Source organism: Macaca fascicularis, chromosome 16, assembly GCF_037993035.2.
Source record: "Macaca fascicularis isolate 582-1 chromosome 16, T2T-MFA8v1.1".
Classification (NCBI taxonomy): Eukaryota; Metazoa; Chordata; class Mammalia; order Primates; family Cercopithecidae; genus Macaca; species Macaca fascicularis.
The window spans coordinates 62,541,042-62,610,320 of NC_088390.1; the positions used below are offsets into that span (position 1 = coordinate 62,541,042).

The 69,279-nt window shown below is 51.5% G+C and overlaps 4 protein-coding genes across 5 annotated transcripts in view; all 4 read right to left on the reverse strand.

Annotated features, from left to right (window-relative positions):
* Positions 1–1,038: 1,038 nt before the first annotated feature.
* Positions 1,039–5,621, reverse strand: KRT13 (keratin 13). Its single transcript, XM_005584180.4, has 8 exons — positions 5,089–5,621; positions 3,684–3,766; positions 3,328–3,484; positions 2,978–3,139; positions 2,728–2,853; positions 2,415–2,635; positions 1,775–1,800; positions 1,039–1,420 (listed from the first exon to the last, which is right to left on the reverse strand). Exons 1-8 carry the CDS (start codon positions 5,557–5,559, stop codon positions 1,314–1,316), a joined length of 1,353 nt encoding a protein of 450 aa, XP_005584237.3. The 5' UTR covers positions 5,560–5,621; the 3' UTR covers positions 1,039–1,313.
* Positions 5,622–13,864: 8,243 nt separating this feature from the next.
* KRT15 (keratin 15) lies at positions 13,865–19,054 on the reverse strand. The gene is made up of 8 exons (XM_005584182.4): positions 18,494–19,054; positions 17,259–17,341; positions 16,980–17,136; positions 16,274–16,435; positions 16,055–16,180; positions 15,642–15,862; positions 14,775–14,800; positions 13,865–14,246 (listed from the first exon to the last, which is right to left on the reverse strand). Exons 1-8 carry the CDS (start codon positions 18,989–18,991, stop codon positions 14,149–14,151), a joined length of 1,371 nt encoding a protein of 456 aa, XP_005584239.3. The 5' UTR covers positions 18,992–19,054; the 3' UTR covers positions 13,865–14,148.
* Positions 19,055–23,641: 4,587 nt separating this feature from the next.
* KRT19 (keratin 19) lies at positions 23,642–28,534 on the reverse strand. Of its 2 annotated transcripts, none has more exons than XM_005584184.4 (6): positions 28,054–28,534; positions 25,309–25,391; positions 24,962–25,118; positions 24,393–24,554; positions 24,157–24,282; positions 23,642–24,023 (listed from the first exon to the last, which is right to left on the reverse strand). In XM_005584184.4, exons 1-6 carry the CDS (start codon positions 28,471–28,473, stop codon positions 23,769–23,771), a joined length of 1,203 nt encoding a protein of 400 aa, XP_005584241.3. In that variant the 5' UTR covers positions 28,474–28,534; the 3' UTR covers positions 23,642–23,768. The 2 variants fall into 2 exon arrangements, with proteins under 2 accessions (XP_005584241.3, XP_073875667.1); XM_074019566.1 differs by having other exon boundaries at positions 24,393–24,659.
* A 37,839-nt stretch (positions 28,535–66,373) lies between these two features.
* KRT9 (keratin 9) overlaps positions 66,374–69,279 on the reverse strand; it is a 6,203-nt gene continuing 3,297 nt past the window's right edge. The window contains exons 5-8 of the mRNA XM_005584185.3: positions 69,012–69,137; positions 68,666–68,889; positions 67,805–68,253; positions 66,374–66,682 (exon numbers count right to left, since the gene is read on the reverse strand). Coding sequence (XP_005584242.2) covers positions 66,663–66,682; positions 67,805–68,253; positions 68,666–68,889; positions 69,012–69,137 — 819 coding nt within the window. The 3' untranslated portion in view covers positions 66,374–66,662. The remainder of the gene's footprint in view (positions 66,683–67,804; positions 68,254–68,665; positions 68,890–69,011; positions 69,138–69,279) is intronic.

Below are 69,279 nucleotides of genomic sequence, written 5' to 3' on the forward strand. Positions count from 1 at the left end.
CAGTGTCCATGGGAAGCCTTGTGAAGGGGGTGAGGGAGAGAGACAAGGCCAGGATCCGGGCTCCTGGCTCAGCTTTTCAGGTTCTCCAGGATAAAGGGCAAGGAAGGACCAGATCTAGGAGGATGATGGGCGCTCTTTTGCATGGGTGGATTGAAGGAGGTGATGTCTGGCTCGCAGTTGACAATGGGAGTCTGAGACTGGGAGGGACCTCAGCGGAGATTCAAGTTTGGGCGTTTTCAGAACATATGGGCAACTGTAACCATGGGCATGTCCTGGATGACCCGCAGGGACAGTGAAGAGGAAAAAGAGAAGAACACCCACACTAGAATCCAGGGGGCGAGTCAACGTGTAAGGAGTGAGCAGAGCAAGAGGAGGCTGCAAATCAGAACAGGGGCAGCCAGAGGGGCAGGGAGAGAGCGGGGAGTGCAGAGAGAAGGGGCCAGGTTAGTGCAGCGGCTGGCCAGGGAGCTGGTCCCAGGAGTGGCTGGGAGTGGCGGGACCTAGCGGTGGGCCAGGGAGGACATTAGGAGTGGATGCCTCAGGCCAACAGGGAGCCATTTGCCGGAGAAGAAACACGCTCTGCAGGAAGCAGGGAGGCAGCAGGTGGGGCCTGGGCCTCCTTCTCCCCAGATCACCCCTTCACCGGCCCCTTGCAGCCTGCCCCAGAGGCCTCTGTACTTGACACCCACATTTCCCCCACCCTTGACTCCACTATCAGCACATCGCTGCTGTTCTCACTGAACATCCTCATCTGCCAGGCTGTTGAACTGGCTCACGTGCCCCTGCGCTGCCTCTGGTGTGTTCCATCTGTCCATGTCTGCTGGACACCATCGTCTGTGAGGTGCCTGTGTCCTCTGTTTGCTGCTGTTGTGCCTGTGTGCTCAGGTGGCCCATGGGCCTGTGTCTGTCCTTCCTAGATAGAAAACTCCCTAGGCCTGTCCTTGTCTGGATTAGCTGCTCCGTCCAGCTGTGTCCCCCTCACCCCCTAAACCAGGGCCCTAGCAGGGGCCACCTCAGAAACCAGGCCAGAATCAAAAATACGTTTGCAGAAAGGCAGGAAACTTTATTGAATTATCGTTTCTTTGGGGTAGAGAAGTTGAGAAACCAAAGAGTATCCAGGTCACAGAGGAGAGAGATCCAATGGGAAGAGAAGAGCACAGAGGGCCCATCCTCAGGAGACAGTCGGGATGTGGGGTCCTGAAAGCAGAGGGATTGAGGCTTGGGTCCAGCAGCCCCTCCTCTCTCCTGCAGGGAACTGCCAGCTCTCTCCTCCTCTGGGTGCTGAAGACAGAGGGAGGGGACACCAGGCAGATTTAAGGCCTACGGACATCAGAAGTGCGGCGGCCAGAGGCATTAGAGGTGGTGGTAGCAGAGACACTGGAAGTTGTGGTAACAGAGGTGCTTCGGGGGCTGACGCTTCCTGGGAAACGGGAGACAAAACACGCTCAGGCTGGAGGAGACCCACCTCAGGCCAGGGCAGGACCCCCCAGGAGGGCTCGCAAACTCCTCATTAGTCAGGTGGTTCATGGATGGGGACTCTATCGTCCCCAAAGATGGCTCTTGCCAAGACAGCCCAATAGCTCTATGGGGCAGAGCCATCAATTTCAAAAGGAAAATCAATGAGCAAATGACCACTTCCACCCCAGCTCTCCACCCCCCTACACTGGAGAGCCTAGCACTGGCTCCCTCCCTCCCCGCCAGCTCCCACCCCCATTGGGGCAGTGAACAGGAGCCTAACTCCGCCTCCCCCGACTCCATGGGGCTGTTCCCTTACCTGCTGAGGAAGGGACACCAGTCATCCTGGGAGAAAGGAGAGAGGTGGCCATGAGCAGAGGGTAACTGAGGGCAGGTGCCTACCTGTTCCTCTGGGGGAGTGCCTCGGCTTGTCACTTGGAGCCCCTGGGCTAGACTCTAGTGCCTCCTAGCTGTGCCCCCAGCTCAAGAGACAGCAGCATCAGGTGCCTGTCTGTCTTGCCTGTCTGTCTGTCTGAGAGGTCTCTAGGGGAGATATTATTAGCCACAAGATTCAGGGCGTTCGTCCTCCCTCTGGATCACCCAAACCCACAACCCTCCACCTGAGCCCTGAGCCTACAAGGTGGCTTGATCTCTGCTAAGGGTCTAAAGGCTGTTAAAGCACCATAGTAATAGCTTTGTTCAGCTGAGCTGAATCCAAGCTCATATTTTTCCAATATCAGATGTTCCCTCCACGGTCTCTATTCCCTCCAGTCGAACTCAGAGGCCAGAATCCGAAAGTTTAAAGGTGTTAACCTTGCAGCCTACCAAGGAAATGTCCCGTAAACTCAGTGAGGGGTCTCCTCTCTGACATGAGGGGGTGGATCTCTAAGGCGCTGCCTGCTGTGACACCCAAGGGTCCTGCAGTCACTATCCTAAGAAAGAGGCTGGAGAGGACCTACTTGGCGTCCTGGCCCTCGAGCAGGCTGCGGTAGGTGGCGATCTCCTGCTCCAGCCGCGTCTTGATGTCCAGCAGCATCTTGTACTCCTGGTTCTGGCACTCCATCTCGCTGCGGAGCTCGCTCAGCTGGGCCTCGATGCTGCTGATGAGCCCCTGGATCTGCTGCAGCTGCAGGGCGTAGCGGCACTCCGTCTCCGCCACGGTGTTCTCCAGCCCGGCTTTCTGGTGGAGCCACAGAGAAGAAGTTACAGGGGGAGCCAGGCCAGAGAGAAACCTAGAGGTGGTGGCCACTGGGCAGGAGGCCGCAGGCATACCATGCTCAGCTGGGACTGCAACTCAATCTCCAGGCCCTGGAGCGTGCGCCTGAGCTCCGTGATCTCTGTCTTGCTGGTCTGAATCATGGCAGTGTTGGTAGACACCTCCTTGTTCAGCTCTGCACTCTGAAATGCAAGCAGGAAGAAGGTGATGGGGAAGCTCAGCTCAAGCTGCCTGACCAAGAGGCTGCGTCCGCCCAGCTCCCCGGCTATATGGGATAAGGCTATGTGGGGTGGGAGGGCCGGGTACCTTGGCGTGGAACCATTCCTCAGCATCCCGGCGGTTCCTCTCTGCCATGGCCTCGTACTGCTCCCGCATCTCCGCCAGCACGCGGGTCAGGTCAATGCCCGGGGTGGCGTCCATCTCCACGTTGACCTGGCCGACCACCTGGTTGCTGAATTCCTTCATCTCCTGTGGGGATGGGAAAGGAAGATGTGTGAGGCTCCACATCCTCCCTCTCCTTGGCTCTGAGTGCTGGCAGAGTGTTCTGGAAAGTGCTTCCAGGTCCTACAGTGGAGGACTGTGTCCAGCTGCAGGGGAGGGCTCCTCCTTCTCACTGGAGGTGGCTCAGCCCAGAGCAGCCAGCAATCCCCGCTCACCTCCTCGTGGTTCTTCTTCATGTAGGCCAGCTCCTCATTCAGGCTCTCGATCTGCATCTCCAGGTCAGTCTTAGACAGGGTGAGCTCATCCAGCACCCGGCGCAGGCCGTTGATGTCAGCCTCCACGCTCTGGCGCAGGGCCAGCTCGTTCTCATACCTAAAATAGTGAAAAAAAAAAAATGTTTTTTGAAAAAGCAAGACATAAATGATACGAAACACTCCCCCCACCCCTGCACTGGACTCCAATACTTCTAGACCTTCACTCCTGGGATGCTCCAATGTCATTGGTCAGATGGGCTTTTGTCTAAACTAAGAGACTCCTGGGAAAGGAGAAGGAGGGAAAAAAAAAAACTCACTTGAGCCTGAAGTCATCCGCAGCCAGCCTGGCATTGTCAATCTCCAGGATGACCCGGTTGTTTTCAATAGTGGCGGTCAGGATCTACAAAATGCAGAAGAAAGTTACCTCTAGGGCATGGGTGTCCAGTCTGTTGGCTTCCCTGGGCCACACTGGAAGAAGAAGAATTGTCTTGGGCCACACTTAAAATACGCTAACATTAACAATAGCTGATGGGCTAAAAAGAAATTGGCAGAAAAACCTCATAATGTTTTAAGAAAGCTTATAAATTTGTTTTAGGCCTCAGTCAAAGCCGTCCTGGGCCACATGCAGCCCACTGGCCGCAGGTTAGACAAGCTTACTCTGGGGGGGTCCATGTGCTTGAGGAGGTGGCCTGGGAAAACATGGGCAGGACCTGGTTCCCATGGGGCTCTGCCTCTAAACTGTCCTGTGAGCTGGGACAAAGCATCTCCTTCTGGGCCTCCATTGCTCTTCTGTAAAGTGAGGGCTGGGGCTGTATCCCCTTCAGTCGTTTCTATCACTTTAATATTCCATGTCTGAGCACCCTGGGGAAGATGCAGGGAGTACATTTCTGAAGAACGACCTGCTGAGAACATCTTTGGTTCGTCATGTCTCAGCAGCCTCAGACTAGCACCCTCCCTAGGCCACTGTCTTGAGATCCCTCCCCTGAAAGTCAGGAGGGACTCAGTTTGGTGCCACATATCTCACAATCACTTTGCTGGAGCTGACCTCCCCGCTGAGTGGTGGGGAAATCCAACAAATATTCCCATCCATTTGAATTTATTGTCTAAATGTTTATATTCCAAAGCACTGAAAGCCTACTCCATATGGCCGGGACTCAGCCCAGGCTGGTCGATTTCTGCTCCAATAGGCTGATATCACAGCACAACAGACAGGGCTTGACAAAGGGCACCCAGGCTCAGCACAGACTAAGCCTCTGCCTCTCTCTCCCCAACCTTGGCCATCGCCAATTGAGAATACCAGTTTGAATGGGACCCCTACAAAGTAAACAATTATTCCCAGGGCAATGAATGAACATGTCTCTCTTTCTCTATTGATTTCCCGCATTCTTAGTGGCTTTTAAACCTGTCATGTTTCCAGATAACTCAGTAGGTTAGGATTATAGAGATCGACTCATGAATAACATAACTGTCTGGAAAGCAGTAGAAAAACTGACATGAGTAATAACAATCATAAAAATGAATAATGAGAGAAAACGCATTTGGGGAGTTGTGGCATGAGAAAGTCCATCAGAGATAGAGACTCTCAGTAGTAAAAGAGTAGGCTTTTCCCCTGCAAGAAGGATGTGAATTCTATCCACACCTGGTCCCCCACAACACTGTGTTTCTTGGCCTTGGAGGCTCTGCCCTGCATGGAGGACCCCTCCCCAGCTTCCAAGGGCTCACCTTGTCCCGCAGCTCTTCAATGGTCTTGTGGTAGGGGCTGTAGTCCCGCTCAGGGCTAGCTGGGCTCTGCTTCAGGTGCCAGTCACGGATCTTCACCTCCAGGTCGGCGTTGGCCTCCTCCAGGGCGCGCACCTTCTCCAGGTAGGAAGCCAGGCGGTCGTTGAGGTTCTGCATGGTGATCTTCTCATTGCCAGTGAGGAGGCCACCATCACAAGCACCAAAATCAACAAAGCCACCAGCATAACCCCCACCAAAGCCACCTCCAAGGCCACCTCCGTAGCCACCTCCAAAGCCACTACCAGCCCCTCCACCAAAGCCACAGGTCACGCCGCCTCCGTAGCCTCCAGCTGATCCCCCAGAGACAAACCGAGTTGAACAGCTAGAGACACCGCGGCCTCCTCCCAGCTGGCAAGAGCCACCCCCAAAACCACCTCCATAGCTGGCGGAGGAGCTCTGCAGGCGGAGGCTCATGGTGAGAGCAGGATTGAGAGCAGGTGCAGACAGAAGCTTGCTTGGCCTGGGCTGAGGACTGTGGCTCTTCCCCGGAGTGGACACCTTTTATACACCTCCACGGGGGCTGGATATCGTCTCTCCTCCCTTCCCCACCCTCTGACTTGGTGCCAACTACACTTCTGTTTCCCACAAGCTTAGTTATCTCTGCTCTCTCCAGGGTGGGTTGTGCCTTTTGGGGATGGCTTTTTTTTAATCCTTAACAAAAGGAATGATTCAGAGGGGACAGCATTCTGCCTGAGACTGCCCTTTTGACAAGTGAATTCTGTTTCACCTCCACTTAAGGAGTTCACTCTGCAGGCTCTGAGCCCCACCCAGTATTGAACGGGACCTGAGATGCAGACGCCTGCCAGGAGCTTCTGCAAGGAAAGTGGTGGCTGCAGAGTGGCTCTGTGCTTTCCAAGATCACCGTAGCCCTCGACCTTCCTTTTTTCTATACCTAAAACTTCTGACTGGGATGTCCTGAGTTCTTCTTAGGACTTCATCTACTCCAGGGGCCCCAGCAACTCTGATGACAAACTTGGCTTGGTCCAATAGAATCAACTGCCTTGAAAGTATTTAGACTGATAAAGTATTTAGACTGCCTTGAAAGTATTTAGACTGATACCTCCCAGGCCATCAGAAAAAGTCACAGTGACAGAGGGATCTTAGGGGCCATCAGACACAGCTGTGGAAACTCAGGCGGGGAAAGAGGAAGTGGCCCTGTGCATTATCATAGCGAATATTCTCAGAGCCCTCACCATAGGCAGGAACCAGGTGAAGCTACTTTATACTCGTCGTCTCATTTAACCTTCACAGCAGCCCCAGGAGGAGGGTCCTACTATTGCCCCCATTTACACATGAGGAAAATGAACCTTAAGGGCAGAATCAGGACTGAAATCCAAGTCTGGTTCTGTCTGACACTAAGGCACATTTTTTTTAGGTACATTTTTCATACAGTAAAATGTATAGGTCACGTGTCCAGCTTGATGTCATGCATGGGTATGCACTACCTGTGTAAACACCACCCAGGACATTCCCAGCGTTCCATAAATGTCCTTGTGCCTTTTCCCAGTCAATTACCTGACTCCACACCCCTGATGTAACCACTCTTCCAGCTTCTGTCCCCATAGACAAGTTCAGAGGTCCTCAGCTAGAGGCTACTTTGCTTCCCAGAGGACGTTTGATAATGTCTAGGAACATTTTGGTTGTCACAACTTGGGGGTACTACTGATAGCTAAAGACCAGGGATGCTGCTAAACATATTATAAGGTGCAAGACAGTCCCCACAGCAAAGAATTATCAGACCCAAAATATCAATAGTGTTGAGGTTGATATGTCCTGGGTCGGTCTGGCGCTCAGGTTGAATCACTCCATGACACTAACTGCTTTAGGGCACAGCCATGTCCAGGAAGATGGCCCTGTAATAACGTGAGCAGGGTCCTTTCTAGTACGCTAGTCATATGAGGTCTGTCCCAATCTGTGAGTGTTTGATCAAGAGGCCACATAAGAGGATGTGACACAGGACCTGGGACCAGGGTCTCTGCTTAGGATCCTGAGATGTGGCTGAGAAACTCAGGGACTATGTAAGAACCCTGCCAGAGGCAGCTTCCCCGTTCAGGCTGGGAGGAAAGGACCTCAGATGGCATCTGTGAGGCCAGGCTAGAAGGCCCTCCATTCCAGGGCTGACAATGGAGGACCCTGAACTCAGACTCCCAGTCCCCACTCACCAAGGGGCCAGGGTTGCTGTGGATGGCATCTTGGGATCAGCTTTCTGGACCACAGCAGCCACAACGTTCTGGATGATACCAGGCCAGGGGCTGGGTGGGGTGGCACAGGCATGAGGTTCTCCTGGAACCCCCTTCACTGATTCAGCAAGACCAGAAAGGAGAAATCTGAGTCAGGGCTTTCTGGGCCTTTGTTTTCTGGGGGAGAGAAGCGGGCCTGTGCTTCCCACAGGGGTATCAGCAGGGACAGAGCCAGGGCACGTTGCCAGTGTTCTAACAGCCTGGCGAGGCCAGGGATTCGGGCTGACCCCTGACCCTGCCCAGCCCTCCTGCCCAAGCTGATGGCTCAGCTCTCGCTCTGAAAAGAGGTGATTCAGCCCAAAGCAGGAGCTCTTGCTCTCTCGGTAGAGGATCAAAACTGACAAGAGGGTGATTAATGGAACCTGCCAGGCCTGGGGTAACAATGCCCCAAACCTCCCAGGGCTGACAAGCAGGTTCAGGCCAACGCCTCTTAGAGTAACAATGCCACAGATCCTCCAAAGCCCCAGTAACACAAACACGGAGTGGCCCATAACATTCTTCCCTTCGTGGGGTCAGGGCACAGCCCCTCCCTGCTTAGCGGGGACTTGTAATGCCCTGACACAGGACTGCCTTCCTCCAACCTGCAGTGAATCCCAGAGCCCTCTGGGAGGAAGCTGGGCAGACATCCAACCAGGGACCCATCTTTTTTTCCTATTTCCATCCTGGTCCTAATAGAAGAAGGAGAGAGCACTGGGGCTTAGGCACTGCTACCTCGTCTTAAGCTTTCTGCTTTGCTTTTTAGCAAAAACAACAACAACAAGAAACCCAATGACTGCAGTCTCCTCCCAGTAACGTTTCAAGGGAAGGAGCGGCAAAATTGCATTCATGAGTACCCCCTGCAAGCAAGGCTAGGCTTCACACGCTGTCACTGAGTCTCACAAAGGGAGAGGGTTTAAATCAGCCCCGTTTTACAGACGAGGCAGCCAAGGTTCAGGGAGGAAAAGTCACTTATCCAAGGACACCAAGAAGGCAAGATTTAGACCTGGCCTCTGGCCCTCTCTAACCTGATGACATCTCAGCAGCCTTGCTGTGAATTCAGATGTATGATCTCTGAATGTTCTTGAAACCCTTGTAATAAGGGTGAGTAATAAATAAGGGTGCTAGGAGCATCTTTGTTCTAATATTTAGTCTTTGAGCCCAGTTTCTGACATAGAACTTTTACTCCCTTAGAATCTCCTAGTGAAAGGAGCATCTTCTGTACTAATGAGGTGATTCTTGGCTGGGCTCCCGGAGGGAGGTTGCTCACCACAAAGACTTTCAGCCCACCCCATCCCTGGTCCTCTGGGAAGGGGAGAGGGGCCCGACACTGAGTTTGTAATTGACTATGGCTATGTGATGAAGCCTCCATACAAATCCTTGAACTATGAGGTTCAGAGAGCTTCCAGGTTGGTGAGCAAGAACACATCCGTGTCCCAGGAGGATGGTGCACCCCAGCTTCACAAGGACAGACGCTCCTGCTCTCAAGACACCTCTGCACCTCGCCTTGTGTATCTCTTCATCTGGCTGTTCATTTTGAGCCTTTAAAACACCCTTTGTCATAAATTGGCAACAATAAGTACACTGCTTTCCTGGGTTCTGCGAGCTGTGCTACCAAATTATTGAACCCGAGAAGCGGGTCATCAACCCCTTGTGGTGATTTATAGCCAAGTCAGACAGAAGTTGTGGGTCACCTGGGGACCTACTCTTTGCAATTGGCATCTGAAGTTGGCTGTGGGGGCAGCCTGGTGGGACTGAGCCCCTAATCTGTGGGGTCCATGCTAACTACAGTTAGTGTCAGAATAGCATTGACTTCTAGGACACCCAGTTGGTTTCAGAGGATGGTTTGGTGGGAGGTCACGGAACTGTTCTATGTTGAGCGTAGGTATAGATAGGAAAAAGTAGGGTTTTTTTCTATATTCTCATTCTATATATGTTAAAAGATAATAAAAATAACACTAGCTAACATTTATTGAAGCCTGTGTTAAACACTCCGCAGACGTAATCTCGTTCGGTCCTCAAAGCCACTCTACTGTTTTTATTGTACCCTTTTCTCAGGTGAGAAAGCTGAGGCTCAGCAAGGTTAAACACGTTTCCCAAACTCGAAAGTGCAATTGTGTCCATGGTAGGCCCCTTTCAGGCCAGTGGGGGCACCATCGCCGTCCAAGCAAGGGTATCTTCTACGGCCTTTCCCTTTCTCGGGCCAACCTGTCAATCCAGGCCGGGATGGTGGACCGTCCTGCTTCCTGCCGTAGCTAGGCCTGAGCAGCTGATGGCCTGATGGAGCGGCCTGCCTGCTGTCTGTTCCTGGTCTGAGCTCCAAAGCTTGGGGGCCCGTGGGAGTGCTCATTCAGCACAAAACTGTTGTAGGAACTTTCTCATCCAACCCCCTCATGTCACCTGTGGGGAAACTGAGGCCCAGAATGCCAAGGCCCAGAATTCAGGAATAAGAGGTTCAGGAATAAGAGGGGAAAAGTGCATGAATTTCCAGCCGCACCACCAGCCCATCGTGGGCCTTACATTGAAATGATTTCTAAGTTTCCTTCAGCAAGTCGCCTTTCTGAGTCTCTGATTCTCAAAGATTTGTCCACAGTCATTAGACTGTTTATCTGCAGAGGTGAGGCTTCAACCCTGTCACTCAGATTCTAATCTGGAATTCCTTGCTTGGATCAGGCACCTCTCTCTTTGGACTCCAAGGGACCCAGAATCCAGGACGACTGACCAACCTCAAAAAGGGTCTCAAGTCTCCTCCACAGGGAAGAGGCCTCTCTTGAAAGGCAACCCCTCCCCAGAGAGTCACCCCAGGCCCTCTGGGCAGCTCCCACTCCTCAGAGATGCCTGCTGGGCACAGCACCACTCAGAAGTCTTTCAAGGCTGAAGCTCAATGCCTTAGGCTCTTGCATTTCTACAGCACCCAACTTTTTAAAATCCTTTTTACACCACCACTGGTTTCTCAGATACCCAGTGAGCTCAGCAAGGGCTTTGGACAAGGTAGACCTGAGTTTCAATCCTCCATCCGCCACCGACTCGCTGTGTAATCTTGGGAAAGTCACTCAACCTCTCAGGGCCTCAGTAGTCACCACTGAAAAATGGGTACTGGATGAGTTAATATTCCAGGTTCCTCAAAGACCTGAGACACGGGAGGTGCTGGGCAGGCGGGAGGTTGCTACTGCCTCCCTTTTACAAATGAGGAAATGCAAGGTTAGCATTGCTCAGTGACCTGTCAAGATTCCTCTGAGCCTCCACCCGGCAGGGACACATTACTTTGCTTCCCTTCCCTTTCTGGTCCCTACAGCCAGCACGGCGCCCACAGCAAGCAGGCAAATGGGAGGAGGTGAATTTCCTAGTTTATTTCTCCCACGCCATATCAGGTTCCCTGAGGATGGGACCTTTGCTGAATATACCCGCAAATCCTGCTCGTGGCACAGGAAAGCTCAGGATAAATGTCTGAGATGCTGTTTCAGGGATATTTTGTCCCCTGGCTTTAGGTGAGGATTGGCAAAGGTGAGTGGTATCCAGTGGGGTCACCCCGGCTCCAATTCAGGAGAGCCATAGGTAGTAATAGAAAAAAAAAATTGCAGGAGAAAAGCTGTCTGCTGCTTATTTCCCCCTGTGCTGCCAGCTGCCCATGGAGGGACAGGTGACCAGGTGGTCAACAGGTGGGCACATGCCCAGCATACTGATGAATGTCTAAGGCAGGAAAAAGCAAAGGAGAAGCAAGTTCACGCATTAAACGAGTATTTATTTAGCACTCGCACTGAGAATTCAGCAGTGAAGACACTGAACACAGTCCCTGCTGTCACAGGCTCCCTTCCGAGGTCCCAGGACACAGATCATCTCATAGAGACCCTCAGGATCATCTTGTCCAGCCAGACTCCCAGGTGAAAAATGGGGAAACTGAAACCCAGAGAGAGGCAGGGGCCAGCCGCAGTCCTCAGGGAGATAGCGGCAAGCAAGTCTTATGCCTGGTCTAGGAAGCCCAGCCTGAGCAGAGGACACACCCAAGGCCCTAATCTCTGGTCGGAAAGCAGCCATCTCTCTGTGGGAAGAAGGGTGGGGCATCGCCCACTGCCTGCTTCTCTGATTGGCTGGAAACCAAGCCTGACCTCAGCCCAGGGCAGTCAGAAGGTGCACCCTTTCTGCCCAGAGACTACTTAAAGGCTCAGCAGGGCATGAGCCATCCCTGGATGCGGGTGTCTCACTCCAGGGTCAGGCTGGGGATGAGACTTGGCAAGTTCCAAGGATTTCTCTGACAGCCCCTCCAGGCATCCCAGGAAAGCAGAAATAGGTACTTCAGGGAGATAGGAGATTTTCCTCCTACCCCCAAGCCAGAGTCTGGCCCAGAGAGAAGGCGCGCCGGACGCAGCCCATAGGCGAAGTCACCTTGCCTCTCTGCACCTTTCACAGAGGTTGTTAGTTTTGGAAACTAAAGGCTGAGAAAACCCTTTGCCGGCTGCTTGGAAGGCCTGAGACCTCTTGACAGAGGCCTGAAGGCCAGTGAGGCAGAAGCAGCAACCAGGCCACCAGCTTCCACTGCCAGGGACCGAAGAGAGGTGGGAAGGAGACTGACTGTTCCCAGGACGTGGGGGATCTGGCAGCTAATGGTTTGGGTGTCAGGGTGAACTTAAACCACAGCATGAGAGACTATGGTTAGGCGTGAGGACAATCTTTCTGACCTTAATGACTGTATGGCATTTGGCATGCTGCCCGCAGAGGTTAAGAAATGGGTTTCTGTCGGGTGCAGCAGTTCACTCCTATAATCCCAGCTACTCGGGAGGCTGAGGTAGGAGGATCACTTGAGGCCAGGAGCTGAGACCAGCCTGGGCAACAGAGCGAGACTTGGCCTCTTAAAAAAAAAAAAAAGAAAAAAAAAAAAGACAGGTTTTAGATTTTTAGTTAGCATACCTCTTAAGAAGAGTGTTGCAGCTTCTGTCACGTCACGACTTAAAGGGCAAAGCGAAGGTCTGGAATCAGAGCGACCAGTCCCAGACCCAGCTTCACCATTTCCTGGCTTGTGACCTCATTCAGGTTACTAAACTTCTCCAGGCCTCAGTTTCCTCTTCTGAAACTGACGCTGAAGACTGATACTAACTTAAAGAGCTGTTTTAAGAGTTAATGAGACGCCATCCCGGAAGGCCCAACCCAGGGCCTGACATATCATAGACACTCGCTAAATTCCGTTTCCTTCCTCCAGCCCCGGGGGAGTCTCGCCTGTGTGTGTTCTCAGGAGGCACATTCTTTATCTTTATTCTTTATCTTTAAGAGCAGGCACCACTTTATCTCCAACCAGGGTTTGTGGGGAAGGGGCTTTGCACAACAAGACACATGGGGACCCTCTCAGAGGGCTTGACCCTTCCCCCAAAATATCAGATTCTCCAAAGAACAGAAGCACCTCCAATCTGCTCTTCCCAGTGAGACCGAGAAACCGGTTCTCCCTCCCCACCCCCAATCCTCACCCCAGGGCCTGAGTCAGCCCAGCCTCTGCACCCAGAGTTCTCTGCTTCCTCATTTTCGCCCTCTGTTAGGGATGATAAATCCAAGAGCTCAAAGAAAACAGCCTGAGACCAGAGGCCACAAACAATGTGTGCATGGATGCCACTGCTCTAGCAGGACTGCGGTGGAGTTGCCAGGGATGGGGAGCCGGAGCAGGATTTGGATTAAGGAGGGTAAGAGGGGTTGACGTTGCTTTCAACTTAATCTTGGGAAAATCTAGGAGGGCTTCCTGGAACTGGTGTCTTTCCCTCTGGGCAATATAAGTGCCTTTTGGGAGCAGGCATCAGCTTCAGTGGGGATGGGGGACAGCCTGCAGGGGGATCAAGTTGGGAACTGGCTTGTCCACTCTGGAGGTCAGTTATGCCTGGCTAGAAAGGAGGGGAGATTGGAGCAGCACATGTGGTGAGGGTCAGAAGCAAGCAGCAGGGTCCTGGCAGCAGGCTGTGAGAGGGCCTGGGGTCCTAGAACCAGCCCTGGTCTTGGAATCCTATGGATATAGGCCTAGACCCAGCCCTGCTGCTTATCATCCATCCACAAGGCCCGGGGCAAGTCATTTTTCTCTCTGCCTCCAGTGACCTCATCTCTAAGGTGGAAATAATAAATCCCGACCACCTACAATGGTGAGGATTAAATAAGCCCCCTGGGTGAGTGTGTGTGGCATCATGCCAGTCATGGGGTGGTGAACCAAGGCAATCAATGCAATCAGTCACTTGGTAAATATTCATAATTATAAGATGTGTCGAGTTCTGTGCTGGGTACACCAAACTGTTCTTAGGGAACCTTCCCACCTTCACTTCCCTGGTCACCCCATGGTGACCCAGAAGAGCAAATCACCTGAGTAGCACTATGTTTGCCCCAGCCACCAGTGCCCTGGGTACCCAGAAGAATTGTGGCCATGCAGGGAAGAGACCAAAGTAGGGGGAGATGTCACCACGTGGACCCTGGGTCTCCTCAGAGGTCAGAGGCCAACCAGGACCCCATCAACAAAAAATGGATATACTACCAAGAGATATTTGCAAAAGGAAAAGTAATTCTTTATTGCATGAACAGACACCATACAAATGAGCTTGTTACACAACGCAGCTGCTTCTGCACCTCCTTGCTCTAAAGAAGGCGGGGAGAGGTAGAGGGGGAACAGAGCGCATGCAAAGCCCTGAAATAAAAGACCGAGGGACCCTTTTCAGCTCTCTGAAGGCGGGGACTGGAGTTTGCACGTTCAGGCCCCCTGGCCAGTCCTCCACTTGGCCTGATGAGAGTGGGGAGTGGCAAGGGATGTTTCTCCTGCAATGGGCACTTAGATTTCTCTCTTGCGGGAAGAAACCACCTTTCCATCCACTGACTCCTCTACGTTGATGCGGAAATTGCTGCTGCTACCACCACCTCCAGAAGAGGCTAGAGAGAGAAGGAGCAGGCTTTAGAGTGGGGGAACCTCCCCTCTCTCCCAAGGTGGCCAGGACCTTGGCGAGGCTCTGGGAAAACTAGACAGCAGCCCTGAGAATGGCCACTGGCCAATCCCTCAAGAGCTGCCAGAGATCTGGTGTTGAATTGCTCATCACAGAGACAGGCAGTGGCAATGGCAGGTATGCCCAGCAGGGACAACAATGTCAGGGCTTTTCAAGCTGCACGTGAAGGGGGATGAATTGTGGGCATCTTATTGGAAGTGTATGAAGATGGGGCCTGGGGAGAGACAGGCCCTGAACGAAGCCTACTCAACCCGGAAGTTTCTCAATAAATCACCAGCCCCAATCTCACCTGGGGCTGACAGGAGGTCCCACCGGGGAAGAGGCATCTAATGGAACGGGAATGTTCCCACCTAATGGGATGTTTGGGCTCTTTTTCCTTCCTCCCTATTCCGAAGGGAGTGGTGGCTTCAACATCTCCCCTCCCCACCCCATACCAGAGGAGTGAGGCCCTTCCTACCTTCCCTGATGCCAATGTCAGCCATCCTGAAAGAAAGAAAGAAGCTGATTTAAGCAAAGGGCACAAGCTCAGGTGTCTCTAAGGGAAGCTCATGTAGATGCTATGCAGTCCTCTTCAGACCCTACACCACCGCCACCCACACACCTGACCCCTCTAGAGGTGGGACATCCTGCTAACGCATCCAGGCCTGCTACCCCCAAGTAGACAGAATCTTTTTTTTGTTTTGTTTTGTTTTTTTTGTTTTTCGGGGGTTTTTTGTTTTGTTTTGTTTTGTTTTTGAGACGGAGTCTTGCTCTGTTGCCCAGGCTGGAGTGCAATGGCACGATCTCGGCTCACTAAAACCTCTGCCTCCCGTGTTCAAGTGATTCTTGTGCCTCAGCCTCCCCAGTAGCTGGGATTACAGGCACCCGCCACCACGCCTGGCTAATTTTTGTATTTTTAGTAGAGATTGGGTTTCACCATATTGGCTATGCTGGTCTCTAACTCCTGACCTCAAGTGATCCACCCACCTCGGACCCCCAAAAGTGCTGGGATTACAGGTGTGAGCCACCGAGCCCTGTCCAAATTGTGAACTACAAGAATACCCATCTATTTCATGCAGAGAATGGAATGAGCACTAGATCTTCACTACCACTAGCCCAGCCTCTATCATTTACAGAAGAAACATGGATCCAGAGAGAGGAAGTGACCTGCCCCAGGTAACAGCCAAGGACCAGAGTGCAGAGTCCAGATCCTCCCTCCTTGCTCAGTTCTCTTTTCACAGCCCCTCAAGGCTGCTTAGGGACATCCTGCCATTCCCTTAGGATGACCATGCTCCGCAGCCACAAGCAGCCCTCATCACTCCTGCCCCGGTGCCCAGGCGCCTACTTGGCATCCTGGCCCTCCAGCAGGCTGCGGTAGGTGGCAATCTCCTGCTCCAGCCGCGTCTTTATGTCAAGCAGCATCTTGTACTCCTGGTTCTGAGCCTCCATCTCGCATCGGAGCTCACTCAGCTGGGCCTCCAGGCCACCGATGAGCCCCTGGATCTGCTGCAGCTGCGTGGCATAGCGGCACTCTGTCTCAGCCAGCGAGTTCTCCAGCCCAGCTTTCTGGAGGAGTGACAGATGCATAGACACATCAGACTAGAAAGGAAGCCACTGAGGGCAAGCGGGGAGGGGGCACTGAATGGAGTTCAGGGAACCACCTCTTGAGGGGGCTTGAGAACTCCAAGGCTTAACTAGCCAGGAAGGGTGGGAGCTTCTACCACCCGAGAGGCTGGGATGAGGCGAGGGTGGCTGTACCATGCTGAGCTGGGACTGAAGCTCTATCTCCAGCTCCTGCATCGTGCGTCTCAGGTCTGTGATCTCCGTCTTGCTGGTCTGGATCATTTCTGTGTTGGAGGCCACCTCTTTGTTCAGCTCCTCAGTCTGCAGATCATGCACAAGAGAAGTGAGTCCCGGGGCCTCCTCGGAGACTCAGGGAGCTGGGGCAGGCAGGGCAGGGCAGGAGATCAGGCCCACCTTGCTGAAGAACCAGGCCTCAGCATCCCGGCGGTTCTTCTCCGCCATGGCCTCGTACTGCTCCCTCATCTCTGCCAGCACGCGGGTCAGGTCCACGCCCGGTGCTGCGTCCATCTCCACATTGACCTGGCCGGCCAGCTGGCTGCCGAACTCCTTCATCTCCTGCAGGGTGGGAGGGGCCCATTTAGAGACGGAGAGCAGAAGAGAAACCTGAGTCTGGGGTCCCACATGCCAATCCTGGCTCTGCCCCTAACGCACCCCAACCGATGTTCCCTATTGCACATGAAGAGGTTCGGTCACATGGACCCCTCAACTCTGAGGAGCTCTCTGCTGCTCTAGGTCCTACCAAAGGGAGGACCCCGAGACTGTAGGGCCCTGATGTGAGCTCACAAAGCCAATGAGGAAGTCAGTCATTCGTACTGGCCACCTGGCCTGGCTGTGGGTCTGGGCTACCACAGGTCAGTGCCCCTTCCTCTCCATGAGGACACCTGGTTTTGGGGTTTGGGGGTGTTTCTGAACCACTAAGCCCCAGGCCAACGATGAGGAAGTACCAGCAGCCCCACTCTGCCTCCCACCGACTTAATCTCGCGAAAATCTGGGAGGGCTTCCTGGAGCCGCTGTCTTTCCCTCTGGGCAATTTAAGTGCGTTTTGGGAAGAAGTTCCCCACCTCTCTCAGGTTCAAGGGTGATGGGGGCCAGCTCTCACCTCCTCGTGGTTCTTCTTCAGGTAGGCCAGCTCCTCATTCAGGCCCTCGATCTGCATCTCCAGGTCAGTCTTGGCCAGGGTCAGCTCATCCAGGACTCGGCGCAGGCCGTTGATGTCAGCCTCGACGCTCTGGCGCAGGGCCAGCTCGTTCTCATACCTGAGGAGAGAGAGGGAGGCCAAAGAAGGAAGTGGGAGGGGTCTTGGCTGCCTGAGTCAGACCCAGGAGAAGGCCAAGTAAAGTGGGCAACGCAGGAAGAGGAGAGGGAGGGGGGAGCGCACTTGAGCCTGAAGTCGTCTGCAGCCAGCCTGGCGTTGTCGATCTCCAGGATGACCCGGGAGTTGTCGATGGTGGTGGCCGTGATCTGCAGGAGACAGAGTTGGTGCCTAGAGGACTCCTCTCTCTCCCTTGCTGCTCTCCACTCTGCACCCAAGGCCAGCCCCTCACTGACAATCACCCCTCTGACACCACCAACAAAAATCTGTAGGGCCTCTGGGGTGGGCAGAGTCCAGCCGCATCTTGAGTGTCCACTTCTGGTTTTGTCCCATACCAGCCTCCTTGAGACACCTGAGGAGTTGCCCTCCTTGTCTCCAGGGCACGAAAGACCAAGGAGGCAGTACTGCCTGTGGGAATTGGTTGCCCAGAAGAGTGGTGGAGTGGGGTGTGGTCAGCTCTGACAATAGCCCTCTCAGAGACACTCCACCAGCCCCCCTGTGGACAGCTCATGGTCACTGCCTCCTGCACATCTTGGACACAGCCATGGATCTACAGAACATTCCAGCCAGTAGCAACCTGGAGGGCAGCTAAAGAAGGCCTTTTACAAATGAAGAACCCAGTCTCAGGGAGTAAAAAGGTGAGTGAGTGGGTGACAGAATGTGTAATGAGTTCCCAGGTCTCCTAAGACCCAACAGTACTTTTGGCACAAAAGGTCTCTTTATAGGAAAAGACAAGAGGTTCTAGCATCTGGGACTCATGAGGCCACACTCCAATCCCATTCTTGCCAAAGAGGTGAAGGAATACTTTATGCAGAAGCCTGCAGGGTGCATGAGGTAGGGAAGGCGAGCTGCTCTTTTTTTTAATTATTGGTTTTTTCCATTAGATACAGGTTCTCACTCTGTCACCTAGGCCGGAGTACAGTGGCACAGTCATTAGCTCACTGCAGCCTCTAACTCCTGAACACAAGCAGTCCTATCACCTTGGCCCCCCAAAGCACTGGGATTACAGGTGTGAGCTACTGCCCCTGGCTCTTTATAATTGCCCCCACCTGTGCCCCTGTTGGTCCTAACCAGACTCCCAAGACCCCTCCCTTCCTCCCCCAGCACCACCAAGTTGAGAAGATGTGCACTAGCCTCTGCACCTGGACAGCAGGTGCATTCCAAATTTGCTGAGGTTACACACCAGACAGTCGTTGCCTGGGCAGGAAAGGATTTCCTCGAGTCAGCAGTAACACCGACATTAGAGCCACATACAGGGTACCAGCCACCTGCTCCCCTCTCTTTGACATCTGAGGACTCACCTTGTCCCGGAGCTCTTCAGTGGTCTTGAAGTATTGGCTGTAGTCGCGTTCCGGGCTGGTCGGGGCCTGCTTCTGGTACCAGTCACGGATCTTCACCTCCAGGTCAGCATTGGCCTCTTCTAGGGCACGTACCTTGTCCAGGTAGGAGGCCAGGCGGTCATTGAGGTTCTGCATGGTAATTTTCTCATTGCCAGAGAGGAGACCACCATCGCCACCACCAAAGCCACCACCAAAACCCCCACCAATGCCCCCTCCAAAGCCTCCACCAAAAACACTGCCAGCCCCTCCACCAAAGCCACAGACCCTCATGCCACCCCCGTAGCCCCCTCCTGACCCTGAAGACACAAACCTAGCAGAAGAAGCTGAGATATTTCGGCTTCCACCTCCCCCATAGAGACTACCCCCACCAAAGCCACCTCCCCCAGCCAGAAGGGAACCCCCTCGGGTAGAGCCACCCCCAAAAGTGGAGGAAGAAGTTTGCAGAAATGTGGTGGTCATCGTCAGGTAGCTGGAGCCCGTGAGTTCTCAGCAAACCCAAGAGACGCTGGCAGGAGGTACCAGGCCAGGCTGCACTCTGGAGCTCCTTATATTCCCCTCAGAGGGTGCTGTGGGACCTCGTCTCCTCCCCCAAAGCAAAGCCAACTCCTTCTGCCTTCCTGACAAACACAGCTGCCTGCACACCTTGAGTGGCTCGTGTGAAGTTTTTCTCTTCTATTTTTTTTAATGCAACAAAAGAGATGATTCAGAATTAATAGTGTTTTCCCCCGGGGCACGGTTTTAACACTTGGATTACAGGTTCATCTCTCCATGCCAGAAGAGAGCAGCAGGGAGTGAACTCTCATCACAGCACAGCTACCAAAGCCTCTAGCTGAACTGAGAGCAGCTCAAGCCACTGTGCCCTCAGCTGGACTTCTCCACTGCCCCGAGCCCTGAGCCTCTGCCCAAGGGGACAGCTCCGTGTTCTCGGTTTGGGAGTCCACTTCTTGATCATTACACTGTGTTATCCAACTCAAAACCCTGTGAGTGAGTGAGAGACTGCAGGGCTCAGGGGGAGTGGAGGCCTCTGGGGATGGGAATGCAGGACCCCCAGTTGGAGGACAGGAGCCAGGGACCTTGAGTAGTGTTCCAGCTGAGGTGACCAGAGGAGCCAGCATCCATCCCTTCCCTGGTGCTGCAGATGGACTCCCCTCCTCCCACCTCTACTCCCCTCCTGCCAGCCTCCAGCCTATGTCCCTGGCACCCTCACAAAAGCCCAGCAGGCTCGGGGCTGACAAGGGGATGACTGATGATCCCGACACCTGCCAACTGCATAGCGCTGAACCTTTGCTCGCTTCTGGGATGTGTTGGGGCAGACCTCCGCTGATAAGGCTGGGGCAAGTTCCAAGCAGCATGTTGCTGCTTAGCAGGGCCAGATTAGCCCCCATCTGTCCTGTCAAGTGCTGGCTGGGGAGGGGCCGCTGCAGAAGGCTCTATGTGCCTGAGTGCTGTGGAAGGGAAGAGATGGGAGATTGGCGGGCAGGCTGGAAGACACTGGAGATCTTGAAGACCAAGGCATCACTTCACAAAGATGGGGAGTTGAACACTCAGGAGAGCCCTTTTCTCTGCCACCGGCTCAGGGACACCTTTCCAGGGACAACTGACACCTGTGGGCAGTGCCTCTTGGAGGTGTGGCCCGGCCCTCCGGACCTGGCCCCAGGGCTTACAGAAACTCAGGAAGAGGATTCCTAGCCCAGGTTGCAGCATGGTGAAGTGGACAGGGCTCCGGAGTCCCTCAGGCCTGGGGTTTAAATCCTGGCTCTATCAATTACCATGGTAAGACTGTGAGGCCCGGGTTCAAATCCTGACTCTACCAATTACCACGGTAAGACTGTGGACATTTACCTTTTTAAGTCTGCATTTCCCTGTGGCGGGGGCACTCTCAACTCTCACTTCCAGGGAAGCCGTGCGGCCCAACAGTCACCATCCTGCCTCCTCCTGGATCCCCACCCAGGTGCCAGACATGCAAGGGCCAGGGTGCATGACCAGCACCTGGGCCTGAGTGCCCTCACCAGGAGGGGCTTTGTCATTGGGCATCAGAACATGCCCTGTGAGCCTCAGCATGTTCTTCGGCTCAGCGGCATCGCTCTGCCATAGCCAGCGCCCGTGGGGCAACGCAGGGTGTTCTTAGGTCCTTCTTTTGCTGTAATAGCATAATCCTTTACTTCTACCCTGCACTTTGTGATTCACAAAGGACTTTTGCTTCCATCGCCTCTTCTCATCCTCCCAACAGAGGGTGACCCCCACCCAAGATTCAGAAAGAACGAAATTGAAACTTGGAGAAGTGAAGCAACTTGTGCCAGGTGGCACCAGTGGTAAGGGGCAAAGCCAGGACTCAAACAGGTCCTCACACCCTCAACCAAACAGGGCACGGGAAAAAGAGTCCTTCCTGCAGACCCCACATTCCTGCATCTGAGCTGGGCTGGCAAGGGGAACTGCCAGCCAGCAAGGCTGGGGGTGGGTTCCTTCTCGCCCAGCTCCACAGTGAGCCTGGCCTCCAGTGCTGGGCACACACAGTGTGGTATTGTCTCATGGTGGGAGGGTATTGTCTTTTCCTCCGAAAGAAAAATAATCAAACTCAGATCATCCAGAGCTCATTAAAAGCCTCTGCAGACATTGTGGCCCCAGCAATTAATACAAGAACAATTACTGGCCCATCACCCCGGGGTGAGGAAGGGCTGGACCCCAGCCAGATCCCCTTCTGCACCTGACTCTCCTCCAGCAGCCCCGCGAGGTGGCTTTCCCTACACTCACAGGCCCGGGCCAGGGGCGGCAGCTCACACACAAACCCCTGGTTTCAGTCCAAACCGCTACCGTGGGCTCCAGATCTGGGTGGGGCCCGGGGCCTCTTCATTAGCCCAGGTGGGATGGCCTTGCGAGGATAAAGCTCTGTCTGGCCCCAGCCCAGGCTGTAGCCCCGGCCCTGCCCCAGGCAGCCTGCCCAGGATGCTGTGCCAGTTTCTGATCTTTGCCCACTGCAGCCAGATGGGGCCGTCTGTGGAGTCAGCCGTTTCTCCTTGGAATGAGGCAGTGCAGCCCGGTGGAAAGAGAATCAACGTCTCTGAGCCTGGTTCCTGATTTAAACTGGGGCTGTTAACAGACTCCGCCAGCCTCAGGGCCATAGTGAGCATTTGAGGGCACAAAGAGAAGGAAGTCTTCATCAACCTTAGAACCCTCCCACACCTCCCCTGTTCCTCAGGGAAATGCCACGGACCGAGGGCGTGACCTGGAGCCCAGAGACATACCTTTAAACCGCTCTTTTCCGGTTTACCAGGTGGGTGGCTTTGGGTAATGACCCTCCTCTCCCTGATCCTCAGTCTACCAATCAGGAAAATGGGAATAACTCCAGCCCAGCCTGACTCTCAGATGGAGCAAGATGACTCACAGGAAATGCTCAACAGACTGAAGTGGCCACAATGACCAGGAGGTAGAGGCGCTCCCCCCAACTCCCCCACTCCCCTCTCTCTCCTATCCCAGGTCTCCAGTCCAGCCCCACCCCGCACAGTGCACACACAAAGGAAGGCTTCATTCCTGACACTCGGGCCTGAGACCTGACAGTCACCTGCCCCACCTATGTGGGCCCAGACCCCGCCCCACAGCCACATTCCAGGGGCCCCTGAGGCAGAGGGAAGGTTTCAGCTATGACAAGGGAGGCTTTCATGGGCAGGGACAGGTGCTTCTGGGCAGTCCCAGCTGGGGGTGCAGCCAGGCCTCTCCCTCTAACTCCAAGGCTTCCTGAGAAGTGGGGGGTGGGGGTTTGTGGGTGCTGGAGGCCAGGACAGCTGGGGAGGGGGCAGAAGGGGGTCCCAGTCCAGGCTACAGCAGGGGGGCTCTGGGGTTACATGTTCATAATCAACCTGAGACCCACAGGAAATGGAGGAAACAGCTCCTCCTTCGGGCCATGGCCATGATGGGGTCTCCGGTCTCCTTAGCAGGGTGCTGAGTACATTTGGCAGCATGGGGTGTGGAACTAATATCCCTCACTTGTCCCCGTTACTCACAGGATTGGGCCTGCAGCCCTCACCTCTCCACCAGGAAGAAGTGGGACTTCTTTTGGGGCCTCGAGAGTCCTTACCTTGAATTGGCCTCAGTTCTTGGCAGCTGAACTGTAAACCACAGGAGCAGGGCCATACCCACCCAAGGGCAGAGTTGTACCAGGAAGCTGGGACTTCGTTCTATTGCTGGCCCAGGGCAGGCCCCAGGCAAGCCAAGTTGGGGGTCTCTTTGGGAGGTCTGGGTCACTGCTGGGTCCCATTCCAGGCTCTGGGCCCAGGTATGGGCTGGTGGGCATTAAAGGGCTTATGCAGGGCTGCCCCAAAAATGGGTGAATGTGTTAGTGCATGCACACACACAACACACACTGACAGGTACAGCCTCCCCAGCCTTGCTCCAAGCAGGATGCCTGGCCCCAAATCCCGTTTCGGTGAGGTGGAGAAATGTGTCAGGAGGAACTGCCCCTAGGGATCCCCAGCCTGAGCCTTCCTATGGAGCGAGACTGGAATGTCAGCAAGATGGGCACCAGGGGCATCAACTCCAGGAGACCACCTGGCTGGGGATGGCACCATGGGCTAAGAATCAGGTAACTTAGGTTCTAGTTCTGGCTCTACCGTGTAGTCACTGTGTGGCCTTGGACAAGTTACTGAACCTCTCTGAGCCTATTTCCTGATCTATAACATGCAGCTCACACTACCTTTTAGGGCTGTTTTTTATTCAATGGCACATAGTATGTGTTCAATAAATTTCACACAGATACCTCAACCCCCCGGGGAGTAGAAAGAAAACTAAATCTGGAAGCAAAAACAATTTCAAATCCCACCTTTGCCATGCGTTAGAGTAGCTACATATAGAACAAACCACTTCACCTCTCTGAGCCTTAGTTTACCTCTGTAAAAAGGAAGCAACGCTTATTTCACAAGGTTATTTTAAGGAACAGGTTGAATAAATGAAGCCTTCTGCTTCTGCAAACAGGAATTACCATTACAGGCAAAGTATGTGAGTATCCTCCCCCCGCTTTCCTGGGACAGAGTGAACTTTGGTTCAAATAAAACCTAAACACGGCCAAGGCCTAACCCATTTCTCCATGGGCTGAAATAACAAACCGAACATCCTTCCTCCCTTGGACAATAAAATTTTATTGGAAGGTCAGGGGAAGAGCCAGGGGTAAGGGTCCCTTCCTTCCCATCCCCTTACCCAGGAGACACCCTCCGAAGGACAGCAGAAGCCCCCAGAGCCTGCTGCCTCAGAGGACCTTGGAGGCGGACAGGTTGTTGTAGTGATCTTCCTGGCCCTCGAGCAGGCTGCGGTAGGTGGCAATCTCCTGCTCCAGCCGCGACTTGATGTCCATGAGCCGCTGGTACTCCTGATTCTGCCGCTCACTATCAGCTCGCACATCACCCAGCTGGGCTTCAACACCACTGATCAGTGCCTGGATATGCGCCAGCTGGGCTCCAAAGCGCGCCTCGGTTTCTGCCAGTGTGTCTTCCAAAGCAGCTTTCTGAGGGTGGGGGGGGGGGGTTACTCAGCAGAGCCTGGTTCCCAGACAGGGCGTGGGCACAGCCACCAGCCAGGTTGCCCTAGGCTGTAAGCGCATAAGTGTGCATTGCACAGGGAAGCAGGGGGACACATACCATGCTCAGCTGGGACTGCAGCTCAATCTCAAGACCCTGGAGGGTGCGCCGCAGGTCAGTGACCTCGGACCTGCTTATCTGGAGCTGCTCCGTGTGGCCAGCCACCTCCCGGTTCAATTCTTCAGTCTGCATAGAAAGGAGGAAGAGGAAATAAGCACTGAGGCAGACCTTCACGTAGGGAACACGAAGCCCTCCCCTTGCCAACCCCCAAAGGGTGCCTGCTTCCCTCTGCGTACCCGGCTGGTGAACCAGGCTTCAGCATCCTTCCGGTTCTGCTCGGCCATGACCTCGTATTGGCTTCGCATGTCACTCAGGATCTTGGCGAGATCGGTGCCCGGAGCCGAATCCACCTCCACACTGACCTGGCCTCCCACTTGGCCCCTCAGCACACTGATTTCCTGAAAAGATACAGCAGAGATGGGCATGTCAGGGCCCAGACCCCGCTGGGCCTGGCCCAGGTCACTTCCCCACCCTCCCACTTGGCCCCTCAGCACACTGATTTCCTGAAAAGATATAGCAGAGATGGGCATGTCAGGGCCCAGACCCCGCTGTGCCTGGCCCAGGTCACTTCCCCACCTTTCAGGCCAAAGGGGCTTAGTTTTCAGGTACAGACCTAGTAACTAGCACTGGGGGACAGACTGGGTCATCACTGATTCCTCTTGGAACCCTGGGATCCATAATCCCACACCCAGGGCCATGGTGAGGGTGCACCAAGTGTTACCATGGTCAGAGAATACAGAATAAAAGAGTCTTCAGCCCTGGGAGGTTAGGGAAGGATGGAAGAAAGACCCAGCTTGAAACCCACCTCCTCATGGTTCTTCTTCAGGTAGGCCAGCTCTTCCTTCAGGCCTTCAATCTGCATCTCCAGGTCAGTCCTGGCCAGGGTCAGCTCATCCAGCACCCTGCGCAGGCCGTTGATGTCGGCCTCCACGCTCATACGCAGAGCTTGCTCGGTCTCAAACCTTTCAAAGGAAATAGTTGCAGCCAGGCAGAGCTTCCCCGGCATCTCTGAAGACTTCCCTACCTCCCCAGATTTCAGGAGTCCATAAGGGGTTAGCTTCAGGCCAGCTAGGCTAGGTGAGGGCAGATTCCAAAGCCTCCAACCCCTACCCAGGTCCCGGCTTCTGCAGCACCCAGGGCAGAGACACTCACTTGGTTCGGAAGTCATCTGCAGCTAGACGGGCATTGTCGATCTGCAGGACAATCCTGGAGTTCTCAATGGTGGCACCAAGAATCTGGAAGGCAGAGGCAGAGGTTGGCACCAGTTCAACACACAGGCACTGCCCACTTGCTTTCTTCCCAGAAGAGAGAGGGGAGCAAATGAATATACCCCAGCTCCCTAGAGACCAAAACCCTAGCCAACATCTGCCGCCCATTTGCCCACTCTCTGGGAGGCCTTGGAAATAGTCCATGCCCAGGAGCTAGGGCAGGAGGAAACACTGGAGCCAGGGGGGCATGGGCGGGGGAGGGCAGGAAGGCAAGCCTGGGGAGGAAATCTCTGAGACCTGTGTGCAATTAAACTCTAAATGGCCTGAAGAAGGTCTATAAACCAGATGCGGGGGAGATCTTATCTATACCTGTCCCCCCTACACTCCCCTCCAACTACGCAAAGCACATTTTGCCCCCAGGGAAGAGAATCCCATTTGTTGAGTATCTATTATGTGCCAGGCACTTTGTATCTCATCTTTTATAGCTTCTGGAACCTCACTGCTAGGTCAGCGTGTACTCCTATCTTACAGAGGTGGAAACTATAAAGTTTAGGATGATGCCTCATCCAAATTCACCCCAACCTGAGGTCTTTCTGACCTAAGGGGCGCATTCACAACAGCCAGCTTATATTGATTAAGGTAATTGGGTTCTGTTTTTTCAAAGAGCAGGCCATCACTCATTAGTCAATGCACCAGGTGGTGATTGTATAGTTTTTCTGTTTGTTTCTTTGTTTGTTTGTTTGAGAGTCTCGCTCTGTTGCCCAGGCTGGAGTGCAATGGCACGATCTCGGCTCACTGCAAGCTCCACCTCCCGGGTTCACGCCATTCTCCTGCCTCAGCCTCCCGAGTAGCTGGGACTACAGGCGCCACCATGCCCAGCTAACTTTTTTGTATTTTTAGTAGAGACGGGGTTTCACCATGTTAGCCAAGATGGTCTCGATCTGCTGACCTCGTGATCTGCCCACCTCGGCCTCCCAAAGTGCTGGGATTACAGGCGTGAGCCACCACGCTCAGCCGATTGTGTAGTTTTTTTAATGCAACAAAATAGGTTATAAAATATCAGAGGGGATTTCCCATAGTATGGTGAGAATTGTTTCACCCATTCATGTGTGTGTGTTTGCACACACACACAGAGGTGAGAAAAAGAACACGTAAGGGGGCATAGTAAAATGTACTTATTGTCCCAATTTTTTTTGTTGTTGTTTTTGTTTTTTGAAGACAGGGTCTCATTCTGTTGCCCCAGGCTGGAGTGCAGTGGCACTGATCACGTACGGCTCACTGCAAGGCACACGCCACCGTACCCGGCTTTTTTTTTTTTTTTTTTTTTTTGGAGACAGAGTCTCACTCTGTCACCCAGACTGAAGTGCAATCGTGCAATCTCGGCTCACTGTAGGCTCTGCCTCCTGGGTTCCAGCGATTCTCCTGCCTCAGCCTCCCGGGTAGCTGGGATTACTGGCATGCACCACCACGCCCGGCTAATTTTTGTATTTTTAGTAGAGACAGGATTTCACCATGTTTGCCAGGCTGGTCTAGAACTCCTGGGCTCAAGCAATCCCCCCACCTTGGCCTCTCAAAGTGCTGGGGTTACAGGCGTGAGCCACAGTGCCTAACCCCTGTAGGTCACAATTTTAAAATTGTGTAATTTTAAATTTTAATTTAAAATTTTAAATTGTGTAATTTTAAATTTTAATTTTAAATTGTGTAATTTTAAATTTTAATTTAACATTTTAAATTGTGTGATTTTAAATTGAAACTGCATGTGTAAAGCACTGCTTTTGTTGGCTGTTGACATCTCTAGCGCTTCCTCCTGTTCTGTAGGTCTGGGTCTATGCCACGAGTACAGCACTGGAAAATATTTTGGGGATCTGTGTGTTGGGGGACCCAGCGTGTGCGGCTGTAAATGTTCCATGGCTTCTGATACATTTCTTCACGACCCGATAAATTTCTCCTTCCCTGCGGGTGGAGACCAAGCCCTACCCCTCAGGCCCCTTAGGGTTCCCCTGTAAGAGCCTGTGACGCAGATCCGTTCTTTCTCCCACAGGGAGCTGCCGCTGTACCGGGTCCTCCCGAGCAGAGGTTTACCAAGCCTCCCTCCTTTACCCCGCCCAGGGGCCACGACCGGCTCTCCCATTCTTCCTAAAGGAACGGGCCCCAGGGCCGGAGAGTGGGAGGAGGCCAAAGCCTGAGAGGGATGAACACCAGACCCTTCCGGCCAGAGAAACGGAATGCAGGAGGCCCCATGCTGCGGTGGTAGGGGGGCAAGACTGGCCCCGGGTGGACCAGATCACCAAAGCTAAACTCTCGCATCTTCCTGCGGCAGCGCGGCCCCTGGCCTAGACCTCTGGGCACTCTACAGCCGGGTCCCATCTCCTCCCCACTCTTCAGGCCTCGCTGACCCGCGCCCCTTCTTCCTCCCGGCGCTCAGACCTTGCCCCCGCCGCCTCCGGAGGCCCCACCTACTTACCTGCCCTGCCCAGTTCCCTCCCCTTTCCACCACCCCGGCCTCTGCATCCAGCCCCGAGGTCCTGTCCCGCACATCTCCTGTCCCCCTTTACTCGGCCACACCTGTGGACCCTCCCACGTCCTAACGGACTCCCGCCAGCCGCCCCTCCTGGAACCTCGCCCGGCCCGCGGGGCTGGGTTTCCGCGGCAGGTGCACTGCACTTCCCGCGGTCGGGCCTCCGCCCACCTTGTCCCGCAGGTCCTGGATGGTGGTGTAGTAGTGGCTGTAGTCGCGGGAGGGCCCGGGCCCCTGCTTCTGGTACCAGTCGCGGATTTTCACCTCCAGCTCGCCGTTGGCCGCCTCCAGGGCGCGCACCTTGTCCAGGTAGGAGGCCAGGCGGTCGTTGAGGTTCTGCATGGTGAGCTTCTCGTTGCCCGCCAGCAGCCCGTCGGACGCGGCCAGGACGCCGCCGTAGCCGCCGCCGTAGCCCCCGGAGGAGGACGAAGACACGAAGCGGGCAGAGGACACGGACACACCGCGGCCGCCGGAGCCCCCGTGCATGCTGGGCGCGCGAAAGGCGACCCCCGGCCCAAAACGCACGGAGCCGCCGCCCAGGCCTCCGAAGGACGACGTGGCCGACGACTGGCGATAACTGTAGGAAGTCATGGCGAGGCGGAGCACGGACGGAGCGACCCTGGTCCCAGACGCTGCGATTCGCGGAAAGAGCGGAGAGGCTCTCACCTGGCGCCTTTTATGCCCGGGGCCGGTGGAGGGGGGAAGGGAGGAATGGTGTCAGGGGCGGATATCTGAGCCCTGAGGAATTTGCAGCCTCCTGAGAGCAAATATGGGCGCTCTCCCCATTGGTCAATTCCCTCCCCTCCCAGAGACCAGAGGCCCCTGCCCTCCAGAGCTGCCCCGCCCCGGTCCGCGCAGAAGCTCCGACCCACACCGCGCCCCCACTCTCGCTCTGCAGACCCTCTTCTGGACTTTCCCCCATCAGGGACGTACTTAGACACCCCTGTCCCTGGAAGCCACGTTCTGACCCTTTTAGATCACCCAGAGTTTGACACCACTGGGCATTACAGTCCCTCTGGGGTCATATTCCTGCACACCCCCGACCCAGTGATTTTGTTCTTGCTTTTTTTGGAGACAGAGTCTCTCTCTGTAGCCCAGGCTGGAGTGCAGTGATGTGATCTCGGCTCACTGCAGCCTCCACCTCCCGGGTTCAAGCGATTCTCCTGCCTCAGCCTCCACCTCCCGGGTTCAAGCGATTCTCCTGCCTCAGCCTCCCGAGTAGCTGGGATTACAGGAGCGCGCCATCACGACCAGCTAATTTTTGTATTTTCAGTAGAGACAGGGTTTTACTATGTTGACCAGGTTGGTCTCAAACTCCTGACCTCAAGTGATCCACCCGCCTCGGCTGCCCAAAGTGCTGGGATTACAGGCGTGGGATTACAGGCGTGCCCAGCCCCAGTGAATAACCATTCAGAGTACTCCCTGTTAAAAGCCCCTTGCTTGCGATCCTAACCAGCCCACCCCCCCCCACAAAGTGCATTCACAGATTCCTGCCCTCCACTGGAGATTACAGCCTCTCAGAACCGCTTCTTAGGAACACCCATGCCCAACTCCCCTTTAGTCCCCTCTGACAAAGGCACAGTTTCCGGATGAGGGCACTTTGAGCTGCATGAACCCAGCCCTCCCAAGACAAAGCTGCCTCACCCTGCTGTTGCTATTCAGTGCCCCAGGTGACAACAGACTCCTGAGAACAGCTGCAGGGAGCAGTTCTGGCAGCTGGCACCTTTGCAACACCAGGCTCCAGCCTGACCCCCACTCTGGAACTCTCAAAGCCCACTCGTCCCTGGCCACCAGGATAATCCCCTCCCTTCCATCCCCCAAAGCATGCATTCATTCAACCACATGAGTATTGGGCTGCTTTAATATTTCCAAGATGAGGAAGCAGAGCCTGGGAGAGGCCAGTAACTTGCCCTTGAGGCATTTAGCATCTGCCACTGAAAGGCAAAAATAGGATGAATCCCTGCCCTCCTTGTCAGAGGGCTGCTGAATGCATGTCCTCATCCTTGTATAAGTGCTTGAATGAGCTGGGCAGAGCAACACCAAGGTGCCCGGGCACAAGATAAGGGTTTTGACAATAGAGGCAGGGCCTTCCTCCCCACACAGCCCCACCCCTTGTTCTGTTCAACAATTCCACCCGCCTCTTTGGATCTCTTTGGAGGGCCATGCCCCCTGCCAGGCACTGCAGGGTGCTGCAACAGCCTCACCCCAGTTCCTGTCCCCAATGACCCCCTGTCCCCAGAACTCTCCCCATGATTCCTTCTTGTCCTTATGGCAGAGCATTCACCCAGGCTTGGAACAGAGGCCCTCCTGAGAAGGTGTTAAGGGAGACAGGCCAGTCCCTGCCCATCTCTGGGCCTCAGTTTCCCCTCATGAAAAGAGGGGTGGCCCAGCTCAGCCCTCCTCTCTGTGTATTATCGCCTGGGTCACCTGTGACTGGTGGAGACTTGTCTCCGGCCTCAGAAACCTAAGTTCCCAGCAAACTATCTTTTAGCTGCCAACTCATCCTGGAACTGGGGCAGGAAACCCCATAAATACACACCCCTAACCCACCAGGAACCACTCTGAGCCCTCATGAAGGCCAGTCTGAGGCTGTTTAGTGAATCAGTTGCAGTAAGACTGAAGGTCTTTGGAGAGCCCAAGAGGGAAAAAGAGGAGTCCAAGACCAGCCATAAAAGTCAGCGCCCTGGGACTGGTCTGCTCTGAGTCACTCCCTTATCTGGCCCTGAGGAGGAGGCCTGCTCCTTGTTAGGGAGAAGGGGAGGTTGACCAGATAGTTGCCATGCACACCAAGCCCCAATAGGCAGCTTTGTTTTTCTGGCCTAATAGCATGGTCTGGGGAGGGACTTTGTATTAAAGGGCAAAGAGTAGAATCAAAGTTCTACTCATAAGATTAAGGTGTTCTGAGCTCCCTAGCCTTCAGAGGCACTTGGAGTCCCAGCCCCCTACTCTAAGACCATAAACAGAAGAACAGTTAACTATAGGGTAGCACAGTTTACAAGGCCTTTTCGGATCTCATTGGATCCTCACAGCAGCCCAGTGGAAAGGTTATTCTTATCTCTATTTTACAGATGAGGAAACAGAGGCATGGTGAGAGGCAGGAACTTGCCGAAGGTCCACAGCCAGGAGTAACAGATTCTGGCCTCCAGCTTCTTGACCATTAGTCAAGAGTGACGGAGGCCCTGCTCTCCCTTCCAAGGAAGTCTCAGCCCCCAAAACAACTCCATTGGGTGCCTTCCCTCAAAATCTTATCATGCCAGTTCCAAGGGCAGTCAACCCCAGACTGAACTGTTGGCTGGGCCAGGGAGAATGCCTTGTTCCCTCTCTCTGGCCAGAAACAGTGCCTGGCCATGAGTTATGTGGCCTTTGGCACTTTCTGATTCCTCAAGAACTCAGGAGAACTGTCTATAGAGGCTGCCCTACCCAGAGATGGAACTGGGGGTCAAGCTGCTGCTCCCATTCAGGAAACAGTGCTCACAACCAGGAGGCTCCTGTCAGCCTCTGGCTTCAGGAGGGCAGAACCTGGTCAGAGGAGCACCCATCCAAAGTTCATGTCTCCAGTCTCAGGTCTGGGGTCTGCAGAAGAGGGGTACAGAGGGTCGGAAGTGATGGGTATGGAACAGTGAGCTCAAAGCAATCCCAGGCAGGATCCTGCCCAGCCTTCCCCAACTTGATTCTACAGAACCCCAGCACTATAGGATCCCTGTAGGAAAAGAGATGATCCCTGTCAAGTAAGATCAGAAACTCTGCTCTCTCTGACTCTCTTTTGGAGTTTCACAAGGCACAGTACCAAAAGCCTTGGAAACCTCAGTTCCTCATTTGTAAAATAGAGATGATAATAATGATGAGGAGGAGGAGGATACCTATTTCAGAGGGCTGCTTCAAGTAATAAATGTAATGGTGCTTGTAAAAGGTTTATCACAACACCTGGCAAATAGTGAGCACTCAAACAGCATTATTATTATTATTATATAATGTTGTTGTTTTATAGTATTTGTTACTATAATTTTGGCTACAAGTGTTATTATTTAACTTTCTTTAACCAGTATTTCCCAAATGTACTGGACCATGGAATCTTTAAATATCTATTAATAACCCATGAATTACAGAAAACGCCAGTCCAGCCCCAGGGTGCTCAGAGAGGTAAAGTGACTTTCCTGGGGTCACATGATGATTCAACTGACGGAATTGTGGCAGATCTGGAATTCGTTTCTAACTCCTAACACTGAGGCTGAGGCCCTCTCTGCATCTCCACTCAGACATGAGCACGAAGCTTCTTACCCTTCAGCAGATGCAGGTGGTTCCCAGAGTGGAGAGGTTAAAGGTAGGGGAGCTTTCATCATCCCAGGAGAAATGATATAGTGGTTGGAGATCACAGGAAAGAAGCTGGGGGTGAGAGACCTAGTCCTTGGATAGAATGGCATGGTGTGATAATGACAACAAGAATAATGATGACCAAGGTAATAATAACACAGTAAATAATCATAGCCAACATCTACTGGGCCAGGCTCCATGCTAAAACACTCTGCATATATTACCTCAATGAATCATGTTAATTAAGTATTATTGTCCCCATTTTACGGTCAAGAAAGTTGAGACTCAAAATGGTTAATACCTTGTCCAAGGTCACACAAATAAGTAGTGGACTGGGTATTTGGGCCAAAATCTTTAACTCCCTCAAGCCACAGTCCCGATCGCTAATGCTGCCCTCTTCTCATGAGAAAGGGGTCAAGGTGCCTTCTTCTGTTGCCCTGGAGAAAAAGCCACCAATTTGGGAAAGGCATTGTATCATATGCCAAGATCCCAACTTGCCCTGCCTGTTCCCATATACAATTATTTGTTTGGTCAGTCAACGGGCCATTCAAGCAAGTTTCCTCCAAGTTGAGCCTAGCAGAGGAGACAGACTAATGTCCATGAGCAAAGCAGAAGGCTCTGTTCATAACCTGGAGGAGAGGAAAGGTAAATGAGTGGAAAACTTCATGAGCTTGCATGTCCTGTCAATTAGTAGCTCCTTACCTGAACGCCCTCCCCTTCCCCAGGGACCACCAGCACCAGGTGCTTCCTCACCCGCTCCTCCATTCATTCAGTGAACATCCATCAAGGGCTGCTTCTGTGCTATGCATGCTGCCAGGGGCCAGGGCACAGAAGTAAATACAAACATTTCCTGCCTCTAAGAGGCTGACAATCTTGTAGGGGGAGTATAGAAGTGTATTAGCTTTGGTGAAATGTGGTAGGTTCAATAGCTACATCAATTTTCACTCTTTCCTGAAACCCTGCTATGATATGACAGTTAAGGAGTATTTTAAGAAAATGGAAGAAGAGGCGAGGCACAGTGGCACATGCCTGTAATCCCAGCGCCTTGGAAGGCTGAGGCGGGCAGACTCCTTGAGCTCAGGAGTTTGAGACTGGCCTAGTCTCAACATGGCAAACCCCCATCTCTACCAAAAATGCAAAAAAATAGCTGGGCATGGTTGTGTGCACCTGTAGTCCCAGCTACACAGGAGGCTGAGGTGAGAGGATCATTTGAGCTTGGAAGGTGGAGACTGTAGAGAGCCAAGATTGTGTCACTGCACTCCAGCCTGGGTGACAGAGTGAGACCCAGCTGGAAGGGAGGAAGAAAGGAGAGGAGAGGAGAGGAGAGGAAAGGAAAGGAAGGAGGGAGGGCCAAAGATGAGAAATGTCAACAAAAGCTTTAAAGCTCAAAAATGGTAACACAGAAGATGAGAGAAAGCTGAGACCTAGGGTTTGGGGGATTAGGAAGGGGTCAACAGAGGAGAAAGCAGGAAGTCCATGAGAGGCAAGCACATTTTCAACATACTCTAGAGAAGTTCAGGAATTGGAGCACCACAGACTTGGAGAGGAAAAGTGGAAGAGGGGCCACAAGCAGGGCTGGCTGGAGGTTTCTGTCAACAGCACCAGGCCCCCTCCCACACCCCTACCCAACTAAGGCAGCCAGGGGACCCCCTCTCCCCAATTCAGGAGAAGACAGGAGATTAACTTTTCCTGATTAGACTGGCCCGCTCACAAAGTTTGATGATGTCAAGCGTAGGGAAGCTGGGAGTAAATGAACCTCCTCAAACACATTGGTGGGAGGTGGGTTGTAGTAACCACTTCGCAGGGCAATTTGACAATGTCGTCATTTTTTAACATTCACACACCCCATGAGCCATTAGTTCCACTCTTCACGTTCACCCGAAAGAAACCCTGGCCCATGTATTGAGGAAGACAGATAAAAGGATGCCCTGTGCAGCATTGTTTGCTGTAGTGCAGACACAATCACTAATGGCAGGGAGGTGGTGAGTAACTATGTAACATCCATGCTGTGGAGGACTAGAAATGAAGTGGAATGAGGAATGACAATGAATAGTGACATTGAAAACCCTAAAGAACTAGTTATTGGGCTGGGCACGGTCGCTCACGCCTGTAATCCCAGCACTTTGGGAGGCCAAGGTGGGAGGATCACCTGAGATCAGGAGTTCGAGACCAGCCTGGCCAACATGGTGAAATCCCGTCTCTACTAAAAGTACAAAAATTAGCCAGGTGTGGCAGCAGGTGCCTGTAATCTCAGCTACTCAGGAAGCTGAGGCAGAGCTGCTTGAACCCGGGGGGCAGAGGTTGTAGTGAGCTGAGATGGAGCTATCACACTCTAGCCTGGGCGACAAGAGCAAAACTCCATCTCAAAAGAAAAAAAAAAAAACACTAGTTGTTGGGTACAGTAAATCCAGTTGGAGAGCAACAACCTTAACATGATCAATTCATGTCAACATACACTCAAAAGATGACTTATTGCTAAGGCCCATATGAATATGTATGAATATATGCATAGATAAGGAAGGAATTGAAGGATGGTAAGCCAACAGGAACCTAAGCGTAATCTCTATGGTTTTAAGTTTTATAAGAATGTATTTGTGTATTTCTTGTTAATTAAATGTATTTGTGTATTTCTTATTAATTAAAATAATAATTTCTTAAGTAACACTAAACCAAGGACATTTAGAACTAGCCATATTTAATATAGTCAATACCCTCTTCCCCTCCCTACCCTCACCATTGACATCACTGTCTCCGCTCATCCACACCAACCCTAGCCTTGAATTGAGAAATGAGAGAGGAAGTTTTGGAAGAGGGAGAATTCGATGTGAGGAAAAGAGAGACCCTGGAAAGGGTTTCTATGCTCCTGCTTCCACCCTTGGGTCCGCCAGGCTAGTTTTACTTCTTTATGAAGCAAGAAGGCGAAAGGGACAAGAAGAACTTTGGAAGAGTCTGAGTACAGGGAGAGCTCCTTGCGGCCAATGACTTACACCTGAGGAAAGCCACTCCCACTCTGGCTCTCCAAGGATCCATGGTCTGGAAGCATCTGAATTTGGCTCCCCTGGGTGTTCTCACAATAAGCAACAAGGCTTTCCCAGGTGGTGGCATAGACTTGTAGAGCTACAGCTGATGGCAGAGCACAGGGTATTCTATGCAAGACAGTAGCCACCTTGTGGGCACATGTGAGGCATTGCCCTGGGGACTTTCTGAAATAGCTGGAGGATCTTTAGGGGTGCTGGAGTGGGAGCCACCATGTGGGCCATCAGGCTAGAGCTATTGAGCCAGTAGCATTTATGCCTCAAAACAAGCAATGCAATCAAGTATGTAGACGCTGGGAATTATGTCTGCCGGGGGCATTGAGAGCTGTTTAGTTACAGAGCCATGGCCCTTGAGCAAGAAGCTGACAGACCAGTAGGTGTTTCTCAGGCAGAAGAGTAAAGAGAATGGGGGCCTGGAAGAGATGAGTAACCAGGCCCAGCTTGGGAGACTACTGGCAATTCAATATGGTTGGGCCATGGCAGGAGGGGAGGGGAGGGGGACCCTGAGGACAAGGTCAGCTGTGGCGGAGCTGCAAGCAAGACCATGGAAAGTCATTTTCATCAGGGATGGGATGTGGGTTCTGTGTGGTGAATGGGTTGATGTGTCAAGGGAAGCAGGGATGACCAGGGATAAAGAATCCAGTCTAGGGTCTTTTAAAATAGTCTATGCTAGAGAGGAGAGGGTCTGAACCTAGCCATAGTGATGGGCTAGAGAGTAAAGGACAGAGACAAGACATGCTGTTATGACCTGATGACAAATGGGAGTGATGAAAGACAAGGACCCTGCACAAAGCACTGCTGTGTACCAGAGATGCTGGCCGAGTCCTGGACAGTCTCAGCTAAGCAAGACCCCTGCCACCACCATCCCCCAGCCCTGGGACCCATCCATCTCTTGGGGAGCCTTACTCTTGCCCAGATGGGGAAGAATCCTATTCACCGTCTTGAAGAGCCCAGCAGCCGGGACAGGGCAGCGCTGGCCACGTCATGAGCAGCCCAAAGCCGCCCTCGGGTCAGGAGGCTGATGCTCTCGGGACTTGAACCTCCCTACAGCCCAGGTCTGGCCATTTGGGCTGCAGCCCATCTCAGAGGCTTCCTGAGAAGTGGAAACCCAGGAAAGGGGGAGGGCAGGGCAAGTAAGCTAGGTCAGGATGGCCCCTGGTGTTCCTCTCCGAGTCCTCAGGGGAGGAAAAACCAGCCTGACCGGAACCAGGGCAGATGGTGTGGGTGGGGAGGGAGAGCCGAGTCTTGCAGGGAATAGTCCCTGGTCCAGGGGCCAGCTTCCCTCAGGTGCCACATTCCACAGCCTGGGAAGACAGGGGCCTGGCTTCCTCCTCACTCTCTCTCCCTGAAGTGGAGGACGTGAGCAGGCTCAGGCTCACTCCACACAGGGAGGCTCCCCTCCCCCACACCGATCTTAGCCAGGGGTGTCTCTCTCGACCTTTGCCCTGCCCTACTCAATTTGGGCCTCATTTGACGCCTCCGCCCCACCTCAAGCTGTGACCCATTCCATCTGGACTGGGGCAGGGAGCGTGCCAGACACAGGACAGAGAGAAAGGAAATGTCCAGGTGCCTGCCTGGATTCCCAGCACCCAGGACAGGGCACCTGGGTGCTTCCCTGCTCCCTTCTGGCCGACAAACTTCCCTCCCATCAGGATCCTGGTGGGCTGTGGGGGCGATGCTGCCTCCCTCAAGAACAGACGCTGGGCAGTCCCAGATGAGCAAGACCCCTCCATAAGCAAAATCTTTCCATTTCAAAACCCATCTGATCCCATGACTCCTGAGGGGAAGCTTCAGCTCTGTACTCCCCGTCACCTGGGAAGGTTCCCGTCCAGAAACTCAAATTGTCCTCCTCGGATGCAGGGGTCTTGGACACGGTGAGCATTTTCACTGAACACCCGCTGTGTGCTGGAGGCCACCTCCACCCGGCATAGGCCAGAGCATCCTCCCTGCCCACCTGCCTCCTCCCTTTACCTGGAGGCAGCCGTGCCAGCTCCTCTCACTTCCACTGGCATGAGTGTCTCCTCCCTGAGATGTCCGCCCTGACCCGCTCAGGCTCGACAGCGTTCCCACCCCCACCCACTCGCCCAGCACACACCACAGCTCTGTCTCCTCATCTAGACTTCGAGCTTCTATATCTAGCCCCAGGGCTGACTCCAGCATAGTAAACTTTTAATGATTATTTGCCAAAATGGAGCCTTCTCCTGAAGCCCTTTTATTTATTTTTTTTTTCATTTAACACGAATTATGGTCCACCCTCGGTGTGCCAGGCACCTTCTAGACTCTGGGCTTCAAGAGCAGGGCAGTCGAAAGCTGCCTGCCCTCCTGGGGCTTTCATTTGGGGGTAGGGGGCAGAATAGCAAAGCCAGGGAGGGGGTCAGCAGGGAAGGCCACTGAGGGGTGATCAGGGAAGGCCTCTCTGAGGAGGTGACGCATGAACAGAGACCTGAATGAGGCAAAGGAGCCCTCAGACCCCCAGGGAAGATCATTCCAGGCCAAGGGCACAGCAGAGGCAAAATCCCTAAGGAAGAAGGAGCTTGGTCTGTTCAGGGAACACCAAGCAGGCCCAGCAGTTAAGAGGGGTGAGCCAGAATGAGGGTGTGCAGGAGATGAGCCCAGGGGAGGCCAGGACAAAGCGCTCGGTGTCTGCAGTCTAATGGAGGCACTGGCTTTTATCCTGAGAGTAATGGTGCTCTGAGCAGAGGAGCACTGGGATGCCCTCCCAGCCCCTAGCTACTCCCTGTGGAATAGACCGTGGGGCCCAGGGAGATGGAGATCTAATAAGAGGCTCTAACAGAGTCCAGGTGAGAGACACTGGGGGCTTGTTCCAGGGAGACATCAGAGGACTTCAGGAACAGTGGCCTGGTGCAAGGGATATCTCCAGGGCAGAGCCAACAGGTCAGGCTGATGATTCATGGGGAGGACAAGGGAAGGAGAGAATCTTGCATGGCTCCTGGTTAAGGTGTGAGCCTCGCATTTGCAGTCAGGAAGCTGACCTGGGACGGTGGTTTAGCTGATCCCCCTCCAGAAGGACAGGAGTCACACCCGGGCCCTCCTGGATCTGTATTGGAAGGCACTCTGGCAGAATTAGTTAGTCTCTACTAACCAAGCAATGACTCTACCCTGATCCTGCCAGCCCAGCGCTGATGCCCGCTGAGGGAGGGGATGGACAAGGGCTGTGTCCGCCTGGGCCCTGCCTTCACAGATGGAGCCCACAGTTAGGGGGTTCTATGAAAAGAAGTGACTTTCTTTTTCCTTTCTTCTTTTTTTTTTTTTTTTTTTTTTTTTGAGACAGAGTCTTACGCCATCACCCAAGTTGGAATGCAGTGGCGCAATCTCGGCTCACTGCAACTTCTACCTCCCGAGTTCAAGTGATTCTCCTGCCTCAGCCTCCTGAATAGGTGGGATTACAGGTGCCTGCTACCACACTGAGCTAATTTTTATATTTTTAGTAGAGGCAGGGTTTCACCATATTGGCCAGGCTGGTCTCAAACTCCTGACCTCAAGTGATCCACCCACCTCAGCCTTCCAAATCGCTGGGATTACAGGCATGAGCCACCGCGCCCGGCCAAGAGACAGATGATTTCTAATGAAGATCTGTGTTTTCCACGTTTTCAAAAAAGCAACAGTGAGCACTTCTCACCTCTATCATGGGTTGAGGGGAGTGCTTATTATTTTCAACTCTGACTCATTCCAGGCTCCACTGGCTTTAGGCTGGCAAGCGGGGCCTTGCAGACTTGGGGGAGGGGTGGTCAGGTGAGTGAGTTTCTGGACCAGGTGAGCAGGAGTCTGGGGGAGAAGGGGCATTCCTAATAGCAGCTGGAAGGAGCTTCAGAGCTGCTCTGGAGACAGGATGCCGAGGCCCTGCTCATCCCGGCTCCAACCGGCTGCAGGATAAACATTCATCAGGCAGAAACCACAGAGAATTGCATAGTGAGATGGGCTGCCAGGAGCTGGGAACACCAGGAATGCCTGGGTCTGGGGACTCAGGGGGAGATGAGGGAGAACGGGGGAGATCCCCTTTGCCCCAAGGAAGAGCAGGTGACGCCTGATCCCATGACAGGGGTCTGGTATCTGAAGGGCTTTTTGAAGTCAGTTGAAAGGGAACACCACCCCACCCCAAAGACACACACACAGAGTATTAACAGAAGACAAAGCCTCACTGGCTTCCTTAGGCATCTCACGTCCATTCCAGGCACGAACTACCCAGTGCCAGCGTCAGCCCTCACTAGGCTGCCCAAGCACCGACCCGAGGCCTACCAGCCAGGCCAGCACCAGGGAGGCACCACAGTGCCAGGAAGCATCTTCTGCTCTGCCCTGGCTCAGTCCTGCCAAGACCCTTCCCCCTCCAGTGGAATGTGCTAGAGTTGGAGAGGAAAGTGCTTCCTCCAAAGGCCTTGCCTGGGATTAGGGCTGGAGCCTGTGGGGATGAGAAGATCCACCAGAGATATCTGTCCTCGCTCAGTAAACATACAATGAGGACCTGGCACACAGAAACCAAACAAACACCTCCCAACAGGGAGATCCGTGTCTGGGGCTTCAGAAGAAAGGGCTGGAGCATGGGGAGAAGAGAGGAGGCTTCAGGTACCCCAAGTTTCCCGTTCCTGCCGTGTCCATATTACCTCATCCTTACCCTCACCTCGACTGTGAAGAAACATAATAAGCCTCTTCTCGGCCGTGCACAGTGGCTTGTGCCTGTAATCCCAGCACTTTGGGCGGCCAAGGCAGGTGGATCACCTGAGATCGGGAGTTCAAGACCAGCCTGACCAACATGGCGAAACCTCATCTCTAAAAAATTAGCTGGGCGTGGTGGTGGGCGCCTGTAATCCCATCTACTAGGGAGGCTGAGGCAGGAAGAATTGCTGGAGCCTGGGAAGCGGAGGTTGCAGTGAGCCGAGATCAAGCCACTGAATCCAGCCTGGACAACACAGCAAGACTCTGTCTCAAAAGAAAAAAAAAGGAAAAAGAAACACAATAAACATCTAAAATCCCAGCAAGATGATTTAGACAAAACTCCTACACTGGTAGGATGGGGGCACAGAAATCTTCTAGCCCAGAGATTTTCAAGCCTCGCCTGCTGAGCCCTAAGCAGGGAGGTGGGAGCTGAGCGGATCTGCTGTGACCAGCCACACTCACACACACTTACACACCTCACACAGCATTCGCACCTACTCATACAGAAATGCACACATGCAGACACATGCTCACACATACACTCACACACTCGCAGGCCTTCTCACACATGCACTCACACTGGTTTTATATACTCAGCTTTCTGTGAGATTTTGCTTCAGCAAAGATTCTCCCCCTTTTAAAGCTCAAACACAGGCTTTAACCTACCTCCGGCAGTTTGTGTAGGTCAGAAAACTGAGACAGAATGGGGCCTCCGCCTGCCTAAAGTCTCACAGCTGGTGTCCCGCTCAGCAGAAACCAGCAGGCAGGGGACCCAGGGTGTCTGTTCCCAGGGGACGACCTGAGCTTGGGGAAGAGAAAGAGGTAAACACTATAGGCTCCTGACAAAGGCAGGAGGCAGGCCAGGGTCAGAGGAGGGACACAGACCCGGGGCTGCTGGAGCTCAGACAGAGGGCACCCCGAATGAGACACCAAGGCCTGGGTAAGCAGGGAGGGCGCCCTGGAGGAGGGAGCCGTGCATAGTCTTAGGGTGAGCCATAGTAAATGGTGCCTGGAGTGAGGACATGGAGGTGGCAGATAGTGGGAAGTTCCAGTAAAAAAGAAATCTTATAAAGACAGGCCAAATGTATTGGCCTCTTCCTCTATGCCTAACTTTGTTCAAGTAAGTGGCATCCATGAACTTTTTTAAATCATCGAAGCTCCCCTATGCAATAGACACTGTCATCACTCCCATTTTGCCAACTAGGAAATTAAACTTGCCTAAGCTTAGTTTGGTAAGGCACAGAACTGGGATTTGAACCCACAGGGTCTGGGCCTGCACCATGCGGTCTAACCACTGTGCCAAAGGAAAATCGGGGAGCAGAGGCTGCAGAGCTGCTTCGAATCAGACAACAAAGGACCTCACAGGTCAAGCCACCAGATTTGATTTTTTATTTTTTTCCTGCAGAAGCCAACAGTGATTGTTTGAGCCAGGAGATGACACATGCAAAGTACCAGGTGAGTCAGACAGCAGGTGCAGGAAGCCCTGAGGCTGGAAACACAGGGCTATCGCCCAGCTGGGTCTGCAGCCCTATCCCAGCATCCCCTCACTCCTTCCCTCTGCCGCTCCCCTCATCATCACCTTATCACCTCAAGACCCAAGGACCACAGCCACCTCCCCCAGAGCTGACCTCTCCTGGCAACTCACCCCAGCACCAGGCTCATCTGTCTCAAGCCAGCTTTGATCAAATCCCTGCTCACAAATTCTCAGGGTCAGCCGGTTCTCTACAGCAGGAACTCAGTGTGTGGTCCTTCCACCCTCAGGACAGAACTCATGGGGAGGGGAGCCAGGGTTACTGAATTGAGTCTTTGTGAATGAACCTGCATCTTTAATAAGTCTGAATTTTTAATAAGTTCTCCAGGTGATTCTGAGGCTCACTGAAGTGTGAGAACCACTAGCCTGACGCATGAGATCCATGAGATATGGGAGAGGGACAAAGATGGAGGGCACCCTGAGTGAGGGAGCGAGGCCCGGATAAGCCGAAAGTGGGTAAGCTGAAAGCAAGATAAAGTGGCTGAAAGAAGCCTAGCCGTGGGCCATTTACCTGCTAATAGAGGAAGTCCACGTTAGCATAACTAAAGCTTGCAGTGTGAGGTTAGACACCTAGTTTTGCTGCTTTCTGTCTGGGTGACCCTGGATGCAGGTGATCAAAGCCTCACTTGGCACAGCTGCCAAATTGCCAAGAACTGAAAGGTCAAAAATTTTACTCTTTTTGCAAGTTAAAAAGTTGTCCTGCCACAGTTTTATGGATGCTGGCAGAAGACACGAGACCCTGGGTCAGAGACAAAGACTCACAGCACAGCAAGCAACTTGAACTTTATGTTGCAAAGAGCTGTGGGTTCAAATCCCAGCTTTGTGCCTTACTAAACTAAGCTTAAGCAAGTAGCCCCCTCCCCCCAAGTACCATGAGGACAACACAAAGCTTGACTCTAGTGGATGCTACACTACATGTACAATGGGTTTTGCATCACAGCTGAGGAACTCCACACTTTGGGGAACCAAATTTTTTATGATGGGCTGCAAGAAAACCTGTTTGATCTTTGCTCCAGAGAGAAATATTGTTATTATTATACAGAACAGTAAAAAAAAAAAGAAAAGAAAAAAAAAACCTGCCTCTTTTCCAGAGGAAGACGTCATCTCTATCGTCCAAGGGCAAAGAATATGAGCAAACAGTTCCCACAAAAGGAGCTACTAACACATCCTTGAAAACACAGACCAGAACAAAAGCCGTCAGTGCCTCTGATTGCAAGATGTGCAGAAATACAAAAGATCCACAGACAATTGCCTCCCCAAACAAATGGGAATATCAATATTCATCTCTCATGAAGGTAACAGGCTTTAAATCAGATAATGTGAGAGAAATTTCCTGGAAATAGGAGGACAATTACAATAGGAGGCGATAAGAACATGAAGGCAAATAACTAGAGTGAAAGTGGAAAGTGATAAACTGGGAAACTCTTGCAACACAATTTATGGAGACAATAAAGCAGGAAGATATTCACAACCCTTATCACAGACCAAAGGTTAATATCTTTAATATTTATAAAGGGCTTCTACAAATAACTAAGCAAGAAACCAAGAACCCTGCAGGAAAAAGGGCAAAGCATATGAGCAAACAGTTCCCAGAAAAGGAGCTACGAGTTGCATTTAGACTTATGAAAACATTCAACCTTAATCGAGAAGAGAAATACAAATTTAGAGTACCATGAAATCCCATGATTTACATGTCAGATGGGTAACGATAAAAAAGGTTTGCTAACTTACCATTTGTTGGGAATATGAGGAACTGGACATGCCACACATTGCTGGTAGTATAAGGTCTACGAACAGTCATTTCCAATATGTATCAAAATCTTAAGCCAGGAATGGTGGCATGCACCTTAGTCCCAGCTACTCAGGAGGCCAAGGTGGGAAGATTGCTTGAGTCCAGGAGTTCAAGGCTGCAGTTACCTGAGATTGTGCCACTGCACTCCAGCCTGGGAAACAGAGCAAGACCCTGCCTCAAAAAAAAAAAAAATTTTTTTAATATAATTCTTTGACCTATCAATTTCCCTCACAGGTGTTTATCTTTCAGATGTACTTCTGCACATGTGCCAAATGACATGAAGTACTAGGAGGCTCACTGCAGTATTATTTATAATAGCAAAAGACCAGAAATGCCTAAATGTTCATTACATGATACATACGATAAATACATATGATACCTATGCAATAGAATACTGTGCCACCATCAAAAAGAATGAGGCAGCTCTGCATAGTATTGATAGGAAAGATGTTCAAAGTGTTTTATTAAATGAAAATGTAAGATGGTGCAGTAATGTAGACAGTTTGCTATTATTTTTATGTGTGTGCCAGGGAAGAAGATATGCACATCTATGTTGGTAAATGCACTGGTTTTTTTAGAAGGATACACAAGCAAGTGAGATAGCAGGGGATGCTTCTGGGAAGGGAGCTGAGAGACTGCATTCAAAGAATGGAGAGACTAATGTTTTGCTGAATATCCTTTGTACTTTTAAAATTTTGTACTGAATTATGTATGTATTACTTCTTCCCAAATATATTAATATATTACATATTATATTATACAGAATTATATATTATATATAATATATATAACATAATTATATATTATACATTATATAATATATATTACATATATATTGGGGAAGAAGTAATACATGCATAATTCAGTACAAAGTTATATATTTGTAAAAAAACAAAACCTAACTTGGGCATTCAGATCTGCCAAGAGGTTTGCGGGGTGCTGGGACCCCAGGCCCGGGCCCTGCAGGAGCTCACAGCCTCAGTCTTTCTGGATCTGCTGGCTGCAGATGGCCACTCTGAGCAGTTTCTTGCTTTGCCCAAAGCCATGCCCAGGAAACACCATTCATTCCCTCATTCACTCGTGTGCTGTGCATGGGCTCTGAGCCAGGCCCTATGCCACATGCAGAATTCGAGACAAAAGAGACTCAGGCCAGGCCCCCAGCAAGCTCCCTGCAGATGGGAGAGGGAAGAGTGGGGGAGGGAAGGATCTATACAAATAGTTAAAAAAACAGAGGCCCAGCAGTATAGTGTAGCAGGTAAGATTAATAAGTGACCATGTACCAAGGCAGTGACAGGCCTGGCCTTTGAAAAGAGCCACACCTTGGGGTGAGAGCCACTCATTAGCCAGGCCCAGGTATTCACCTCCCCAAGCTCCAGTTTACTCCCCTATAAAACATGGACCATAATCACACCAGTGTGGCATGTGGTTTAGGGCCTGAGCCTTGGAGCCAGGGTGGCCTGGGTTTGATTCAGACAGCCACCATTTTATTTCAAAGCCATGTCGTGCAATGCCTGTTACCTCACCTGTCAGAGCCTCAGTGTCCCCGCCTCTGAAATGAGGCTAACAACACCAACCTCAGAGGGCTGTCGGGGGAATAAATGAAAAATCAGGTGTGAAGCACAGTATCTGGCACTCCATAAAATCAATAGCTATTACAGCAACGTGAAGGTTAAATGGCATGTGTCAGTCATCACCGCAGGAGACAACCACTCAGCAAGTGTGGGCTGGGAAGAGCTTTTTGTTTTGTTTTTGGGGTTTTTTGTGTGTTTGTTTGTTTGTTTGCTGAGACGGGGTCTTGCTCTGTCACCCAGGGTAGAGTGCAGTGGCGCAATCCTAGCTCATTGCAGCCTCAAACTCCTGGGCTCAGGTGATCCTCCCGCCTCAGCCTCCTCGGTAGCTAGGACTACAGACATGCACTACCATGCCTGGGCCAATTTTTTTTTTTTTTTAGAGACATGTTCTTTCTATGTTGCCCAGGTTGGTCCTGAACTCCTGGGCTTAAGCAATCTGCCTGCCTCGGCCTCCCAAAGTGCTGAGGTTACAGGTATGAGCCACCATACCTGGCCAGGTACGGGTTTTTATAAAAGATTTTGTGAGAGGACAGGCACAGTGGCTCACACCTATAATCTCAGCACTTTGGGAGGTCAAGCAGGTGGACTGCTTGAGTCCAGAAGTTCAAGATCAGCCTGGGTAACATCTCTACAAAAAATTATCAGGGCATGGTGATGTGTGCCTGTAGTTCCAGCTACTCAGGAGGCTGAGGTGGGAGGATTACCTGAGCCCAGGAGGTTGAGGCTGCAGTGAGCCATGATCACACCACTGCACTCCAGCCTGGGTGACAGAGTGAGACCATGTCTCAAAAAAAAAAAAAAGATTTTTGTGGGAGTCGCTCACTGCTCCCTGTGCGGTAGGGTGGAGGGAAGGGGAAAGTGTTCTTCCAAAAAACTGAGACTTGAAGAATGAGGAGTGGAAAGAAAAGGGCTCAGGTGGTGGGTGTTTCTGGCACAGGGAAAGCTGTGGGAAATGGCCTGGCCAGGTGAGACAATGCAGGGAGTTCAAGGAGCAGTTCAGTGTGTTGGAGGCATAACACTGGGAGAGAGTCAAAGGTCTGGAGTCTGGGGAAGGCAGGGGAGGCGACTGGTGCTGCCTGCGGGCCTGTTGGCAGTGGGGCTGTGGGTGGATAAGAGACAAGCCAATGGAGGGCCTCACAGAGGGGACAACTGCAAGAGTCCGACTCACCATGCAGATCCTGAATAAAGCCATGCTGGGCCTGGAGAAGGGTGGGTCGGGGAGGGATGGACACTGAACAGCAAGTCTCACCTCACATCCAGGAGGCCCCCCGCCAGCCCCGCCATTCCACAGGCACTGACGGTTGCCAGTCAGCCTCAGAGGCCAACTGCATGTATTTGGAAATGGAGTAAGGCACTGGCCATGTCCAGGCAGGCTTTCCAGCCCTGTCCCCCAAAATCACAGTCTTCCTGCAATTTCACACAAGTGCTGGCCACGGTGCTTAGGTTCTCAAATGCCTGCCTCTACTCAGGCTATCCCATCCATCTCCAGGGTCCTTCCCCTCGGCCATTACAGGTTGAAACTCTGCCTCTTCACCATTGCCTGGAGTAGACAGAATAATGGCCCTCCAGAGATGTGCCAATCGGAACCTGTGAGTATGTACCTTCCATGGCAGAAAGAGACTTTGCAGATGTGATTACATTAAGGATCTTCAAATGGGGGTTGGGTTATCCTGGATTATCCTATTGAGTCCAAGGTAATCACAAGGGTCCTTGTAAGAGACAGGCAAGATAGTCAAGGTCACAGAGAGGAGCTGGGACCGTGGAAGCAGAGGTCAGAGTGAGGCACTTTGAAGGAGGAAGGTCCCACAAGCCAAGGAAGGCAAGCAGCCCCTGGAGGCTGGAAGAGGCCAGGAGACAGATTCTCCTGCAGAGCCCCTAGAAGGAAAGCATTTCTGATGACACCTTGATTTTAGCCCATAAAGTCCATTTCAGACTTCTGACTTCCAGGCCTAGAAGATAGTAAGTTTGTGTTGTTTTAAGCCACTGAGTTTGCCACTACTTGTTATAGCAGTAACGTGGGACTCATACATCACTTCTTCCTTCAGGCCTGTGTGATCCCTGGCACACACTCTTCCTCCTCTGAGCTCCTCTGTTGCTTTACCTGACCCTCTCTCGGGCACTGTCCTCTCCCTATATGGGTGAGAATTCATTGGCTCTTGTCCCCTCTACCAGCCAGTGAGCTCCTCGAGGCTGGGGTCTGGCTCGTATTTGTGCCCCCCTTGCCCAGTCACTGGTTGTGCTGATAATTCTCCCTGGATCCTTAGATCCACTCTCCACCCTCCTCTGCCCTGCTCTGTACCTGGAAGGCTGATCCCTGCGTCACTGTCTCCCTTCCCTCCAGCTGCCCCATTGGAATCAGCCATCCATCAGGAGGCAGCAGCGGAAGATGGAGAACAGGAAGAACGGGGCCTGTGTATCAATCCCCTCACCTCTCTTTCCCAGCCATGGTTCTGGCCACAGCTCTGAGGCTCCTGCAGGGCAGCCCTCCCCTAGCCACACCCCCTCAAACTCCCTTTCCGCATTCCACAGCTTCCCACTGCTCCACTCTGGGCTGTCTGATCCCTGCTGCTCCAGTCCACACCTCCAGAAATAGTTCTCTCTCTACACTCGGTCAACCCTGAGAGTCCATCATATTCTGTGGGGTCCCTGGTGGATGCCGGTGTGGCTGATCATCTACATGGACAGCCAGGTGCAACATGCCTGGTACATGTGTGGCCACTGCGGTCTGTCTGTCTTAGATGGTGGCCCCACAGGGTTGGCTGGGAGGGGCATTCCCCATCCCCAGCACACAGGCAGGAAGAAAGGTGTTGGCACTAGAAGACCAAGAGGGGCCGTGAGCAGGACAAAAAAGCAGCCAGACCCTTACCCCGTCTCTCCTCACACAGACCCACACGCTGACAGGTCCCAGGCCACATTTCTCCTTCTGCCCACCCTCACCCCTGGGGAGCTCAGGGCAGCGCAGAGGCTGGGCAAGTGGGACTGGCGGGGTATCATGCCTTGGTCCCAGAGGGCTGCCTCCCTGCCTGGTAGGTCTGTGCCTGGTGCTGCCAGGCCCGGCCCAGCCTCCACACTCCTTCCCCTTAACACCACAATCTGAGCTGGTGAGTGACTCATCCCACCGTCCTCCTACGTGCCCCATCCCTGACCCCACCAAACTCGGCCTCTCTTGGCTCCATCTCTGCACTGGTTCACAGCAGCCAGAGCACGTCCACCCCCACGCCCTGCACCACAGACTAAGGCAGCTCACTGCACCTCAATGAGGAAGAGCCAGGCTCTGACATTCCCAGCCTGGATCTCCAAGGAGGTGACTGTACTGACAAGTGGGCAGGGCCCCAAGGCCCCCACACGGACACCATTGATTCTGGCAACTCTGCTGTCTCTTGACATCCATGATGTTCACTCCTTACAACAACCTTCCAAGGGAGAGGATTACTGCCCATTTTACAGATGAGGAAACTGAGGCTCGGGGAGGTTACATGACATGGCAGGTGGTAGTGGAGCTGACTCCAAAGCCGCCTGCCTTCCTCTGTAGCATCTCCGCCTCCACCCTGAGCCAAACTCGGGGGAGCCATGAGTTGTGTAGGAAAGGGCTTGGGCGCTGGCTTGGCGGTCCAAAGCCCTGAGGCCAGGCTCCACCTTTCATCAGCTGGCTGACTTCGGGCAAGCCCTCAGCCTCTCTGAAACTGTTTTCCAGTCCATAACAGGTACAGTGATCCTGCCCTGCCCACCTCACCGGGCATTCAGAGGCTAAGAGAGAAGCAGCTGCGTCTGCAAAGTGAAGTCTGCTGTAGGTAGTTGTGGGATGCGTCCACGGCCCGCCACGGGAGCCCGGAGAGAGGCGGTGATGTCCGCTTTGGAGCCAGCCTCGGCTCCGGACAGGGCAGGCTGCTGGCCACAAGGCCACGGCTTTGCAAGCTCCCCAGAAAGGGGGCAGCTTCCTTTCTCCTCAGACTGAACATCTCCCTCCGCCACCGGTGCGGGAGGAGCCCAGGGCCTCCCCAACTCGGCGCCACAGCGCCTCCTGGAGGCCGCGCGGGGACTCGACAACCTGCCTGCAGGCGGGCTCCTTCCTCCTACCGCCTCCCTCTGCACCCCTGACCCTGCTCAGTGCTGTGTGAGAGGAACGGTCAGAGGGAGGCCGTCTGGGCAAAGGCAGGCCCCACACTCCAGGCTGCTCCCTGGCCTCCCTACAGCAACAAAGGGACGTTGAGCTGAGAGCAGTACAAGAGAAAGAGCCCCAGGAGGGCTGGAAGTCCAAATGCCTGCATTCTACCCGTGTGGCCCTGGGCATGTGTCTTGCCCTCTCTGGGCCACAGAAGAGTGGAGGAGGCCACCTCTCTAAGGGATAAAGAGCTCCCCTCAGCTTCTGTAAGCTAAAGAAACTTACAAAGCACTTTAAGCAAACGAAAGCTTTGGCCAGGTGCAGTGATTCTCCCCTCAGTGCTAAAACTGTGATTTCTCTGACACTCAATTTTCCGGCGTGTAACACGGCCACAAGGGGCCGCTGCAGCCACAGTTGTGAAGGAAACGGTTCACACCTGGCTATATAGTTCACGGATAGTTCGTGGGGTTTTATAGGTTCTTGTTCATTTCCGTAAAGTCTTCCCTGGACTTGGCAAACTTTTCCTCTGAAATTCCAAAGTGTAACCAAGAAGGGGAAGGAAGAGAAGAGACTAAGAGAAGGGCAAAGAGGATTTTATTTTGTTCGTGTTTGGACCTAAGAGAAAAACCAGAAAGCTTTCCCCTGCAGCTGAGGGGAGCCACAACATGGGAGAGAGATAGGAGAGGGCCCTCGGGGAGAAGAAAGCTTGGGGAATGCAGATCTCTCTTTAAGATTGATGACTTTCAGAATGATAAATCAGTAGAGCCAGGGAGTCCTCAGTCCTCGCCCCATTCCTTTATCGGTCACGCTTGCACACATGAGTTCAACAAGCACTGGCCTCTGCCTCTCCTTGCAGAAGTGACTTGTTTAGAAGTTAGCACAGCTAGCTCCCGTCTGACTGGACCGTTGTCATCTGAGAATTGAGGGTCAAAGTCAGGTCTTCCCACCTCAGAGGAGAAGCCTTCTCTAAACACAGGAGAGGCTCAGCAGGGTAGGGTATTGCAAAGAGGACTCACTTCAGAGCAAAGTCAGCCAGGCCCTGTCACTTAAAAGCTATGCGACCTTGGGCAAGTCATTGAACCTAAGACTCAGGGTACTGAGACAGCAAGACCTTCCTTGAGTTGCCGAGGTGAGAATTAATGAGACTGTCTAATGTGCCTGGGACCTACCAGAAGCTCAGCCAGTGGAGTCATTAAATTTTGTCTTTATTATCAGCAATACAGTTCTCTTAGCACACATTGCAAAGGACAGTGTACCCAGCTCAGGGGCACAAGCTGTGTGACTGCGAGTACATCAGAGAAAACAAGGTGTGATGAACTGGTGTGGGCATTTGTTGGGACAACGACAGGGCCCTGGCCTGATCAGGGGAAGGATCAGGGGGAAAAGGAGATATTGGGGGTGCTGGAGGTGGGGATAGAGGAGGGGCACTGTCCCCACTACTCTGCATGCTGAGCTTCTGCAGTCCCGAGTAAAGACCCAACTCTTTCTCCTTGTCCCATTCTGCCTAAGGCCTGGAGCTTCTCAGAAACTCTGACAAGACACGTGTCCATCTTCAGTGGGGACCCTCCCCCTCCTAGAAGTCCCCCGTCCTGCTGGGGAGGGCAGGTCAGGATGAGGGCAGCAGCTACCCGGCAGCCTCCATCAGAGATCATCAGCATTTCCCACCATGAATTCAGCAGCGCATCTCGTGGTCAAATCCACAGGGGATTTCTGGGTTCTGTAGCCTCCTCTTGGAAACTTACAAAGCACTTTAAGCAAACAAAAGGTTTGGCCAGGTGCAGTGACTCACGCCTGTAGTCCCAGCACTTTGGGAGGCCAAGGCCAAAAGCTTTGAGAAGTCCTGCAAAAAAAAAAAAAAAGAAAAGAAAAGGTTTAGTTTGTTTATCTCCATGTTTTCCACTGGATTTTACCACAAGAGTTTTGTTTGGGGTTATTTTATATTAATTAACACCCCAGGGAACACACACTGGAATATCCAGGGGCCCAAAGAACTCAGGATGGGGCTCCAGTTAAGAACTATTATGTTCAAGACCAGCCTGGCCAAAATAGTGAAACCCCGTATCTACTAAAAATACAAAAAATTAGCTGGGTGTGGTGGAATGTGCCTGTAATCCCAGCTACTTGGGAGACTGAGGTGGGTGGATCACCTGAGGTCAGGAGTTTGAGATCAGCCTGGCCAACATAGTGAAACCTTGTCTCTACTAAAAATACAAAAAATTAGCCGGGTGTGGTGGCGGGTGCCTATAATCCCAGCTACTCGGGAGGCTGGGGTGGGAGGATCACTTGAACCAGGAGGTCAAGGCTGCAGTGAGCCGAGATCGCACCACTGCACTCTAGCCTGGGTGACAAAGCGAGACTCCACCTAAAATTTAAAAAAAAAAAAAAAAAAAAAAAGAACTAGTATGAAGGGGATACTCTCAGCAAGCATCCCCTGCCCCAAATTTTTGTACCTCAAACGTGGCTATTTGCTGTGGATTCTGAATTTGCTTTGTTTCCTTTGTATTTTGCGGAGTTTTCCATTAGGGCTGACAGACGTTCCTTTGGGAAAATCCCAGCATGTGTTAGTCATGCCAAGGGGAATGGAGGGAAGGCTCTTGGCTTTGTTCTCCTTTGGGCCTGAGAGGAGGGAGAACAGTAGGACCCCTGGGGCAGCGGGGCTGGCGGGGCCTGAGATGGATGTGAGATCCAGGGGCAGAGAAAATGCTAAGAGCTTTTTGGACCATGGATTTTCCATGACTTAAAAAGTCAGTGGAGCCCAACCTCCCTGGTGCCCTCATTCCTTCATTGCCACTGCATTTGTTCCACGCACTGAGGAGTCTGGTGAGGAAACTGAGGCCCAGAGACAAGAAATACCTGGGACAGAGACTCACTGTTCATGGGTGGCTGCTTGCTTTCCAAGAAGACATTTCCAGAGCTTTCCTGCTCGTGGGAGGCATCTGTGATTGTTTTAGACAGCATGAGGCGAAGAGGGTGGGATTGCGGGTCACACCCATTCAGATTCTTTGAGAGCTGAGTTATGTCATCTCTCTGAGCCTCAGTTTCCCCTCTGGGAAGCTGGTGGTAGTGAGAAATAAGGAAGATGACTTCTGTACAGTCTTGCCACCGTCCCAGGACAGATGAGGCCCAGCTGCCATACAGAGGAGGTGACAGCCTGGAGCGGGGTCAGGGTGCAGAAGGAGGCACCTGGAGGAAGGGGCAAATGAGGAGAGAGGCAGTGTCCATGCAGCACACTCCTTGGAGGGAGAAGGGACCCAACTCAGACACAGCTCGCTCAGGTCGGAGGCAGGAGCCTCTGAGGTGGGGGGGGCGGTGACAGGCACGTGGGAGCTCCCACGCAGGGACACGCCCCTGCCCTGGGGGTTACTCAGTGGGGCTGGGAGTTTGGCAGGTGGTGCTCCCCAGTCCAACGCTGCTTCTGTGGGTCGGGATGAAGACTCGTCTTGCCTGTGACCTCCTCCATGAGGGGCTTATCCAGAACAAAAGCTGTGGGCAGTTCCTGACCAACAGGTTCTCCTCCCCCACTGCAGGGCTAAAAAAAGGTGAAAACAAAAGGGACATGTGCTTCTCTGCGACTCTCGGGGTACAGTTCAGTCTCACCACTATGAGCAAGTCCTCCATGACTGACCCCCTACTCCCACCAGCTCTCCGTCATCCCTCATCAGCCCCTCCTCACCCTCTGCACAGTAGCCCCAGCAAGTTCAAGTTCCAGCTCCTCCAGTGCGCCACTTTCAGTCACACCTCCAGGCCTTCACTGATGCAGTTCCCCCTGCCCAGAACTGCCCACCCCCAACACACACACACGCATACACACACACCCCACCACCACCACCACCACCTCCACCTCCAGCGAATATCATCACCTCCACCAAATATCACTGCCACCAAATATCAAATATCAAATATCAAATCCAACATCTTCCTAGTGTATTGGCCCAGCACTTTCTCCAAAGAATGTTCCCTGACTCCCGAGACTGTGTTAGTTGTTTCTGCTGTATGGCCCGGAGTCCCTGGGCTTCCCCCTAATGGAATGCAGCATACTGTATGGAGGTGACTGTTACCTGTTGGTCTCCCCGACAAGACTCTATGGGGCAGACTCTGCCTGAGTCACTGTAGTAGCCCCAGCCACTAGCCCCATGCCTGGCACAGAGCAGGCCCTCGGTGAGTACCCATTGAATGAAGGGGTCAATGACAGGCAGAGTCTCCACTTGGGACCCCCAGTGAGCAGAGAGCTTGGGGAAGCTAACCTTCCTCCCCACCCACACCCCACCTTTGGATCTCAAGCTTGACTCTTACAGGTTTGGTGTTGATTCACTTCCCTGAGGTTTCCCTCCGTCTTGACAAATGTTCCTTTTGACAACCCCAACATGACTGAGTCGTGGTGAAGGCAAGAGATGAAAGGAATCATGTTTGAGAGTTTGGCCTGAGTTCAGGTGAGGATGGCGTGTCTCTAAGGTTGAGGGTGCTGGTGGCAGCAAAGACGGATTAAGGGATTCCTGGGTGGGAAGAAAGCTCAGGAAGATCAAAGCCGTCAGAGGACACATTAAGGGAGGAGACCACCCCTCATATCGTCTCATGCCCAATTTCTGCCTCCAAAGAAAGAAGAAGTAAAAACCAAAAGGCAGAAATGAAATCCACAGGCAGACAGCCTGGTGCTGCACCCTGGGCCTGGTAGTTAGAGATCGACCCCTGACCTAATTGGTTCTGTCATCTATAAATTACAGACATTGTATAGGAATGCACTGTGAAAACCCCTATCTTGTTTTGTTCTGATCTAATTACAGGTGCAACCGATGCATGCAGCCCCCAGTCACATACCCTCTACTTGCTCAATCAATCACGACCCTCTCACACGCACCCCCTTAGAGTTGTGAGCCCTTAAAAGGGACAAGAATTGCCCACTCAGGGGGCTCGGCTCTTGAGACAGAAGTCTTGCCGATGCGCCCGGCCGAATAAACCCCTTCCTTCTTTAACTAGGTGTCTGAGGAGTTTTGTCTGAGGCTTGTCCTGCTACAACATGAGTGTCACACCCAGCGTGTGGGTGCAGAGCCATCCTTAGGGACTGTCTGTCCTTGCTGGGTTATTCACCCAGGACCCCTCTGCACCAACACTCTGGTTCTGACACTCTTGTGTCCCCCGACAGCTTTGATCTTCCTCGGGAGAGATCAGGGTACCTTTTGGAGAAAATTGAGGCCACAGCACAATCTTAAAAAGTGTTAAAAACTGTTAGAGGCCAGATAGGTCATGCTAGGAGCAGGAGATAGGAAGCCAGATCAACACTGGTGTGGGTGACTTGGGCCAGGAACTTTTCTTCTCTGAGCCTCAGTTTCCTCATCTGTAAATGGAAGCAACAATGGCAACCTCACACAGTTGTGAGAAATCAACAAAATGACATATGGAAGCTTCCTGGCCCATGCCCATCCTAGGACGCCTCCCCAGCCACCATGGCCAGGTCAGAAGACCCCATCTGAAAGTACAGCCCATCCCTCTCATCACCGATGGCACTCGCTCAGCACTTGCCCATCGGCCTGTCTGCCTCAGGCACCAGACTGTGAGCCCATGGGGGCAGAGACCTCGTCTGTTCTGCTCACAATTCCGTCTATTCCCAACCCCTGACACAGAATAGGCACCCAATGAAGATCTGTTGAATGAATGAATGAATGACTTAAAGAGGGGATTAAAATAGACAGGGACTCCAATATGAGATTTTCAAAAAGAGGCAGGTGAGGACCTACTACGCCTTATCTTTCCTCACGATCTTTTAACTTCATGTCGTACTATTTTGTCTGGGTTTTATTTTGTTGTTGTTGCCTCGTTTCTTGAACATTTTTTCTGGTTTCACAAGAATTCCCTCAGACAATCCCAGTGGAGCTCGGTCTAGTAAGAGGAACAGAGAAAGGAACTGATTTTATTCCTGTTTGGGCCTGAGATGGGGAGCACTTCAGAGCCCAAAGCCAAGAGGCTGCAGCAGCAGCAGCCTCCACAACCAAGAAGGACATTCCAAGGGGCGGAGACTCGAGATCAAAGCTCTAGAGATTTGGGTAGAGATTTGCGGAGTGTTCGAATGATATGAATAATAATAGAGACCCTCCTCTGTCATCCACGTCCCTCCACTGTTTGCTCATTCCCCCATTCCTCCCTTTGACAAGCATAGACCCAGGGCCTTCTAGGGGGGAAACTGAGATCCCAGAAAAGAATCTACCTGTGTCAGGTCACTCGTCTTATCCTCAGCTCTTCATACTTCCCACGTAAGCCTTTTTTCTTTCCTTTTTTCCTTTTTTTTTTTTTTTTTTTTTTTTTTTTTTTTTTTACTTTAGAGACAGAATCTCATTCTGTTGCCCCGGCTGGAGTACAGTGGTATGATCATGGTTCATAGCAGCCTCAAACTTCTGGGCTCAAGTGATCCTCCCACCTCAGCCTCCCAAGTAACCCAGTAATTAGGACAACAGGTGCATGCCACCATGCCTGTCTAATTTTTTTTTTCTTTTTTGGTAGATGCAGGGTCTTGCTCTGTTGCCCAGGTTGATCTCAAATTTCTGGCTTCAAGTGATCCTCCTACCTCAGCCTCTCAAAGTGCTGGGAATACAGACATGAGCCCCCACACCCAGCCCACATAAGGCATTTTGACAAGCCTCTGCTTATGGGATTTGCTAACCTCTGTATTCCTTTGGGGCTCAATAATTGCTCAAGGCCGTAGAGAACAGGAAACAGAGCACCAGCTTTGGAGCCAGGCCAAACTGGAATTATATCTTATATCTTTGCTTGATCATTTACAAGCTGTGTGACCTTGGACAAGTTACTTAACCTCAAATCTAACTTAGAATTTGCTCATCTATAAAACGGGCTTCATAATCCCAGTGTCCTTGGATCCGACTTCCTAGATTCAGTTCCTGTCTCCACTGCTGAGGAGCTGTGTGACCTTTTTGGCAAGTCATTTAATCTCGCTAACCGTGTTTCCTCATGTGTAAAATGAAAACGTGGACAGCGTCATGAGATTGCTGTGAGGATTAGATAAGGGGTTTATTCCCTTATCTTATATCAAGTGCTTAGTGAAGTGCCTGGAACTTTTTTTTTTTTTTTTTTTTTGAGACGAAGTCTCGCTCTGTCTCCCAGGCTGGAGTGCAGTGACCGGATCTCAGCTCACTGCAAGCTCCGCCTCCCGGGTTTACACCATTCTCCTGCCTCAGCCTCCCGAGTAGCTGGGACTACAGGCGCCCGCCACCTCGCCCGGCTAGTTTTTTGTATTTTTTAGTAGAGACGGGGTTTCACCGTGTTAGCCAGGATGGTCTCGATCTCCTGACCTCGTGATCCGCCCGTCTCGGCCTCCCAAAGGGCTGGGATTAACAGGCTTGAGCCACCGCGCCCGGCCTGTCTGGAACATTATTAAGTGCGCCATCAGTGTTAGTCCTTGCTCCTTCCTTGTGGATAATTGTTCTTACACTTAGTTACCCGAAATTCCCCCTCTGGTGTCTGTGCCTCCCTGCTATAGAAGCCAGAAATTAGCCTTCCAGCCTCCCTTGCAGCTGGAGCTCAGACACATAATCAGTCACACACATCACAGAAGCCTGTAAGCTGGGAGCTAATTGTCCTAAAAAAAGGAGGCACCTGGTTGAATCCATGCTGGAAGCAACAACTGCAGACCTCCAGCTTCTATAAGCAGCGGTGCCACAAGTTTGGTGATAGCGCCAAGTGGAATGGGTTACTGAATCTGCACCTGCAGATGGTGGCAAGTGTGGGCTTCCTCTGGGCTGTGCTGCCTTCAAGCCTGTTTCCTGGGAGTTCTTCCTGAAGAGTCTATGGCTTACCTAACATCCTTTAACAAACTGGCTTCAGAGTGTGGCTTCCCTTCTTTGCAGGCAAAAACCCTGATGGATACAGAATTTAGTAACAAGAGTGATTACTGGCATGAGACTTCTAAAAGATCTGTTTGGGTGTCCAAAAGACAATGTAAATTTAGCATGTCTGAAACTGACTCCCCATCTTCCATCCCACAACTCCTATCATCTAGTTGCTCAGACAAAAGACTCAGAGGCCTCCTTGACTTCTTTCTTTTGTAATATGCAGTCCTTCAAGAACTCCCTGCAGTGCTATCTTCAGGTGATGCCCAGCATCCAGCCACCTCTGACTATCTTCACTCTGAGTGCCAGGGGCTCTTCACCTGGATTACCTCCCTGCAAACTGGGCTCTCTGTTTCTGCTCTTAGCCTCGCAACCTCTCATCAAGTGGCCTGTCACTCCTCTGCTCAAGGCCCTGTGTGTTAGGATGATCATCAGCACTAGCTGCTGTGCCTGGAGTGGTCCCCACACATGCTTGACTGCCTCCCTCACTCCGTCAAGTTGATACAGAAGGGCTGGGCTACTGGCTAAACCTACCCTTAAGCCTGGAACCTCAGCCCTAAAGGACCCCATTTTTCCCCAAAAATGTTACCTTTTTGGCCTGCCTGCCCACATGCTCTGCCCATAAAAGACTTCAGCTGGCAGATCAACACAAGTGACTTAGCACTGAGGATACAAGCGACTGAGCGGCGAGCAGAAAAGCAACTGAGCATCAGAGACTATGGATAGATCTGGCTAACTTCAGATGGTGCAGCTTTGGAGAGGGTCCCTGCCGGGGACAGTGGGGCTTCAGGGAAAGATCACCATCCCATCCCCTTTCCATCCTCCCTTTCCACTGAGAGCCACCCAACGCTCAGTAAAGTATTCTACATTCGTCACCTTTCAAGCAGTCCATGTGACCTGATTCTTCTTCCTGGATGCCAGAAAAGAACCTGGGTGCTGAGAAGGCAGGGGCTGCCACCCTGACCCTCCACTGAACTGGTTGGTATTTGGCCATCCCCTGACAGCAGAGCTGAAAGAACATGGATGATGCTGCAGGGCCCGAACAGAGCCTGCTCCCGCCAGAAGGAGCGACTGGCCGGTTCCAACGTTCATTTGCTCTGGTTCCCACATTCGCTCCCACACTCACTCCCACAAGGAATGGCCCGCAACAGGTAAGTGAAACAAAGTGCTCCTTAGCTGGGCGTGGTGGTGCACGGCTGTAATCCCAGCTATTCGGGAGGCTGAGGCAGGAGAACCGCTTGAACCCGGGAGATGGAGGTTGCAGTGACCTGAGATCTCGCCACTGCACTCCATCCTGGGTGACAGAGCAAGACTCCGTCTCAAAAAAAAAAAAAAAAAAAATACAAAGTGCTCCAGTTCCCACCCATGAAGGGCATCGGGGGAACTATTCCATCTCAAAGTCATTGCTTACGTTTTACCTTCTCAGTGAACCCAACCCTGGCCGTCTATTAAACATTGCTCTCCTCCCCACCCTGCCATAGCACTCCAGTCCCCCTAGATATTCCCTACTTCTTTGTGCACTTACCACCTTCAAATATAGTATTATTTATTTCTTTATTACATTTATTGCTCTTGCCCAACCCTTACCTATAATGCAAGCTCTATAAAGGCAGAAATCTTTGTCTCTTCTGTTCATTGATATATCCCAAGAACCTAAAATAGTGTCTGGTGTAAAAGGGGCTTGATACATATTTATCCAATAAAGTTTGTTGAATGAATGACATGATAATCTCTTTGGTTATCTGGCCTAGATGGACCAGTGAAAATCTGGCTGTGATTAAAATGAGATTCTAGAAGCCCACAGCTTGTGAATTAAATTGGAATTGGCTAGTTTCTTCTAACTGTACTGAAGAGCTTAGAGAAGGAGTAATACACTTGAAGTTCTAACTTCCTGACTCTGTAGACAGTCAGAGGATCAGGGACTGTCCACAATTATTCTTTAAAAATATCTCATTTCTTGTAGTTACAAAACTGAAGTAGTTAATAAACTTAAAATTGACTTCTCCAAGTTGAAATCACAACCTCGCCAAGTCTCTTGTATGAAAGTTAGAGCACTGATCAGGAAAGAGGGATACCCACAGCATTGGAACAGGAAAATATTAGAGAATTTAAGTGACTCCAAACTCCAAATTATCTTCACAGTCTACCCTACCACCCTTTATTGCTTTCAAAATCATAAATAAGCCAGATGCCAGCATACCTGGGGGAAGAGGCCAATTACAAAGACAAAGCTTAGAGAAAAAGGTTTACACACCAGGAGAGTTTCAAGCTGTTGCTAATCTATATGAGCAGAAATGTGAAGACTGGGATTGGGAATGAAGTTTTGATCCAGCTTAGTTAATGTGGAAGCATTCACCAGAGATTGGAAGTTCAGCTGCTAGCTTAAGTATCTGGAAGTGGATCAGAACGGTTGCTCAGATGGATGACAGAAACCGAACTCAGTAATGGCTTATTCAAAATAAAGTTGTTTCTAGAAAATCCTTTTTGTAAAAAAGAAGAAGGAATCTAACTGCCTAGGGAGACAGGAATGTTGGGGTAGAATTATCGTGTGGAATCCATTCACTCATCCACCAACTATGAGAGCCCAGAAGACACTGTGTAGACTCCAGCTATTAAGAAATACATAGATCACGGGGAACACAGCATCTTTGAAAAGCACAGGAACAGTTGTTCTCTGGGGATATGGATGGAAGATGCTGCAGTTGAATTAGGCCTCCTGATTTGAATGGAGATGACGTCTCAGGTACAACACAGCAAAGGCGAAGAGCTGGACTAGGATAAAATCTGTAGGAGTCTGTGATGGTGGGCCTCTGGGACAAAAATACATAAGCAGACCACCAGTCAGGGTTCGGTTTTTTGGTTTTGGGGTTTTGTGTTTTTTTGTTTGTTTGTTTGTTTGTTTTTGAGACAGAGTCTCACTCTGTCGCCCAGGCTGGAGTGCAGGGGCGCAATCTCGGCTCACTGCAACCTCCGCGTCCCAGGTTCAAGTGAGTAGCTGGGATTACAGGTGCCCACCACCAAGCCCAGTTAATTTTTGTGTTTTTAGTAGAGACGGGATTTCACCACGTTGGCCAGCCTGGTCTCGAACTCCTGACCTCAGGTGATCCACCTGCCTTGGCCTCCTAAAGTGTGGGGATTATAGGCATGAGCCACCATGCCCGGCTAGGGTTCAGTTTTAAGTAACAGAAACCAATCTCACTTTCTTAACAGAAATAAATTTAATACAGGGCATTAGGCGCTGGCAAAATCATTAGAAGGCTGAAGAAACAGACTCTATACTGGGCTTCTGGGCATGGCTTCCATATTAACGTCACAGAAGTGGACCCCAAGGGAACTCCTGCTGGTCTGCCACAGTCAGAAAGCTTGGGAATCAGGAAGCCACTACCAGACATGTCGGCCCCAGGGCCATACAGTATAACTGGCAGATCTACACAAAGAAAAAGCATTTGATTTTTCCCCCTCTACCTCTCTCCCCATTCAACTCATGACTCAGAGTGCATCTGATTGGAAAAACCTACACTATGGCTGTAGGGGAGTCTGGAAAAGGGTAGATTTTAGATGATCAGCCTCTTGAGTATAGGAAAGCCCATTAGAAGGATACTGAAACAGATAGGAGTGAGTCAGTCTTCCATATCTGCCACTTTCACTACCCTACCCCCGCAAAAGAAAACTTTAGGTCAGTAAGAGACCTGTCTTGAGCCCCGTGATTCCAATTCCAAAATCAGAATTGGCTCATAGACCCAGAGAACTTTGAATGAAGGGGAGGCTTTGAGGAAGGGCCTTGCAGTAACATCACAAGCATGCACTATACATCCACCGAGAGCCACCTGACGCTCAATAAAATCTTCTGTATTCATCACCTTTCAAACAGTTCGTGTGACCTGATTCTTCCTAGACACCAGACAAGAACCTGGGTTCCCAGAAGGCAGGGGCTGCCACACTGATCCTCCCATAGGAATCTATGGGTATTTACGAGAATTGCTGTCTCCTGAGGGAAGGAAAATACCCAGGCCTTTAGGGATGATTGGACACTGGCTCCAAACCAATTCTAATATCTGCAAATGCAGAGCAATACTGTGGTTCCCCAGTTAGAATGGAAGCTCATACGAGTGTAGGTTGTATCTGTCATCTTGTCACTATTCTTTTCCAGGCAGATCTAAAAACTACATTTCCCAGCCTTCCTTGCCACTAAGATGAGCTAAGCAATTTAGGTTCTACTAGTCAGACGCACCCATGTGGGCTGGGTTTAGAAGGGAGCTAGGTGAGGAAATGAGGTTCACCTGGGACGTCCAGCTTACTGGTATGGACAGCAGAAGCAGCGTGGCTCCGCAACTCCAGCTGAGTCCAGAATTAGTGCAGAATGGACTCAGAAGGCTCCATTCCGACTTGGTGGTTTCATGGTCTTGGCAGAGGCAGCAACTCCCTTGGCAGATCCACTCTGCTTTGTCATTTGGGGGGTTCTGGAAAAATCACCCTAGAGTCTGTTTCTCCAGCCCTCCTAGTGATTCTCTGAGGTATCCAGAGCTCTCAGAAATCCCTTACTTGTTAAAATAGCCACAGAGTAGTTTCTGGTAGTTGCTATTGAGAATCTAACCAATACAGAGATCAGATGACGAATGGAGTTTTAGCCCGAGTTTGCTTCTCATGAGCCCAGTGGTATCCCAGACCAATCTGTGGTTATTTCCCAGTGTCTGGAGTGGACTAGACATAGTCAGTAAATGGCTCCTGATCTATGGAGTAAGGATTACACGGTTTATAAAAAGCGCTAACAATACTAAATCTCTAAGGGAATGACAGAGATTAGTGCCACATGAAAGATTTGATGGGCCAGGAGCAGTGGCTCATGCCTGTAATCCCTGCGCTTTGGAAGGGCAAGATGGGGAGAGAACACAGGAATTTAAGACCAGCCCTGGCAATATAGTGAGATCCATATCTCTAGTTGAAAATTAAAAAAAAATAAAAACTTCAAAAATTAGCCTAGGGTGGTGGCACACGCTTGTAGTCCCAGCTACTTGGGAGCGTGAAGTAGGAGGATTGCTTGAGCCTGGGAGGTCAAGGCTTCAGTGAGCTGTGGTCGCACCACTGCACTCTAGCCTGGGCAATAGAGACACTGTCTCAAACAAAAAGAATGATTTGATAAATTTAAGGTTAACTTGCCTATTTTTTCTGTGCAGAACATGAACAGATGTTAGAGAATGGCCATGAATTATTTTACAATTTATCACATGGTTGTTCCAACAGCAGTCATTGATCCAGATTGTGTCCCTTTTCTAAAGCAGATCACCATTGACCCTGGCACCTGCTGTGGGAAATTCTTTCTTCCCTATCCCAATAAACAAAGAGTACCAGAATAAATCTGCTTTCACCTACAGAGAAAGTAACACAGTCATTCTCCCTTATCCATGGTTTCGCTTTCCACAGCTTCAGTTACCTGTGGTCAACTGTCATCCTAAAAAATCAAATGGAAAATTCCAAAAATAAACAATTCTTCAGTTTTAAAGTGTGCTGTCCTGAGGAGAGTGATGAAATCTCACACTGCCCCACTCTGTCCAGCCCAGGAGAGGAATCATCCCTTTGTCTAGCTCTCCACACTGTATACACCACCCACCCGCTAGTCACTTAGTTACTGTCTCAGTTGTCAGATCAACTGTCACAGTACTGCCATGCTTGCGTTCCCTTATTTTACTTCATTATGACCCTAAAGTGCGAGAACAGTGATGCTGATAATTCAGATTTGCCAAAGGGAAGCTGCAAAGTGCTTTTTTTTTTTTTTAAAGACAGAGTTTTGCTCTTGTTGCCCAGGCTGGAGCACAATGGTGCGATTTTAGCTCACTGCAACCTCCGCCTCCCGGGTTCAAGCGATTCTCCTGCCTCCTGAGTAGCTGGGATTACAGGTACGCACCATCACGCCCAGCTAATTATGTATTTTTAGTAGAGACAGGGTTTCTCCATATTGGTCAGGCTGGTCTCGAACTCCCAACCTCAGGTGATCCACCCGCCTCCCAAAGTGCTGGGATCACAGGCACGAGCCACTGCGCCCAGCCAGCAAAGTGCTTTCTTTAAAAGAAAAGATGACAGTTCTCAACTTACTAAGGAAAGAAAAAAAATCATATGCTGAGGTTGCTAAGATCTACAGTATGATAAGATATTTTGAGAGAGACCACATTCACATAATTTTTATTACAGTATATTGTTAAAACAATTCTATTTTATTAGATATTGTTGTTAATCTCTTACGGTGCCTAACTTATAAACTGTATCTTTAGTATGAATGTGTAGGAAAAAGCACAGTGTATATAGGTCTAGGTACTATCCACAGTTTTGGGCATCCACTCGGGATCTTCGAATGTATTCCCTGTGAAATAAGGAGGAACTGCTGGGCATTTTTCCAGGATGTGCAGAGAATCAAACTTGGAGGGTATGCAAACAGAGACATTCCCCAAATCCTGCTCAAGGATTGCTCTAGGAACACACCACTGCTGTCACTGCTGGCCACCAAAATAGCAGCTCAAACTATTGATGGTGGGCACTGCATATCTTTGCCAGAGCCGCCGCTATTGCTTCCTCAACAAACCACATGTCTCTGCCCAGCCTTGTTCCTGCCGTAACAAATTCCACTCAGCACCTCCTTTACATCAAAAGCAAAGTCCTTCACTCCAATGGTGTGCAATGGTTTAAAAAAAAAAAAAAAGTCTTGTGAGGGTGCACCTGAGTGGCAGGGCTGTCAGAGGCCCATGCCCTAGATGCAGGTGAGCTCGGAAAAGCACGTTTCTGGCCTCTCCCTCTGGAAGCTTCAGACTCAAGGTGGAGAATTTCCCAAACTGAGGTAGAGAAGATACATAAAATGGGCCGGGCATGGTGGCTCACGCCTGTAATCCCAGCACTTTGGGAGACCGAGGCAAGTGGATCACCTGAGGTCAAGAGTTCGAGCCCAGCCTGGCCAACATGGTGAAACCCCGTCTTTACTAAAAATACAAAACTTAGCTCAGCATGATGGCAGGCACCTGTAATCCCAGCTACTCGGGAGACTGAGGCAGGAAAATCTCTTGAACCCAGGAGGCGGAGGTTGCGGTGAGCTGAGATCGTGCCACTGCACTCCAGCCTGGGCAACAGAGCAAGACTTTGTCTCAAAAAATAAAAATAAAAAATAAAATAAATAAATAAATAAATAAGTAAAAAGATATGTAAAATGGTAGATGAGGAAGACAGCAGATAGCAGGAAAAAAACCAGAGAAGAGTGAACAGTTGCACATTAACAGTGGAGCACTAGAAATGGGATCACAGACTCTCACTGCTCAGGTGTCTTGCTAGAGCCACCTTTGACCCAGAAACACCGATGACCTGCCTGCTCCCATCTCCACAAATCCCAGGATCTTGAATCCCCCTGGGTTTCTGTGTCACTTCATGCCCTAAGCGTACTCTTACGTAACTCCTCTGCCAGTGATTTGAGCCAGCCTGTGGCCATTTGCGTTTTCCAAAAATGACCACACCAATATATCCCATTGCATATGCTGTTCTTCAACATGACATGCACACACCTCCACCTAGAGACGGGGTTTGTATTTGCTTTCTATTTCTGCTTAACAAATTACTGCGAACTCAGCAGCTTAAAACAGCACCCACGTATTAGCTGACAGTTCCACAGGTGTAATCGGATTCTCCCTGCAGGATATCACAAGGGTGAAATCAAGATGTCAGCCAGGCTGAGTTCTCATCTGAATTCTCATCTGGGGGAAATGTGCTTCCAAACTCTTCTTTGATCTTGGAAAACTTCAGTTCTTTGCAGTTGGAGGACTGCGATCTCCTTTTTCTTGCTGTCTCTCAGCTCCTAGAGCCCACACACCTTCCTTGTTCCACGACCCCGTTTCATCTTCAGCCAACAAGGGCACATTGAAATCTTCCCAGACTTCAAATCTCTGACTTCTGTGACCAGTCAGACAAAACTCTTGGATTTTAAACGGTTCATGTGATGAAATCAGGTTTGCCAGATAATCTCTCTCTCTTGAGGTCAACGCATTTGAGAACTTAGTTACCAAAATCCCTTCACAGTAGCACCTAGGTTAGTGTTTGATCGAATAACCGGGAGAAGATACATGTACAGTAGGGCCAGAAATTGGGAAAGCATCTCAGAATTCTGCCTACCACAGGTCTATGTCCTTTCGCTTGAATCTAGGCAGGCCTGTGACTACAGAAGAAGTGACACGGTGTGACTTCCCCATCCAGGTGATAAAAGTCAAACCGCCTCTTTCTGGCGGTTTCTCCCTCGGGACGTGTGTCTTGGGAGCCCTGTGCCAGCATGGAAGAAGTTGGGCTACCCTGAAGCTACCGCACTGGAGGGATCACACCGAACTCTCCAGAGATACAGAGAGATGTCCAAGGAGCCCCAGTGAGGCCAGATATGAGTGACTAAGACTTCAAATGACTCCAGCCCCCAGCCTGTAAGCCGCAAGAAAACCAAGAGGAGCAGAGACAAGCAGTCCCCAACCAAGCCCTGTCAAAACTGCAGATTCATGAGCAAAATGAATTTTGTCATTTTAAGCCTCTATACTTTGGGGTAGCTTAATAGGCAGCTATAGTATCGGGTACATAGGCTGAGGGAGCCTATTTGTCCCTAGTGATAAAAAGGATTTTTGACTATCAGAATCTTTAGAGAATATTATTGGCTGCTATCTTGCGGAATGTCCCTTACTTTGCCTTGAAGGACTTTATTTATGCCTATATTTTTTACTCGAAATCTTCCAAGCAAAGACCAAGTCATTTTTGTCTTGTTTTCCTCCATAGTTAACACACGACATGCCAATACACTATGGTAGATCGTTTGCAAAAAATTGCTTCAGTTATTGCCCTCCCTATATCCATGCCCATTGCCATGTGACTTTGCAGTTCCTCCCCTCAAGAGAAGTCTATTTCCCCTGCCCTTGAATCTGGGCTAGGTTGTGACTTGATTGGCCAATACAGTACAGCCAAAGTGACTTCTCTGAGCCTAAACCTCAAGAGGCCTTGCATGTTTCTGCTCATTATCTTGGAACACTTGCTCAAGCTAGTTGGCTGGAGGATGGGAGTCACATACCCCATTCATCCTCATCACCCCAACTAGCACCCAGCCAACTACCAGAGGAAGAGCCACCTGGCTGACTTGCAGTGAACCACAGATGCATAAAGGGAAACAAAGCTTCCCAGTCTAAACTGCAAAACTGTAAGCTAAATGAATGGTTGTTGTTTTCAGTCACTAAACTTGGGTTCCTTTGTTACAAGCAAAAGTTAACTAATAGAAAAGTGAACCCACACTCTTTATAACAGATTGATTATCCCTTTACTCTGTCACCAAGGACAGAATGCAGTGATGCGATCATAGGTCACTGAAGCCTCCAACTCCTGGGCCCGAGCAATCCTACCATCTCAGTCTCCTGAGTAGCTGGGACCACAGGTGCCCACAACCATGCCTGTCTAATTTTTTTTTTAGTTTTTTGTAAAGACAGGTCTCACCATGTTGCTCAGGCTAGTCTTGAACTCCTGGCCCCAAGTGATCCTCCTGTCTCAGCCTCCCAAAGTGCTAGGATTACAAACATGAGCTACTATGTCCCGCCCACCCTATCCCTTCTTAATCCCAAAGAACAAATGGATCAAAGTCTGAGTTTGACTTGCAGTAGGAAAGCTTTATTATAGTCAAGATCATGCAGGGTGTGAGATCACCCCAGGCCAGAGAGAGGAAAGAGGTCTGTCTCCCCAACCCTGAAGTCATCAAAGCCAAGCAGGGTTGGAAGCCAGTGGAAAGCCAGAGGCATATATGCCAAGTCAGTCCAGTCCCAAACGGGCACAGGGGCTGGTTGCCAGCTATTCCTGATGTCAGGATCCAATAAGCAGGCTTCATCAGGGGTCTGCCCATCTGGGGATGCTCAGCTGGGGCTGGGCAGGAGAAGTTTACAGAGGCTCTAGTATCGCGAAAGGAAGCCTGTGGAGAGACAGAAGGGAGATGAGGGGGAGAAGGGAGGACTGTGAGCAGGAGCAGAGAGGTTGGGACTTGGGGAAAGATGGGGAAACTCAAAGTAAGGACACTAGAGCTCAAAGAGCTGGAGAATCCTGAGGTGGAAGGACTCTGGGTTCTCCCAATCTACTGGTCCCCATCTAATTCCTGAATCTCTGTTGCAGCAAACCTGGCAGATGCACCCCCAAGTCTGAGGGTGGGGAGCTTATGAGGCAGCCCCCTCCATTCAACAGATATGTTAGTCAATTATTTGGATATTGAGGCAAAAATGGCCCCAGCCTCACTCCTAGATATACATCCCTGGCCCTGCAGTGCCACTGGACACACAAAACCACATCAGACACCCCGCAGGGCAGCTCCCAGGCACCTCAAGTCTACCCTGAGCTAAACATCCCCAGTCATATTACCCAGCCTTTTATTATAATTTCATATTACATTTTTATTTTATAAAACTCAATGTGTACATGGGAAAATTTTCCCTGATCTAGAGACCAACTCACCTGTGTGAGTCTTTCTTACATTTAGATTATGTTCATCCTTTTGGCAGTTGCATCATGCAATAGTTGTGCAAACCAACCACTGACTGCAATCTCTGAGTCTCTTTTCCAGCAGAACTGTTGCTGATCCAGGTCCCCCATCCTCATGAGGGTTGAAAGTACTGGCTGTGAAGCCCCACAGAGCTGAACCCCTCATTTGTGATTGTATGACTTTGAGCAAAGTAGTTATTTTAGTTATTTTCTCTGAACCTCATTTTCCTTAAAATGGGGATTATAATGAAACCTACTTCAAAGGGTGTATCATGATAATGCACAATTTTCAACCCATCTCCTACACTACTGAGACTCAGCCATGTGTAGATTTAGTCCTAGCCTCATCCTAGGCTCTGTCAAAAATAATGATCAATTGAGAACCAAGGGCATGTCTCTGGCACCTCATAGAGGTTTCCCTAACATCTAGCTCTATTCAGAATCTGTATTTCCCAGAGATTCAAAAATACTCAAAAAAAAAAAAAGGGTGATACCTTGACTCTCCACCCCACAACCTAGAGTTGTGCCTCCCTCCACCCCACAACCTAGGATTGTCCCTTACCTTTTGTCTCATCTTGGTCACCAGATTTTGAGGAAGAAGACTGGGAATGGGATGATTTTCCGCTTCCTCCTCCATAGCCGCCACCACTTCCACTCCCTTCTTCACCACCTCCGTAGCTGCCTCCACTTTCACCTCCAAAACCACTTCCTCCACCATGGCTGCCTCCACTTCCTCCCCTGGACCCACTTCCTCCACCATAGCCACCCCCACTTCCTCCTCCAGAGCCACTTCCTCCTCCATAGCTGCCCCCACTTCCTCCACTATGGCCACCTCCACTTCCTCCGCTATGGCCACCTCCACTTCCTCCACCATAGCCACCTCCAGAACCACTTCCTCCACCATAGCTGCCTCCACTTCCTCCCCTGGAACCTCTTCCATAACTTCCTCCACTTCCTCCTCGACCTCCTTGGCCACCTCCAAGACCAATTTTTCCAGCTCCGGAGGATTCACTAGGAAAGAAAGAAAACAAGAGAGTTAAAATGAGCGGCCCAAACACACATATATGAGGATGGACCTGAACAGAGTCAGGACCCAAACATGAATCTTTCTGTTTTCCTTCCTGGGAGGCAGAGGACAGAGTCTGGGCTGGCACCATAGCTGGGAGGGTAGAGCCTCCAGCTGGGACTGTGGAGCTTTCCCCTCCCTGGAGCAGGGAGGCAGCGCCTTCCCTCAGTGTCACCATCCTCCTTCCCCAAAGCCCAAATGCACTGAGATCCCCACCGCCCCCAGGATGAAGAAGTCCTCAACCCATAAGACCCTGTGTATAAGAACTTCCCCCAGCTGCCTCTATCCAGAGGGACAGAAGGAGTATCAGAGGCCTAAGAGACCCCCAGGGGTTCCACTGAATCGTGGGGCACCTACAAGTCTTCCTGGCCTCCCTCAAGGAGGTTGCGGTAGGTCTGGATTTCTTGCTCCAGCCGCATCTTAATGCTGAGCAGAAGGCTGTATTCCTGATTCTGGCACTCGATCTCTTGCCGGACTTCAGTGATCTGGGCCTCCAAGTTACTGATCTGCTCCTGGATCATCTGCAGCTGGCCACAGTAGCGGTTCTTCGTGTCTTCCAAGCTCTTCTCCAGGGCTGCTTTCTAAGGGTCAAGAGAAGGCTTTAAGAGGGATGCTACATCATAACTCCTCTTCTTCCCACTCCTGGGCTGCAAAGCCTTCCTGTGCCCCACCTTGGCAAAGGTTCTACAGCAGAACTACCAACCTTGCTGAGCTGAGACTGCAGCTCAATCTCCAACTCCTGGACACCGTGCCGGAGCTGGGTCACCTCCTTGGCACTGGACTGCACCTCCTGACCACTACTGGATACCTCATTCTCGATCTGGGTTATCTGCAAAACCAAAGGCTCAGTAAGCATCAGGCTGGGCCAGGAGCTTCAGTGGGCAAGATTCTGCCCCATTCACCAGGATCTTCACCTGCAGGGCCAAGGCTGATCCAAAGCCAAGGACAAGTCTTTCTGAGTTCTGGGTACC

Coding starts and splice junctions, on each gene's coding strand:
- KRT13 (XM_005584180.4), bottom strand. CDS start 5,559: ATGAGCCTCCGCCTGCAGAGCTCCTCCGCCAGCTATGGAGGTGGTTTT. Junction 3,485..3,683: donor GCGGATGACTTCAGGCTCAA/GTGAGTTTTTTT, acceptor TCACTATTTTAG/GTATGAGAACGAGCTGGCCC. Junction 2,636..2,727: donor TGCAGTCCCAGCTGAGCATG/GTATGCCTGCGG, acceptor TGGCTCCACCAG/AAAGCCGGGCTGGAGAACAC.
- KRT15 (XM_005584182.4), bottom strand. CDS start 18,991: ATGACCACCACATTTCTGCAAACTTCTTCCTCCACTTTTGGGGGTGGC. Junction 16,436..16,979: donor TGAAGAAGAACCACGAGGAG/GTGAGAGCTGGC, acceptor CCCACCCTGCAG/GAGATGAAGGAGTTCGGCAG. Junction 16,181..16,273: donor AGGCCTGGTTCTTCAGCAAG/GTGGGCCTGATC, acceptor CATGATCTGCAG/ACTGAGGAGCTGAACAAAGA.
- KRT19 (XM_074019566.1), bottom strand. CDS start 28,473: ATGACTTCCTACAGTTATCGCCAGTCGTCGGCCACGTCGTCCTTCGGA. Junction 24,660..24,961: donor TGAAGAAGAACCATGAGGAG/GTGGGTTTCAAG, acceptor ATATCTTTTCAG/GAAATCAGTGTGCTGAGGGG. Junction 24,283..24,392: donor AAGCCTGGTTCACCAGCCGG/GTACGCAGAGGG, acceptor CTTTCTATGCAG/ACTGAAGAATTGAACCGGGA.